Here is a 72089-nt window from a genome sequence, read left to right as displayed (position 1 = left end):
CTTAGTGCTGGGATTTTTCAGGTACGAAGAACCCTAGTACAACTTGGTATTATGCAACTCATAATGGATTAAGTGATTAATATATTATGAATGAATTTCAGTGATTCACTGGATAACAACAAAATGACATGTGAATAGAGAATGGACATTAATTCAGGAACTAAAGAACTACATAGGTAGGGTCCAAAATTCATGCAGTAAACTGAGTAATAACCTGATAATCTGATTTGTATCATTATAACAGCGAAAACCCAATAATTCTAAGACTCAAGAAACCCTAGGTCTAGATGATATTTAGGGAATAATGAATCTGACAGAAAATTAGGGACCTAATAAGTGAAAGGAACCAACTATTGAAATCCCACATACCTGGTGACTAACTCCACAGAGAAATCTTTCGATTTTAGGGCTAGAACTAATGGAACCTTGTTACATTCTTGAACTAGTTTTCTTTACCTCTTTTCTCCTCTTATTCTCTAATTTTTCAATTTTTAATTAAATATTTTACTGGGGTAAATTCTAGTCATGTTTCTAGGATTAAACTTACTAAACCTCATGATTTAGGGTCTAAATAACTTAATTTAGGGGCCAAAAGAACAAGGAAAAGAAAGAGCCCCGACTTAAAAGATGTCGGAGTCACTAACATACATGATTGACAGACCTTCTATTGACAAACGGTATGTACTTGTCGACCTTGTTTTGCGAATTAAGGCTCAATTTTGGGTTTTGAAAGTTTAAGGTGACTGGCCAAACAATTGAGCTGATTGTTGGGCCGTGAGTTGATTCAGGGTCTATACATGTCCACCATCGTTCGTGAGTGAGGACTAAATTTGAAGTGTGAAACTGAAAGTTTATTTACGCATTGATGGAGCTTATTGATGGGATGTTAGTCGATCGAGAGTCTTCAAGTGGCTTCCGTCGGTGGCACCTACAACTTCTGAAAATCTCAAATTTTTCCCTTCTTGAATCTAGGGTGTTAGAACATGAACTAGCTAATGTAGAAAAAACTGGACTAAAACTGAAGACAGTCCTGTCAATAATCCTCAAAGAATAAGGGCTCACTAATTATGTTGTTGAACTTAAGATCGTTAATCAATTTATGCATGATCTGTAAGCAGAGAGCCTTAACCTACATCACCAGAAGATGTAGCGCACAGTAGGTGTCAGTACTTAAAAGGTACTGAGCATGAAGGATAAAATAAATCTTAACAATAACATAAGTGAACCAAAGCATAATATTTGAGTAACAATATGAGATAAGCATGATGCTAAGTTGAGGATATTGAATATGAAATAATTGAATGCAATAACCAAGTTTATAACATACTGAAATTTAAATTTGAACGAAAGCGGATAATATGGTCAGTGCAATAAAATCTGCTTTCAAGGGAGATAATAATACATGACATAAAATAACATGAGCTAAATGTGAAGTTTTATGTATATGCCCCATCAGGAGGACCCAACATACCCGGTCAGGTATAGAGGCATGATTGGTGTGATCACTAAAATAATGCCCATAGAGAGAACTAACGATCTACGGGGCATGAAATCTTGAGGGTGATTGGCCCTAGTTCACTTAGTATTGAGATACTCTAATTCGAATGTAAATAACCAATATTACGAATTAAATGTTGAAGCCCTAGAAATCTCATTTATTCACATGCAAACTCTGAGAATGTAACAAATATGATTGGTAATATGACATTCGAAAATTGAAACATGTGTATATATGAATTATCTTACCTAGAATGTATACAAATGAACTAAATGAATATATCAACTATCTTTCTTAAAATTATAAAAGAACCGAACAATAACATGATAGTCTGATTTGGATCATTCTAACAACTAAAACACAATAATTTCTTCCATTCAAGAAACCCTAGGTCTAGACAATATTAAGGGATTTAAGATTCTGACATAAATATAGGGACATAATGGGTGAACAAAACCCATAAGTGAAATCCCACATACCTAGTGAGAATTCCACAGATAAATTTCGGACTAGAATTGATGTTGCGTTCTTGGAAGCTTTGCTAGTCTCTTTCTCCTATATGGTTCTATATTTGATTGTTATTTTGAGAAAGAATTAACTGAGGTAGGTTCTGACTAGTTTACTAGGATAAAATTTACTAAAACCACATAGTTAAGGGGTTAAATGACATAGTTAATGGGTCCAAAGCATAACAAAACGACCAAATGACCCTGACTTCAAACCTATTAGGGCAATAGATAGACCAGACCAACGAACCGTGAATTGACTGACGTTCCATATTGGTCAATCGTCGACAGGCTTCAAAGAGATGAGATCTACAACCCCGGACTACTGTCCGTGGTCTGACATATGGTATTTAGGTCTTGGAGTGCATCGGAACTTAGATCAATTTCTTCGGAGTCTTGGGGATGGGATGCAGATTTATAACTAAGAACCATAAGAACAGATCGTGGGTCCCGCTACTTTGTTTGGTCCCCTTACTCTCTGTGGTTAGGTCTCCATCGGTGTGTCACCCTACTCCTTAAACCAACATTTTTGTAGTTCTAGCATACGGGGTGGTACATTCATTTTAAAGTTACAGCTAATTTGGTTTCTAATTAGTAAATATAAAATCGAGTTTTTACTTATTCTAACCTCATTTTGTATTTTACATTCTCACAGTTGCAACTGTTACAAGATATAATATGTTATATAACTCTCACCTTTTTGCTGTACTTTTTGCATAATGAAAACGATAGCTCATCTTTATTTAGTATGTCTACAATTTTCATTTTAAACATGTACAAACAACCATGCACATCGACAATATCCATATTTGTGATTGAAAAGAAATTGTCTTTTGTCTTGAGCATATAAAAGAAATCGTCAAAAATTCTCTTAAATTTTGGAAAATGATATTTAGAGGCATATATTTAAATCACAAGAGAAATTGTGAACAAAATAAATGAATTTAGTCTACATAATGTTAACTTCATATATTGAAATATTGCATACTATAGTAAATACTAAGCAAAAAAAACAATTATTCTATCATAAAATATTATATCATTTTTCTAAAGTACTCTGGTTATGGAATAAACCCTCTTAGGATAGAATGACTTATTTTATCAGAATGGTGGTAACTCATATTCTTCTAAACATTGTACTCGCTCAAAAAAAATAAATCACAAAAAAAAATGCAAGAAGGACATTAGAAGATAACAAAAAAATGTGGCTAAAAAATGATAAGTAGTTCCTATATTTATAATCAAAAAAGGGTTATATGAACAAATGTTTTTCTGCATCTTATCTGAATAATTATCATTTTCGAGAAGTCACAACACTTTCAAAAAGTTACAACTTATTGAAAAAGTTGCAACTCTTCGAAAAATTTAAAAACTCATTGAAAAATCACAAATCTTTTAAGAAAGTCTCAACTTTCGTATAAGTGATTGAAAAAGTCACAACCTAATTAAGGTATATTATATAGTAATTTAACATCCAAACTAAGAGTTGATCCTTTTAAGGTAACAAATAATAATAATACTAATAATAATAATAATAATAATAAAGTAAAATATAATATAATATAATATAATATAATATAATATAATATAATATAATATAATACAATATAATATAATATAATATAATATAATATAATACAATATTATATAATATAATATAATATAATATAATATAATATAATATTATATATTATTATATAATATAAAATACTATAATATAATATAATATAATATCTATAATATAATATAATATAATATATAGGGATATTATAGTATTTTAAAATTCAAGTTCGGAGTTTATGCTTTATATTCTTTATTTATTGTGTTGTTTTAATTGTCAAACAAGATATTTCTTTAGTCTAGAGTTGTCATTCGTTTTAGAATTTCATCGTATTCTAAAAGCTCTTGTACTTGTGATACTAAATTTTTGAGTGATATTTTAGCTTTTCTTCGTTTTGAATTAGTGAAAGACTTAGCGTTTGGGTTATTTTGTTTCTCGCTTACTTTTACCCCATTAATATACAAAACTAAATTGATGTATTATTGGATTGACTTTCTTATGAGTTTGAAATATAGGTATCATCATGACTTGTGATTATGAGTCTATATAAAGATATACTAGGAAATTTGTCCACGGCCATAAATAATTACATTGAACATGTAAATAATCATTTAATAATATTAATAAACTAGAGTGAGGAGTGTCTGTTCTGACATATGGAAGCTAGGATCACTAATGTACTCTTGAGATTGGACACTATAATGCATGTAGCATAAAGAGGGTCTCAATTATATCTCTTAGTTCTTTAACTATGTCGCCCCCATAGGAATACTAACTAGTGGATCCACGTATTTTCTATGCTCATGTTTTGGTACTACCTTGGCAAGTAGTCCGCCTTCCTTCAGTGTAAGGTTCCATGACACCGGATTCCACATTAACTCATGTGGTCTATGTCGGTTAAGACAAGATTTTCCCAAAAGATAAAATGAACTAAAGGAATGAACTCCAACTAGGATGACCTAACGGGTTTATCTTAGTCTAGGTAGGGGTATGGTACTCTACCTAAACATTGCACTAGTTATCCTTGAGGGAAGTCTAAGGAGGATGTTCTTATATATGTATATGCTTAAATTGTAAATAATATGTATGTGATGATGTTGCACTTTGATGATACTACATGATGATTGGTTTCACTTATAAATATGTGTTGATCTCTTTTTATAATGTATGATGACATGTACTATTTAATGATATAATATATGAAGTTTGATATTGGCCATGGTTGTGGAGTTTACTTGATTAAGGTTATGGGGATTTTCTTGGTCATTGTACTTGTTAACTTAATGAGGGTTAATTGGTTATTGTTTTACTTTGGTATGTTGTAATAAAATCTTGTCCATGCTTGTTGCTATTACAACTTGATGATAGAGTTGCCTTGACTATGTGTTCAATTATAGGATATGCATGTTGACTTGACTAGACTTAGCGTTGTTGGTCTTGTATGTGTCTTCTCGATTGGTGTGTTCTTCTTGAATGTTCATAAGACTTTTCAAAGTAAATTGTATACTTTAACGGAATCTCCCTTTTTATCATGATGTCATGATATGTGTGCATATGATCTAATACTTAGTACAAGTGGTGTACTACCCCTATTTTCTCCCCTTTCCCAAAAATTTTTAGGTTGCAATCGTTAAAGGACTTTTGAAATGACTTTGAAGGAAGACTTAGAATTCTCATTCATTCAAGTTGGGTAGGTCCTCACTTTCCGAGGGCAATCCCCTTATCAAGCTTATGATGTTGTTTTAGTTTTAGGACTCTTATGTTCTTTCCTTTTCATTTGAGTAATAAAGATTGTATAGCCGATATATGGCTCTTACTTTATTGATGTATGGGCTAGCCCCAAATTGTTACGCTCTTTTTAGATGGTTATGAGATGAGACATCCTTTTGATACTATGTCATATCTTATATATCTATGTGCAATAAAAGTAGAAGAATAAGTGATTTTCCTATACAAAGGATCCATGTATGCTCGATATAAGTATTATGTGTATGTAGAGTTCTATGTAAACCTCAATATAGAAGTAATGAAAAAGTTTTTAAAATTTCCACATTTTTAACCTATAAATGTAATTATGTAAGCTAAGAGGCTAATATTAGTCCTCAAAGAGACGACGACGCCGATTACGTCTAGAAGGTGCTCCCCGGATGTGACAATATCTATGCTTCAAACTTGAACCAATTGAGGGTTGTCTATATGAACATAAAATGTACATTCATTGTTCCATTTGGATAAGTTTCATTCCGACGCTTAGATAATTTGTAAGAATACTCTATTACTTTGAGATTTTCTATATTTTCTATCAAAATAAAAATTAGTATTGAACTAAAAGAATTCCTACCAAACAACATAGTTGATATAACTATAGCAATACAAAACAAACCTTAACCCATACCCATTGAAAATACCTGTCGATCTTGTGCTTCTTTTATATTTTGTATTTTGCTAGTTCTTACGCAAGTGAGGGGTAGGGAAGATGGTGTACACAAATATACCTATAACATTTTAAAGTAGATAGACTATTTTTGCTTGACCCTCGACACAATATATAATTATCAATCGTGAAAAAAATGAAAATCACTAGTGCAATTATTATTTTTTAAAAAAAAAAAGATAAACAAACATAGAAGCACATGGCAAAATCATAATATAGAAAAAACAAAAAGTGCTTAAGCTCAGTCAACTCATCCAGACCAACCCCACAATGAGGTTTTGTAATAAGATTTGGGTGAACAACATCAAAGGGAGAAGGAGATGTAGAACTACTCCCAATCCAAAGACATTTGTTGCTCATCAGAAGTCATTAAACCTGAAAAAGTCAAAGAAAATCATCGATATAGTAAACGAAATAAAGAATTTCAACCGTTAAAAAAAACACAACTCAACTGCCACAAATACCTACAAATCTAATAGTTGCTGGTGAATTTTTTTAATTGTAAAAGATGATACACTTGTGAGATGGAGAAGAAAGTAGTATATGTGTGTAACATAGACACTACATGTGTAAGATGGAAAGGGCATGCACAAATTGACCTTTAAATTTAATCTTAAGCTTTTGAGAGTCAAACTTTAAGTACATCATAATTACTATCTGTACAATTATATAGTGCAACATTCGTCCCACACCTTATTTGCTTATAAAATAGAGAAAATATGAGTAACACATGCTATCTTTTAAATTTTTTTTGAAAGATTATATGTTTCTGATGAGATATTTTACAATGTATTAATAATTTATTTATTTTTAAAAGATTCTTATATGCACTGCATGAAATTTAAATTTCTTGAATTTTATATATATATATATATATATATATATATATATATATATATATATATATATATATATTATAAAGGAGACTTTGAGGGCGCATAATTTTGAAGTCGTTATGGACGATTAAATGAATGTAATATATTCAATTAGTTGCATCTAGAAAATTGTTTCATAATAGACACATCTTCCCTATGATATTTTTCATAAGATATTTCTTTCTATTATTTCCTAACAATTTTGTCAAGATTTGACAGAAAGCATAATCCACATGCAGTAACAAGAGACAAAATGCAATGTGAACCTTTATATAAGCAGTGAACTGACGTAATTTAGTAAGAAAGTTCAACTTTCAAATAATGGTCCATGGTCTACCTCGATCTATGCCCAACACCACTCTAAAATACTCTCTCAAATCATAATTCCTAGTAACGTCATAGTTCAACACTAGGCAAACATTATCTTATTTGTTGGTCGGGACGAAATTGGCTACTGTGTCGGCTTCTTTATCCAAAAACTTTTACATCATATTTGCTCAAAGATGGATAAGTTATTGACACTCAATTTTAATCCTTCTTTCATCAAATTATATTTTTTGAGCTTCAAAGATAAATTATTTTACAATTATTTCCTATAATCATCATTATTATTATGACTTGGTAGTATTGCTGCTCTAATTATTATTATTATTATTATTAATTCTACTAATATTATCTTATTTTAATTTTCTTACTTGTTAAATTGGTGATACGTCAATATATTTTTATCTATATTTCTGCTATATTATTAAAGAGAAAAAATGTCACATCCGGGTTTTACCCCTAGACGTAAACGGTCTCTTCATCCTTTTCAAGGACTAAGACTAGCCTCTTTGTCTCATGTCATTACATTCATAAGTTTAAAAATGCGGAAAAATTTAAAACTTTCATTACAACTACTTGGAGATTTACATAGACTTCTACATAAATATAATATATAGTCATATCGAGTAGATATAGACCCTTCGTATAGGAAGGTTACATAGCCTTCTACTTTTATTGCACATACATATATATAAGATAGAAAAATAGTCTCTAAATTGTCTCATCTCAAACAATCTAAATGATTATCACAATATGGGCATAGCCCTTACATCAATCCAACAAGACCACATACTGGTCAAACAAAAGTATAGTACTCACATGAAAAGGAAAGAAATAAAAGAGTCTTTAAGATCATAACAAGTCCGTAAGCTAGATAGTGGCATTGCCCTCGAAAGTTAAGGACCAACTATACTTGGATGAAATGAAGAATTCAAGTCTTCAACAATGTCGACATCGAAATTCTTCAACGATCGGAACCTAAAATGTTTGAAAAAAGGGAAGAAAATGGGGTTAGTACTCCACATGTACTAAGTATGAGAACTTATGCACATATACAAGCAAAACATGCTAAAAGGGGACCTTTAGTCAAAACATGACATTTTACCCTTTTAGGAAAACACCACGGCCGCTAACTCAAGGTCATGAGTGAGATAGTTTCTCTCATGTACCTTAAGTTGCCTAGAGGCATAGGATATCAGTTTCCTGTGTTGCATAAGAACACACCCCAAACCCACTCGGGACGTGTCACAATACACAACAAAACCCTTTGTACCCTTTTGTAAAGTCAACACCGGAACGGAAGTGAGTGTATCTTTCAACAATTGGAAACTTCTCTCACATGCCTCCGACCACTATAACTTCTTAATCTTTTGGGTTAAAGTAGTAAAAGGAGATGCAATGGATACAAATCCATCCAAAAATCTCCGATATTTACCCGCTAGATCAAAGAAACTCCTAATATAGGTTGGAGCCAATGGTCTAGGCCGATTCTTCATTGCTTTTGTTTTCGTTTGGTCTACCTCAACTCCTTCACTTGAGATGATATGCCCAAGAAATGTCACGGACCTCAACCAAACCTCACACTTGATATATTTGAAAAACAATTGATGTTCTTTAAGGGTTTGCAATACCACCCTTAAATGACCCATATAATCACCATCATTCTTTGGATATACCAAGATATCATCAATGAAGACAATGACAAACGAATCTAGCAATTCGAAACACTCTATTCATTAGGTCCATAAACACCTCCAGAGCATTACTGAGACCGAGATAAATGACAAAGAACTCATAGTGACCATACCTAGTCCGAAAGGCCATCTTTGGTACATCCTCCCCTCTCACCCTAAGTTGGTGATACCCCGATCTTAAGTAAATTTTTGAAAAGTAACTCCCCCTTGGAGTTGATCAAACAAGTCATTAATCCGAGGGAGAGGGTACTTATTCGTAAGAGTGACCTTGTTGAGTTAGCGGTAATCAATACACATTCTCAAGGAATCATCCTTTTTATTCACAAACAAAACCAGAGCACCTCACGGAGAAATACTAGGCCTTATGAAACTCTTATCTAGTAAATCCTTAAGTTGAGCCTTCAACTCGGTCGGAGCCATCTGATAAGGAGGAATGTATATGGAATTTGTATGTGGTAGCAAATCAATGCCAAAGTCAATTTCCCGTTCAATAGGAATACAAGGAAGGTCATTAGGAAAGACCTTAGGAAACTCACATACTATGGGGAGCGACTCAATCGGAGGAACTTCGGAGTCTAGATCTGATCCTTTACTATATGATATAGACAACCTTTTGAGATAATTTTGCATGCTTTTATATAAGAAACAATATGACCTCGAGGAAGTGAATTTCCCCACTTCCACTCTACAACGGGTTCATTTGGGAAGTTAAACCTCACCACACTTGTCCTACAATAAATGGAGGCAAAACATGCATGCAACTAATCCATACACAATATAACATCAAGATCAAGCATATCGATTTCTACTAGATCAACATAAAAAACTCTATAGGCCAACATTATTCGACAATTTCTATACACCCTTTTTGCAACAACCAACTCACCCATCGGAGTAGACACTATAAAAGGTTCACGCAAAATATTTGGTAAAATATCCAACTTTTTGTCTACTAGAGGTGTAACAAATGATAAAGTAGTTCCAGGATCAGGTAAGGCATATACATCATTAGAGAAGACTTTTAACATACCGGTCATCACGTCGAGAGAATTCTCTTGCTCACCCCTAGAGCAGAGAGCATAGAAGCGATTCTTCTTTGGAGCATCACTAGAACACTTGCTTGAGCTTGACCACTACCCTTGTCTTGACTCTTCAAGTTTGGAAAATCTCTCATCATATGACCACTCTTGCCACAACTAAATCAATTGTCCATCCCCTTAAGGCAATCACCATAGTGATTTTTACCACACTTTCCACAAGTTGGCTTCCCGGTTTGTGAATTAGTACCAAATATCTTCTTGAATTTTGGTTTAATCACCCTATCACCACTAGCTTTTGGAAACATGGAAGGGACTTGATTAGAAGCCCGCTTCTAAAATATAGGCTTGTCTCGTATTTCAAGCCTATTTCTTGAAGAACCTCCATCATATGATCTTGCTCTCTTAGCAACTCTACTTTTTTGCTTAGTGCTTTCCTCCTCTACCCTTTTTGCATGCACCATAGGACGCGAAATGTTCATGTTTTCATGTAGCATGGACGAATGGCACTCCTCTTGTAATTCTTCCGACACCCCTATCACAAAATGACACATTTGGTCTCTAGGATCGGAGACCAAAAAAGGAGCATATTTGGATAACCTAATGAATTCCAAAAAGTACTCATGGACACTCCTTCCTCCTTGGGGAAGGTTGATAAATTCCACCACTTTTTCCTCCCTCATCTCCCTAGGAAAGAGTCAATCTAGAAAAGTTGTCTTAAAGATCTCCCAAGTCAACGGACCACTCCTCAATGGCCTATTATCCATCCATTGCACATACCAAGCTTGCACCACGTCCTTGAGGTGATATGTGGACAACTCAGCCTTTTTAATTGTGAACAATTCCATAGCCAAAAGTATTTTAGAAACTTCATCGACGAATTCTTGGGGGTCTTCATCAAACTTAGACTCATAGATAGTAGGATGGTTCATAGAGTTAAGTCTCTTAGACGGGAAGCCATAGTAGTGACTTATTGATGAGGACGGGGCACAACCTCCAGGTTTGCTTGAGCTGCCATAGCATGGTCTTGAGTCGTGGCCATTTGTGCTTGAGTGGTAATAGCTTGGGCCATTCGAAGAAGATCAGTTATTATATTCTCATCCGTCAATGTATGATGATTAACCGGTGCTTGCTCCACATTAGCATCTTCTTGATGTGGACAAACTTGCTCACCACGGGGAGGAGCTTCCGTATTTGAAACTTCCTCTTCAAGTCTTCGACCCGCATTCCTTCGAGTTTTCATGCTTCCTATAAACACAACAATAGGATTAGATGCAAAATCACAACATAAGTATACTCTATCGGCACAATATACGATTTACAAGAAATAGAGTGATTCCTAAGCATCATATTGATTTCTACTCATTAGTGTGGCGCACTTCACAATTATAAATATAAACCTACATAGACGTGGTATAGAGAGAGATATAACTCAACGATATTCAACCTCATGCTCTGATCAAAGTTTGTCATATCCGAGTTTACCCCATAGACGTAACCGGCATCAACGTCCTTTTCAACAACTAGGACTAGCCTCTTAGTCTCATGTACATTTATAGGTTGAAAATGCGGAAAAATTTAAAACTTTCATGACAACTACTTGGATGTTTACATAGACCTCTACACACATATAATATATAGTCGTATCGAGTATACATAGAACATTTTTATGGGAAGTTTACATAGGCTTCTACTTTTATTGCACATACAAATATATAAGATAGAAAAATTGTGTCAAAGATTGTCTCATCTCATACAATCTAAAAGATTATAACAATATGGGAATAGCCCTTACATCAATCAACAAGAGCACATATAGGTCATACAAAAGTATAGTACTCAATTGAAAGGGAAATAAATGAAAGAGTCTTTAAGCTCATAAAAAGTAAGCTAGATAGTGGCATTGCCCTCGGAAGTTGAGGACCTACCCTACTTGGATGAAATGAAGAATCCATGTCTTCAACAATGTCGCTTTCCAAATTCTTTTAGGACCGGAAACTAAAATATTGGGAAAAAAGGAAGAAAATGGGGTTAGTACTTTACTTGTACTAAGTATGAGACCTTATGCACATATACAAGCAAAATATGCTAAAAGGGGACTTTTAGTCAAAACATTCTATTTTACCCTTTTAGGAACCTAATGTAAAGTCAAGCAAGTCATATCAACCAATCAAACATGCTTACTAACACAACAAGTAATACGTATTCCAACATATTTGAAACTATGATTTACCACAACCCTATGATCAAGGAATAACATCAAAAGAATAAATAAAAGTCAATCATAGCAAAATAAGCAAGACAACTACTCATGAATCCTTATCAAGACAACAAGTGCAATGACCAAGCAAAGCCCCATAATCATACTCAATCAAGTAGCCTCAACAAGAAACCATAACCGATGTCCAATTTCACATAACACAACATTTAGATTTACTTTTTATCTTTTATTAATATTATAACCCAAGGCATACTCATAAGTGAACTAATCAACATCTAGTATCAACAATGTGACAAGTTCATCATTTACATATCATATATAATCATAACATAAACATATATAAGAACATCCTCCTAAGACTCTTCTTAAGTCTAACTAGTGCAATGCTTAGGCAGAGTATCATACCCCTACCTAGACTAAGCTAGACCTCTTAGGTTATCCAAGTTATATTTCAGGTCCTTTAATTAATTTTACCTTCTGGGAACATCTTTCCCTAACCGACATAGACCACAAGAGCTAGTGTGGAATCTTGTGTCATAAAATCCTACACCGAAAGAAGGCAAACCACTTGCCAAGGTAGTACCAAAACATGAAACATAGAAACTACGTGGATCCACTAGCTAGTATTCCTATGGAGGCAACATAATTCAAGAACTAGGAGATATAGTTTGGACCCTCTTTATGCTCCATGCATTATAGTCTCCAATATCAAAAGTAATGTAGTGCTCCTACCTTCCCTAAGTGGGAAGGGACACTCCTCAATCTAGTTCGCTCGGTGCTAAGCTAGAGTCCCTTTTTGAAATGTCTTTAACCCTTTAATTATCAACCATAGCTTAGTATAGGTCATAGGGTATACCTCTTTTATAACATCACCGTCAATATCTCAATAAGAATTGTATAAGTTCTTTCATCACAATTCATATAAGTGAGGTTAACACATTAGCATTTCATAGCATATCAAGGCACATTGATAGTTTTCACCATCCTTATATCACATACACCTTAATCAACCTCACAACATAGTCAAGACATTTAAATTTAAAATCATACCACCCTATCATCCTAGTATAAGGCATAATCCAATATAACATCATCACTTAACCACAATTAATCACAATTGGAAGTAAAGATAGAGATTTTCAGACTTACCAAGTCTTCCTCATAGTTCATCATCAAGGTCTTATCATCAACCCATAACTCAGCCCAATTAGGGTAGTAACATCATCACACAATGATAACCAATAAAATAACAAGTCCAATTGCATCTCTGTAACACAATTCAACTCTAGATCATATCTTGAGACAAGATACATATGCTAATTTCACAATATATTTCATAACCTAAATCACATCTCAAAAACTACAATGATAGGCCTATAATTAATATTATTTTATTCATAATAGTACCATAGTATAGTGATCTTATCAATAACATAAGTCAACTGCATGATCACAATACAATATTGGTCAAGATCACAACCTAGGGTTAGAGATTGAGGATCATGTTCTTCAATTTAGACCAAACCACCAACAATTACCATAATAAAGTTAAAATACATGTTAATATATTCAATATAACCTAATAAAATTATCAACAATTCAATCCATAACTTCTATTTCGTAATTGGATGAAATCCACATGAAAACTCAACGTTTGAAATCCATTTGGAAGGAACTGTTTGAGGAAAGAGTCTCAAAGGTGAATTAGATCTCATACCTTAATATTTGATGAAGAATTGATGGTGAATTCGTCCCTTTACAACCCCCAACCCTTATCCTTGCTAGTCTTCAATGGTGAGTTCAAGGAGAGAGAGAAAGAAGATAGAAGGAAAAGAGTTTATTTTGTAACTTATATTTAGGTTAATTGGTGTTGGGGCCTTTATATGAGATTTAAGTTAGTAATTTAGTCTCCCGTTAATTAATTAAATGACTTAACACCAAAATATGCAAAAAAATCAACCCCCTCACAGACGGAACCCCGCTGACGGGCCGTCTGTTAGTCTACGGACCTACCCCCCTCTCGTCCTGCATTCTGTCGATAAGTTTAGAGACAGTACAGGCGAGGGGCTTCCCTAGTTGTCTAAGTGTGGAACGATGATGGCATCGATGCCCCGTCAGTCCACACACGGTTCGTCTATTGTCCCGTCGATGCACACTGCCATGTAGTGTTGCCTCAAATTGCAAGGGTCCTCCTCAAGGGACCTTGGTTGGTCCTTGAGGAGTCGTACCCGGATGTTTCGACCGTGGAACAACTGAATCACCTGTTAGCTACCCTTCCACCAATTTTTGTACATTTCGGACTCCTAAAAGTTAGTCAAATAGGTTAAGGCACGCTAGTACCTCCTTGAATCAACTTCCGTACATCATGAACGTTCTTAGACGTTTTGGTTCTAAAACTTTCTAAATGACCTATATTCATCAAAATTGACTTAAGCAGTACTTAAACCTTATGACACCCATGTTAGGCTTTACGAAACGTCTTGAATATTCATGGTGTTACAAAAAAATAATATTAATAATATAATTTCTACATTAAAATTATATATTACATTAGTTATATTATTTGCTATCCATCTTTTCTTCACAAATGAGAAGCTGAAATTGTCAATTTTATCAGCTCACAATTGGCCCATTATCTATCCGAAATAACTAGGCCATATCAACAACAGTAACTTGGCCTACTCTTGCCTAATTATCCATTATCTTCATCATGTCCTAGATTTCAATAGTTTTTAGCAGTACAAGATGTTTCCTTTCTTTCTTAGCATTTTTAGAAAAAATAACATGTTTTATGTCAACCATGGACAAAGATTAGGTACTCCTTTTTCGTTCTAGTAAATCACATGAATATTGCAAAATCTATCCTAAAAGTTTCAAACGTTTGAATTGGAAGACAATTTCAAAATTTCAAAATTCATTTTCCACTCAAGAACTGTGATTTCGCCCTTTAAATACTTGTATTTGGAGTCCATTTGAACAAGATTTTTAGCCACTGTTTTCCCCTGAAAGTTTTGAAGCGACCTCATCCCACTCTTAAACTCTTTCTGTTTATCCTTTTGTAGCTATTTTTGGATTTGAACTTTCTAATATTATCGTTTGTGTTCGAGAATCGACTTGCGATTGAAGCACCTTAGCTCACTGCCCAACACAAGGTCAGTTATTCTTTCTGTTATTTCAACTTCTGGATATGATGAGCATACATATGAAGTATGTCTATTGATTTTGTTTCTCACTCATCGTTTGTGAACAATAGTCGTACTATTGATAATTGTTTTCTTTAATCATTTTAGAACAAATTTATTTTATTCATATCTTGTTTTACTATATTAGAAATCACTTATTTTTTGTGTCATGTACATAAATGTTGTTGTTTCGTATGTTGTATGGTCATGAGATTCAGTTTGAGTCACTTATTTTTAGATTTAATAAAATCGTTATGCCTAGGAGTCATTATATGTGTTCACCATGTAAAAAAAATCATTATCAAGTTCCTATTAATTTAAACTATTATCTATATCTATTATGTACGTCATCCTTTTGATTTTTGACTTATTGTATAGGAGAACTAGCATATTTCCCCTTTAAAATATTTAGACATGTTGATATTTGGAAGTAGTTTTAGCTGGTTACGATATTCATCTATGAACAGTCACCCCTTACTCTGTTTCAGTTTTGTTTTTGTGATTAGAATACTACATGCGCTTTAAGAAAAATGGTTCACTTTAGCTATTATAGAAGTACTAGGTAAATTACCCGTGTTTTGCACGGGATTGAACTATTTTATTAAGCTCATGTATGAGCATTCGATAATATTCATATTTTAGATTTATACCCTACATTGTTAAGAATATTTTATCCTAAGCAAAGCGTTCCTCCAAAATCTTAAAATGCTATATTTTTTATATTACTTTTGATATAGAAATTATAAATCATAGAAGATATTTTGAGTATAAAAAAAATGTTTAAGAAAATCTCCATTGATATATTTGTTCAGAAGTAATGAAATTTGCTAAAATTTCAAATAGTTATCAAGAAAAACATCATACATAAAGAATATACCAAAAAGCCTTGAATGACAACACTCCCAAGAAAAGTGGAACATTACATCCATAAAAGAACATAATAAAATTGAACTCAAATGGAGGATCTTCAGCTCATTTCTTATGAACCTCCATCAATCTATTTTATCATAGTATGACGTATCATGTATATGTTTAAAAATGAACCTAAAATTGATTGCATCATACATGTTTTTCCTCATCGTCTCAAAGTAGTCATTGCTATTGATTATATTTCATATCACCGGCCCCATCCTTTTTGAATTGAACCATAGTTATATTTATGGTTATAGTATGCAGTTAGAAAGAATGAATGCAATTACCAACCATGAAATAGGCGGCCTCTGATTGTAACGGTTCGCTATTGGATTTTCTAAACAAATATTTTGACACATAACACATAAAAATCTCACAAAATAACTTTGTGAGCACTTGAACTCACAAATATCCACAAATAAAAATAAATCGACCTTGCTTTCCTAGCAATCAAGAAGAAAAAAGCATGGTGCTTGTCTATCAAGTTGTATACAAGTTTTCAGTTCACAAAATTAATTGAAATAATCAAAGATTTTTTATTTCTTTATTCAAAAAAAACAAAAAAAAATTTATAAAAAAATATAGAGTAATCACTACAGTAAAAATGATGCTTTAGTGATATTTAATAACAAGGGAAAAGGGTCTGATATACCCCTCAACTTTGTCATTTAGAGTTTATATACCCCTTGTTATGAAAGTGGCTCATATATACCCCTACTTGTAAACAAATGGCTCACATATACCCTTTTACTCTAACGGAAATGAAAAAAACAATTTAATCTAAACTTTTATTATTTTTTTCTAAAAAATATAATCTCATATGAGTAAATTTAATCCTCGTCAAACATATTTTTTTGACTTTTGTTTGTTTCAATGACTAACTTATAATTATTATTTTTATAATCAAATTTATTTATGTTTCACTAATATTCTTGTAAAACTTATTGTAGATGACCATATTTTTTCTTCGAATACGAAATTAAATTACAATACACACAAAAAAAATAGTTTAATTTTTTTATTCTTTAAACTAAGGAATGAAATAAAAAAAAATAAGAATAAGAAATTCAAATAATTATAATAAAAGAAGTCAAAAAATAATTTATGTATGAAAAAAATTAAAATATACCTTGAACTTTGATAGAAGAATCATATATACCCCTAAATAATTTTTTTTTAAAAAAATTAGAAGTAATAAATATAAATTTAAAACTAATTTTTTAACTTCCGTAAAATGAAGGGTATATGTGAGCCATTTTGTAACGGCAGAGCTATATATGAGCCGTTTGTATAACGGTAAGGGCATATATGAGAGCCACTTTTCTAACGAGGGGTATATCAGCTCCAAATGACAAAGTTGAGGGGTATATCAGACCCTTTTCCCTAATAACAATTCATAGTTTAATTATTGATAAATATGTATATACAGAGGCAATTGGTACTCCCTATAAATAATCCTAAAGAGTATATTGATCTTTTCAAAATCTGGACTAGGATAGAGATTCCAAGTTGTTATGAACGAGTTTTACAGCACCACTTCTTTCTTCGTTGACTTCTCCATAATGACAGAATAAGTCTGTTACAATTTATACCAATTTACCCATCACTCGTCCCCGACTCATCAACTAGAAAAGACTTGGATAAAATAAAGTAGAGTAGTATCTAATATATTGAATTACTGGAGATATATGTCTCTCATACCCTTCTTACCGTATCTCATTACCCATAAGGGCTTCACATCTCCAATAAAACTCAAGACGAACACAAACGAATGCATGTTAGCCTCTAGTTTCACTAGTTCATTTTTAGGGCCATTATAGTTTAATAATATAGGAAGAAAAAATGACAACTCAACCAAAATAATAAATTGGTTAAAAAGGAATTAAAGAAAATTCCTGAAAGACAGGAACTAATGATGCTTTGGGGATAAAGCGACATCTTGTTGTTTTAGTCTAACACTATTAGCTTGTACAATGGTATATACTTTATATATTCATGTGGTTGTTTTATGGAACGAATATTCAAGAGAATGAGAAACAACAGGTACATTCTTGACATATATAATAGATATTTTCTGATAATGTAAGATTTTTTGATGTATAGTAGAGAGCTGACCTGCTATTGAAATATAAAAATAAAATCTGGATCTTATAATTCTTCCTAAAAGGACTTACCAGCCAAAAGCTGAACATAACATCAAATATTTTCTAAAGTTTGGGAACACGAACTAAACTGCATTTAGGAACCCCATCTAACATAGATAACAATCTCAAAAAATGAAAGATCATTAGCTTAATAAATAGTTTAAGTTTGAAAAAAATATATGTAAGAAACCTATTTATTTCATTGACCCATGCACGGAACTAATCTCGCAGCACGAACCACATAATCCATTAGTAGGGTCAACAACATATTATTCTAAAAGTTCCCAAAACCACATCCTTGTATATAACTTCTGTGAAGGATCTTCCTTCTCCATTATAATTGAAAGGCTACAGTGAACACAAAGTTGGTTGTGACACCATTGTCTTTGCGAATCAATTTTAGTAGGACGTGAAAAATCATAAACATACCAACACAATAATTTTAAAAGACGGGTGATAGAGCCACAAGTACTTGATTAGTAAAATATGATACTTGCAGCATATGTAGACATTATGCAGCAAGGTTTATCCATGTAATAATATATACAGATGTGTCCACATCAATACGCTCTGTAATTTCCTATAGCAATCAGTACTGCAATTTCCTTGGAAAATATTGAATTATTTGTCACGGTCCAGATAATCGTGAGTGGCACCCATACTAATCATCTAGTGGGAAAGCCACTAATAAAACCCAAACTAAGCAACTAAACCAAAACTAAGGCGATAAATTTAAGGAAACAAGTTAATTAACTAAACAAATGCAGAATTAAATACCTGAAACCTGAAAGTCAATGTACCAAAACTCTACTTAAGACAAATCAAAGAACAAGGCGTACAACCCCGAAACTAACACCAACTTAACCAATAGTCTGAGTCTGAAAAGAGTGGAATTAAACAAAGAGAACTCAAGGTATCCTGTAAAAACAAAGAGAACTCAAGGTTTGTCGATAGCCGCCGGAAGATGTTCTATATCAACAAATAAAAGAAGCAGTATCACTACACAATCACGGTGTACTAGTAAGATCATACGACCATCCCACCAAGTGAAAAACATAAAAGTAACCACAGCATTATAAAACAAGCATATATGAAATATATACAATATCGTCATAATTCACATCAACGAACAATTTCACAATTCCCAATGATATACAATTAAATCATTTAGAGGAAAAATCAATCCTTCAATATGCATCATCATTAGGTATGAAAACAACCATCACAATTAGATACACAACACAATTAATTGGTCCCTCACAGAACCCAATTCAATGGTCTTCTCATGGAACTCAAATCTGAATTGTTAACTTATCAGAGCGTGGTAATCCGGTCCTATTTTTATGTTGGAACGTGGTAACTGATCCCATAGTTGTGTCGGAATGTGGCAACCTGATCCAATATTTATGCTGGAACGTGGAAATCCAATAAAACTTACCTTGCTTGAACGTAGCAATTTGATCCCCATTCACACATCACAATCACAAGTACATCATAATGATCATACAACAAGAGGTGATTCATTGCATACGATTATTCAATTATCCTCATCTATGATTAGGGTGACCGATAATGCATTACTTACATATATACATGCATAATAAAGAAATAAGTACAAACATATATCACACCAGCATGAAATCATAATCATCACTTACCTCGAATCAAAGCTTGAATCCTCTAAGGCACTTGAATCTTTCTTTTCTAGATTTTTTCCGCTTGTTCTAGGTCTACAATAATTAGTATGCGCAAGGATCAATAATCAGAGGTCTAATTATTTAGATGATAACAAACTAATAACCCTAGACAAACCCAATATCCTAATACCCAAATCAAGGCTTTTCCACCATAATTCTTAGATCAAAACCGTCCCCATCGATTATGTACCAAGAATATAGGTTTTACAGATTGAAAAACGAATTTGGAGTATTAAAAATCTTACCTTTAACCTCAATAATGGGGAAAAACTATCAAGAATTCATCTAGGGTTACCTCCTTAGCTCTAAAAGTTAGAACGTGTCAAAATTATCATTTAGGGGTTTATTTACAACTCCAAGTCATGTCTGGACTGCAACAGTGCACCCATCCTGCTATAGCAGCCTCGCTATAGCACCAAAAATCCCACTACAGCGACCTCAATGGAGAAAGAATGTATCAATTCACACTAAGATCATTTTCGGGAGTTGTACATGCTCAAATTAAATTTCGTAAAATGGTGTGGTTCCTTGTCGTTTTATCAATCCACTCATAATAAAATTCACAATTAGATCTCTTATTAATTACTAAATTTTCCCTACACCTTAATAACTTTGGTCTTTTCAAAATCTGGAATAGGATAGAGATTCCAAGTTGTTATGAAAGAGTTTTACAGCACCAACTCTTTCTTCGTTGACTTCTCCATAATGACGAAATAAGGCCGTCACAATTTATACCAATTTACCCATCACTCGTCCCCGACTGATCAACTAGGAAAGACTTGGATAAAATAAAGTAGAGTAGTATCTATTATATCGAATTACTGGATAGATATGTCTCGCATACCCTTTTTGTCGTATCTCATTATCCATAAGGACTTCATATCTCCAATAAAACTAAAGACGAACACAAAAGAATACACGTTAGCCTCTAGTTTCACTAGTTCATTTTTAGGGCCATTATAGTTTAATAATCTACGAAGAAAAAATGACAACTCAAGCAAAATAATAAATTGGTGAAAAAGGAATTAAAGAAAATTCCTGGAAAGAAAGGAACTAATGATGCTTTGGGGATAAAGCGACATCTTGTTGTTTTAGTCTAACACTATTAGCTTGTACAATGGTATATACTTTGTATATTCATGTGGTTGTTTTATGGAACAAATATTCAAGAGAATGAGAAACAACAAGTACATTCTTGACATATATAATAGATAATTTCTGGTAATGTAAGATTTGTTGATGTATAGTAGAGAGCTGACCTGCTATTGAAATATAAAAATAAAATCTGGATCTTATAATTCTTCCTAAAAGGACTTACCAGCCAAAAGCTAAATATAACATCAATTATTTTCTAAAGTTTGGGAACACGAACTAAACTGCATTAAGGAACCCCATCTAACATAGATAACAATATCAAGAAATAAAAGATCATTAGCTTAATAAATAGTTTAAGTTTGAAAAAAATATATGTAAGCAACCTATTTATTTCATTGACCAATGCACGGGACTAATCTCGCAGCACGAACCACATAATCCATTAGTAGGGCCAACAACATACTATTCTGAATGTTCCCAAAGCCACATCCTTGTATATAACTTCTGTGAAGGATCTCCCTTCTCCATTATAATTGCAAGGCTACAGTGAACACAAAGTTGGTTGTGACACCATTGTCTTTGCGAATCAATTTTAGTAGGACGTGAAAAATCATAAACATACCAACACAATAATTTTAAAAGACGGGTGATAGAGCCACAAGTACTTGATTAGTAAAATATGATACTTGCAGCATATGTAGACATTATACAGAAAGGTTTATCCAAGTAATAATATATACAGATCTGTCCACATCAATACGCTCTGTAATTTCCTATAGCAATCAGTACTGCAAACTGAGCAACTCTTTTATGTAATTAACAGAACAAAATAATGCAAAAATTATGTGTCACATCAAAGTCCTTTCTTTCCTTGGAAAATATTGAATTATTTCTCACGGTCCAGACAATCGTGATTGGCACCCATACTAATCATCCAGTGGGAAAGCCACTAGTAAAACCCAAACTAAGCAACTAAACCAAAACTGAGGCGATAAATTTAAGGAAACAAGTTAATTAACTAAACAAATGCAGAATTAAATACCTAGAACCTGAAAGTCAATGTACCAAAACTCAACTTAAGACAAATCTAAGAACAAGGCATACAAACCCGAAACTAACACCAACTTAACCAATAGTCTGAGTCTGAAAAGAGTGGAACCAAACAAAGAGAACTCAAGGTATCCTGTAAAAACAAAGAGAACTCAAGATTTGTTGATAGCCGCCGGAACATGTTCTATATCAACAAAATAAAAGCAGCAGTATCACTACACAATCACGGTGTACTAGTAAGATCATACGACCATCCCACCAAGTGAAAAACATAAAAGTAACCACAGCATTATAAAACAAGCATATACGAAATATATACAATATCATCATCATTCACATCAACGAACAATTTCACAATTCTCAATGATATATACAGTTAAATGATTTAGGGCAAAAATCAATCCTTCAATATCCATCATCATTAGGTATGAAAACAATCATCACAATTACATACACAACACAATTAAATGGTCCCTCACAGAACCCAATTCAATGGTCCTCTCATGTAACTCAAATCTGAATTGTTAACATAATAGAGCGTGGTAATCCGCTCCTATTTTTATGCTGGAACGTGGTAACTGATCCCATAGTTGTGTCGGAATGTGGCAACCTGATCCAATATTTATGTTTGAACGTGGAAATACAATAAAACATACCTTGCCTGAACGTAGCAATTTGATCCCCATTCACACATCACAATCACAAGTACATCATAAAGATCAGACAACAAGAGGTGATTCATGGCATACGATTATTCAATTATCCTCATCTATGATTAGGGTGACCTATAATGCATTACTTACATATATACATGCATAATAAAGAAATAAGTACAAACATATATCACACCAGCATGAAATCATAATCATCACTTACCTCGAATCAAAGCTTGAATCCTCTAAGGCACTTGAATCTTTCTTTTCTGGATTTTTTCCTCTTGTACTAGGTATACAACAATTAATATGTGCAAGGATCAATAATCAAAGGTCTAATTATTTAGATTATAATAACCTAATAACCCTAGACAAACCCAAGATCCTGATACCCAAATCAAGGCTTTTCCACCATACTTCTTAGATAAAAACCGTCCCCATCGATTATGTACCAAGAATATAGGTTTTACAGATTGAAAAACGAATTTGGAGTATTAAAAATCTTACCTTTAGCCTCAATAATGGGGAAAACTATCAAGAATTCATCTAGGGTTACCTCCTTAGCTCTAAAAGTTAGAAGGTGTCAAAAATATGATTTAGGGGTTTATTTACAACTCTAAGTCATGTCTGGACTGCTACAGTGCACCCATGCTGCTATAGCAGCCTCGCTATAGCACCCAAAATCACACTACAGCGACCTCAATGGAGAAAGAATGTATCATTTCACGCTAAGATCATTTTCGGGAGTTGTACATGCTCAAATTTGATTTCGTAAAATGGTATGGTTCCTTATCGTTTTATCAATCCACTCATAATAAAATTCACAATTAGATCTCTTATTAATTACTAAATTTTCCCTACACCTTAATAACTTTGATCTTTTCCAAATCTGGACTAGGATAGAGATTCCAAGTTATTATGAAAGAGTTTTACATCACCAATTCTTTCTTCGTTGACTTCTCCATAATGACGGAATAAGGCCGTTACAATTTATACCAATTTACCCATCATTCGTCCCCGAGTGATCAACTAGGAAACACTTGGATAAAATAAAGTAGAGTAGTATCTAATATATCGAATTACTGGAGATATATGTCTCGCATACCATTCTTACCGTATCTCATTACCCATAAGTGTTTCACATCTCCAATAAAACTCAAGACGAACACAAACGGATACACATTAGCCTCTAGTTTCACTAGTTCATTTTTATGGCCATTATAGTTTAATAATCTAGGAAGAAAAAATGACAACTCAAGCAAAATAATAAATTGGTGAAAAACGAATTAAAGAAAATTCCTTGAAAGAAAGGAACTAATGATGCTTTGGGGATAAAGCGACATCTTGTTGTTTTAGTCTAACACTATTAGCTTGTACAATGGTATATACTTTGTATATTCATGTGGTTATTTTATGGAACAAATATTCAAGAGAATGAGAAACAACAGGTACATTCTTGACATATATAATAGATATTTTCTGACAATGTAAGATTTGTTGATGTATAGTAGAGAGCTGACCTGCTATTGAAATATAAAAATAAAATCTGGATCTTATAATTCTTCCTAAAAGGACTTACCAGCCAAAAGCTGAATATAACATCAAATATTTTCTAAAGTTTGGGAACACGAACTAAAATGCATTTAGGAACCCCATCTAACATAGATAACAATATCAAGAAATGAAAGATCATTAGCTTAATAAATAGTTTAAGTTTGAAAAAAATACATGTAAACAACCTATTTATTTCATTGACCAATGCACGGGACTAATCTCGCAGCACGAACCACATAATCCATTAGTAGGGTCAACAACATACTATTATGAATGTTCCCAAAGCCACATCCTTGTATATAACTTCTGTGAATGATCTCCCTTCTCCATTATAATTGAAAGGCTACAGTGAACACAAAGTTGGTTGTGACACCATTGTCTTTGCGAATCAATTTTAGTAGGACGTTAAAAAGCATAAACATACCAACACAATAATTTAAAAGACGGGTGATAGAGCCACAAGTACTTGATTAGTAAAATATGATACTTGCAGCATATGTAGACATTATGCAGCAAGGTTTATCCAAGTAATAATATTTACAGATGTGTCCACATCAATATGCTCTGTAATTTCCTATAGCAATCAGTACTGCAAACTGAGCCACTCTTTATGTAATTAACAGAACAAAATAATGCAAAAATTATGTGCCACGTCAAAGTCCTTTCTTTCCTTGGAAAATATTGAATTATTTTTCACGGTCCAGACAATCGTGATTGGCACCCATACTAATCATCTAGCGGGAAATCCACTACTAAAACCCAAACTAAGAAACTAAACCAAAACTGAGGCGATAAATTTAAGGAAACAAGTTAATTAACTAAACAAATGCAGAATTAAATACGTAGAACCTGAAAGTCAATGTGCCAAAACTCTACTTAAGACAAATCTAAGAACAAGGCGTACAACCCCGAAACTAACACCAACTTAACCAATAGTCTGAGTCTAAAAAGAGTGGAATCAAACAAAAAGACACAATCACGGTGTACTAGTAAGATCATACGACCATCCCACCAAGTGAAAAACATAAAAGTAACCACAACATTATAAAACAAGCATATACGAAATATATACAATATCATCATCATTCACATCAACGAACAATTTCACAATTCTCAATGATATAAAATTAAATCATTTAGAGCAAAAATCGATCCTTCAATATCCATCATCATTAGGTATGAAAACAATCATCACAAGTACATACACAACACAATTAAATGGTCCCTCACAGAACACAATTAAATGGTCCCTCACAGAACCCAATTCAATGGTCCTCTCATGGAACTCAAATCTGAATTGTTAACTTATCAGAGCGTGGTAATCTGGTCCTATTTTTATGCTGGAACGTGGTAACTGATCCCATAGTTGTGTCGGAATGCGGTAACCTGATCCAATATTTATGATGGAACGTGGAAATCCAATCCAACTTACCTTGCCTGAACGTAGCAATTTGATCCCCATTCACACATCACAATCACAAGTACATCATAAAGATCATACAACAAGAGGTTATTCATGGCGTACGATTATTCAATTATCCTCATCTATTATTAGGGTGACCTATAATGCATTACTTACATATGTACATGCATAATAAAGAAATAAGTACAAACATTTATCACACCAGCATGAAATCACAATCATCACTTACCTCGACTCAAAGCTTGAATCCTCTAAGGCACTTGAATCTTTCTTTTCTGGATTTTTTCCGCTTGTTCTAGGTCTACAACAATTAATATGCGCAAGGATCAATAATCAAAGGTCTAATTATTTAGATTATAACAACCTAATAACCCTAGACAAACCCAAGATCCTAATACCCAAATCAAGACTTTTCCACCATAATTCTTAGATCAAAACCGTTCCCATTGATTATGTACCATGAATATAGGTTTTACAGATTGAAAAATGAATTTGGAGTTTTTAAAATCTTACCTTTAGCCTCAATAACGGGGAAAAACTATTAAGAACTCATCAAGGGTTACCTCCTTAGCTCTAAAAGTTAGAAGGTGTCAAAAATATCATTTAGGCGTTTATTTACGACTCTAAGTCATATCTGGACAGCTACAGTGCACCCATCCTGTTATAGCAGCCTCGCTATAGCACCCAAAATCCCACTACAGCAACCTCAATGGAGAAAGAATGTATCAATTCACGCTAAGATCATTTTCGGGAGTTGTACATGCTCAAATTTGATTTCGTAAAATGGTATGGTTCTGTAACGACCTGTTTAGTCATTTTGAGCAGTAGAGTTTATTTCTGGTAATAGCTGTCTGGGTCGACGGATCCTACGACGGACCATCATGGGTACGACGAACCATCGAGGGGGTCTCGTTCAAAAACACTTAGACTCTGAAATTTGGGTACGGGAAAACAACTCTTTGGACTTCACGACAGAAGAGCAGCATGGACCGTCTTAGGCACGACGGACCGTCACAGAGTCTTTAATGAATTTGTCTCTCTGAACTTTGTGACGGAAATAGTAGGATGGACCATCGCAGGCACGACGAGCCGTCAGAGGCTGCGTAACCTTGGCTGGGTCGGATTTCTATAAAAAGTTTTTAAGGGGTGTTTTAGAATATTCCTGCTTATGATTATAAAGTTAGTGGTTTAATGTTAATAATTCAATTACTTGGGGGTTAAAGGAGATAACCTTGAAATAAATAGTGGGTTACTTTTACCATCTTTTATATTTAATTAGATGATAATTAGGGTAAAAGAAAGGAGTTTGAATAAGGAAAAATAGAAAGAGCAAAGAAAAGAAGAGAGAAACAAGCGAGAGAAAGAGAAGAACGCAGAGGAAAGCAAATGTTTTGGGGGATAGCTTGCTTGATTACGATTCTTCAGTGGAGGTAGGTTGTGGTTTATCCTATTTCATAGTAAACTCTTAATAGCGAATGATATGCATTGAGTAGTATTGTAAAGTCTTCTATATGCTTAATTGTGTGCTTGCATGATGTGATTATGTAATTATAATGGATTGGAAAGATTAGGCTGTGAATCTCAACCTTAAAACCTCTCTATTAATGATGATGTCTTGGCATAAAGGAAGGTTGATGAACTGGAAATTAATGAGATTAGGGGATCGGGTGTCACGAACCGACACGTAGTATTAGGGGATCGGAGTGTCACGTTCCGACACCAGGATAGTAGGGGATCGGAGTGTCACGTTCCGACACCAGGATAGTAGGGGATCGGAGTGTCACGTTCCGACACCAGGTTAGTAAAGAGAATGAATCTTGAATTATGCTAATATACTCAGGTTTGAAGAACCTAATTCGTAAGTGAGTATGGTGTGGAGGCTTGAGTCCTCATATATGTGCTTTGGTTGTGGCCAATGGTTATGGTACTTGTTGTTGTCACCTGTTAAGTGTTATGGTTGATTTTATGTTATTATCTGATATATATTTCTTTCTATTTTGAGTTGGCCGATGATACCTACTCAGTACTTGTGCCTTGTACTGACCCCTACTTGTAATTTTCTTATTTGTTATTTGTGGAGTGCAACAAACGTACCTTCGACTTCAACTCAACCGCAACTCTAGCCAGACCTTAGCATAATCAGATTTCAGGGTGAGCTATGATTCCTAGCTCGGAGTGGATTCTCTCTCATTCATGTCTTGATGTCCTTGAAGTTCGGACATGGACCATCTGTTTTCTTATTTTAGCTTCCTAGACACTCTTAGATTTAGTAATTTGAGGATAGAATGTTCTTGTGGTGATGACTTCCAGATTTTGGGGATAGTAATTGATAAATTTTAGAAGTAATTAATTGATTTCGTTAATGAGTTTTAAGTCTTCCGCATTATATTCTGTTATTATGGTTGAAATGTTGGGGTTTAGATTGGTTGGTTCGCTCACATAGGAGAGTAAGTGTGGGTGCCACTCGCGGCTCGTTTTGTGTTGTGACAAACTTGGTATTAGAGCATTAGGTTCGTTCGTCTCATCACACAAGAATGAGTCTAGTAGAGTCTTGAGGAACTGTAGGGGGACGCCTTTACTTTTCTTTGAGAGGCTATAAGACTTTAGGAAAATTCCATTATTTCTTTCTTTCGTGCTATTACTTGGATCCAATTGGTATCTAGGTGATACAAATTGGTATCTGACCATCTTCACTCTATTTCGCAGATGGTTAGAACTAGAGCAACAACTGCACCAACACCAACATCGGCAAGACAAGATGCGTCTGAGCCAGCCGCTGGGGCTGTAGCTCGAAGAGGAGCAGTGGCAAGAGGCCGTGGTAGAGGTCGCGGGAGGACGTCTTCTAGAGGAAGAGGACAAGCACCTGGCCCAGCTAGTACTAGGGCGGTGACTCCTCCACCGACTGAGGAAGTATTAAGAGAGGGTGAGGAAGGGGAGAATGAACAAGTGAAGAATGAGGAATTACCACCCCAACCAACCCCAGAGATGATTAATCAGGTTCTTGCTTATCTTAGCGGGTTATCTGATCAGGGCCAGACACCTCCAGTGTTTTCTGCACCAGCACCTCAGGTTTCGGGAGTACAACATGCAGCTGTTGTGGCTCCCCGCATGGATGCCTCATTGGAAATAGGCATGTTTCCTCGATTGACTACAGGGCCTATAATGACGAGTGATCAGCACGAACTTTTCACTAAGTTCTTGAAATTGAAACCTCCAGTTTTCAAGGGTGCTGAATCTGAGGATGCCTATGATTTTCTGGTTGATTGTCATGAGCTGCTACATAAGATGGGCATAGTGGAACGATTCGGTGTTGAGTTCGTAACCTATCAGTTTCAGGGAAATGCCAAAATGTGGTGGCGATCGTATGTTGAGTGTCAACCAGCACAGGCACCAGCCATGACTTGGGCATCATTCTCTAGCTTATTTATGGAGAAGTATATACCCGGACTTTCAGGGATTGGAAGAGAGATGAGTTACTAAGCCTAGAGCAAGGCATGATGTCGATTACTGCTTATGAGGCTAAGTTTCGTGCATTATCCAGGTATGCCACCCAGCTTTGCTTCAGTCCACAAGAGCAGATTCGCGGTTTTTGAAGGGATTGAGGTCAGACTTGCAGATTCCAGCCTTACAGGTAGCTACTGTAGCAAAATCGTTTCAGGAGGTGGTAGACTTTGTGATAGAAGTGGAGGGAGTGAAGCCAGACGACTTCACCATGGCATCGACACCTAAGAAGTTTCGTAAGGGAGGAGATTTTAATGGTTCTTACTCTAGGGGGCAGAGTTCAGGAGGTTACCCAGCCCGACCTATTCAGTCTTCACTGCAGGCTGTAGCTGGGGGTCCACCGCAAACCGGTCAAAACTTCTCTGAGTTTGGGGGTTATCCCCAGACTCCGTCGTTCTCACAGAGTCCTATGATTGAACCCAGAGAGTGTTATGGATGTGGGGAGACTGGACATATTAGGAGGTATTGTCCAAAACAGAGTTACAGACCCCCAATAGTCAGAGGTAGAGGTGGTCATGGAAGAGGCCGCTATTCTGGAGGACGGGGTGGCCAAGGTAATGGAGGTCACCAAATGAACCGGGGTGGCAGGCAAATTGGAACTACTGCAGCGCAACATGGTAGGGGCAACGGGCAGACAGGTGATAGGGCCCATTGTTATGCTTTCCGTGGGAGGTCTAAAGCGGAGACATCTGATGTTGTTATCACAGGTAATCTTTTGGTTGGTGATTTCATGGCTTCTGTATTATTTGATCCTGGCTCCACATTTTCATATGTATCTTCCTCATTTGTTACTGGTCTTAATTTACATTGTGAATTACTTGACATGCCTATTCGTGTTTCTACTCCGTTGGGTGAGTCTGTGATAGTTGAAAATTTGTATAGGTCTTGTCTTGTAACTTTTGTGGGGAGCAATACTCATGTAGACTTGGTTATCTTAGAAATGGTTGATTTCGATGTAATTTTGGGTATGACTTGGCTTTCTCCAAATTTTGCAATCTTAGATTGTAATGCTAAAACTGTAACGTTGGCCAAGTCTAGGACAGATCCGTTAGTGTGGGAGGGTGACTACACTTCCACTCCAGTTCGTATCATCTCCTTTCTTCGTGCTAAGAGAATGGTTAGTAAAGGGTGTTTAGCTTTCTTTGCACACCTCAGGGATGATACTACCCAAGTACCTTCAATTGAGTCAGTTTCGATAGTCCGTGAGTTCCTGGATGTGTTTCCTGCAGACCATCCTGGTATGCCACCGGATAGAGATATTGATTTCTGTATTGATCTGGAGCCGGGTACTCGCCCCATTTCCATACCCCCTTATAGAATGGCTCCCGCCGAGTTAAGAGAGTTAAAGGCCCAACTTCAAGAGTTGTTAGGTAAAGGCTTCATTAGACCAAGTGCATCCCCTTGGGGTGCTCCTGTTTTGATTGTGAAGAAGAAGGATGGAAGTTTTAGGATGTTCATAGACTACAGGCAACTGAACAAGGTAACTATTAAGAACAAGTATCCTCTTCCTCGCATTGATGATTTGTTTGATCAGTTACAAGGTGCTTGTACCTTCTCAAAAATCGATTTGAGGTCTGGTTATCATCAATTGAAAATACGGGCAACGGATGTGCCCAAGACTACCTTTCGGACCCGGTATGGGCATTATGAGTTCTTAGTAATGTCTTTTGGGCTTACGAATGCCCCTGCTGCTTTCATGAGCTTGATGAACGGGATTTTTAAGCCATATATGGATCTCTTTGTCATTGTATTCATTGATGATATACTGGTATACTCAAAGAGAAGGAAAGAACATGAGGAGCACTTGAGAATTGTATTGGAAATGTTGAGGGAGAAAAAGCTTTATGCCAAATTCTCCAAGTGTGAGTTTTGGCTAGATTCAGCATCCTTCTTGGGGCATGTGGTTTCTAAGGATGGAGTGATGGTGGATCCTTCTAAGATCGAAGCAGTGAAGAGTTGGGTAAGACCTACTAATGTTACAGAGGTGAGGAGCTTTGTTGGTTTAGCTAGCTACTGCCGTCGATTTGTCAAGGGATTTTCCTCCGTGGCTTCCCAATTGACAAACTTCACTAAGCAGAGTGTTCCCTTTGTATGGTCGGACGAGTGTGAGGAAAGCTTTCAGAAACTCAAGACCTTATTGACTACTGCACCAATTCTTACCTTGCTAGTGGAAGGTAAGAATTTCATTGTTTATTGTGATGCATCCTATTCTGGTTTGGGTGCAGTGCTAATGCAAGAGAAGAATGTAATTGATTATTCTTCGAGGCAATTAAAGGTGCATGAACGTAATTATCCGACCCACCATTTGGAGTTGGCTGCGGTAGTGTTTGCATTAAAGCAATGGAGGCACTATCTATATAGGGTTAAGTGTGAAGTCTATACTGATCATCGTAGCCTACAGAATGTCTTTACTCAGAAAGATTTAAATCTGAGACAGAGGAGATGGATGGAACTACTGAAGGACTACAATATCACTATTTTGTACCACCCAGGAAAAGCTAACGTTGTGGCAGATGCGTTAAGTAGAAAAGCAGAGAGCATGGGAAGCCTAGCTCACTTACAGGTTTCCAGACGCCCATTGGCTAGAGAGGTTCAGACTCTGGCTAATGACTTTATGAGGCTAGAAGTAAATGTGAAGGGAGGATTTTTGGCCTGTGTGGAGGCAAGATCTTCCTTTCTTGACAAGATTAAGGGAAAGCAGTTTACTGATGAGAAGTTGAGCCGAATTCGAGATATGGTGTTGCGAGGAAAGGCTAAAAAGGCAATAATTGATGAGGAAGGAGTTGTGAGGATTAATGAAAGGGGTGATGCGGTTCGGTAAGCGAGGTAAGCTTAGTCCGAGGTACATTGGTCCATTTGAAGTTCTGAAGCGCGTGGGGGAGGTAGTTTATAAATTAGACTTTCCCCCAGGACTCTCAAGAGCGCACCCGGTATTTCATGTGTCTATGCTGAAAAGATACCATGGGGATGGAAACTACATCATTCATTGGGATTCACTTCTTCTTGATGAGAATTTGTCTTATGAGTAGGAGCCTGTTGCTATTTTAGATAGAGAAGTCCGCAAGTTGAGATCAAGGGAGATTGCATCCATCAAAGTTCAATGGAAGAATCGACCAGTTGAAGAGTCCACTTGGGAGAAGGAGGCAGATATGCAAGAAAGATACCCACACCTGTTTACAGATTCAGGTACTCCTTTTCGTCATTGTTTTTCTTCTTGTGATCGTTCGAGGATGAACGATGAGTAAATTGGTATCTATTGTAATGACATGTTTAGTCGTTTTGAGTAGTAGAGTTTATTTCTGGTAATAGCTGTCTGGGTCAACGGATCCCACGACGGACCATCATGGGTACGACGGACCGTCGAGGGGGTCTCGTTCCAAAACACTTAGACTCTGAAATTTGGGTACGGGGAAACAACTCTCTGAAATTCGCGACGGAAGAGTAGCACGGACCGTCGTAGGCACGACGGACCGTCACAGAGTCTTTAATGAATTCGACTCTCTGAACTTTGTGACAAAAACAGCAGGACGGACCATCGCAGGCACGACGGGCCGTCACAGGCTGCGTAAATTTGACCGGGTCGGATTTGTGTTAAAAGTTTTTAAGGGGTGTTTTGGACTAAAACTGCTTATGATTATAAAGTTAGTGGTTTAATGTTAATAATTCAATTACTTAGGGGTTAAAGGAGATAACCTTGAAATAAATAGTGGGTTACTTTTACCATCTTTTATACCTAATTAGATGATAATTAGGGTAAAAGAAAGGAGTTTGAATAAGGAAAAATAGAAAGAGCAAAGAAAAGAAGAGAGAAACGAGCGAGAGAAAGAGAAGAACACGGAGGAAAGCAAAGGTTTTGGGGGATAGCTTGCTTGATCACGATTCTTCGGTGGAGGTAGATTGTGGTTTATGCTATTTCATAGTAAACTCTTAATAGCGAATGATATGCATTGAGTAGTATTGTAAAGTCTTCTATATGCTTAATTGTGTGCTTGCATGATGTGATTATGTAATTATAATGGATTGGAAAGATGAGGCTGTGAATCTCAACCTTAAAACCTCTCTATTAATGATGATGTCTTGGCATAAAGGAAGGTTGATGAACTGGAAATTAATGAGATTAGGGGATCGGGTGTCACGAACCGACACGTAGTATTAGGGGATCAGAGTGCCAGGTTCCTACACCAGGATAGTAGGGGATCGGAGTGTCACGTTCCGACACCATGATAGTAGGGGATCAGAGTGTCACATTCCGACACCAGGTTAGTAAAGAGAATGAATCTTGAATTATGCTAATATACTCAGGTTTGAAGAACCTTATTCGTAAGTGAGTATGGTGTGGAGGCTTGAGTCCTCATATATGTGCTTTGGTTGTGGCCAATGGTTATGGTACTTGTTGTTGTCACCTGTTAAGTGTTATGGTTGATTTTATGTTATTATCTGATATATATTTCTTTCTATTTTGAGTTGGACGATGATACCTACTCAGTACTTGTGTACTGACCCCTACTTGTAATTTTCTTCTTTGTTATTTGTGGAGTGCAGCAAACGTACCTTCGACTTCAACTCAACCGCAACTCTAGCCAGACCTCAGCATAATCAGATTTCAGGGTGAGCTATTATTCCTAGCTCGGACTAGATTCTCTCTCATTCATGTCTTGATGTCCTTGAAGTTTGGACATGGACCATCTGTTTTCTTATTCTAGCTTCCTAGACACTCTTAGATTTAGTAATTTGAGGATAGAATGTTCTTGTGGTGATGACTTCCAGATTTTGGGGATAGTAATTGATAAATTTTAGAATTTATTAATTGATTTCGTTAATGAGTTTTAAGTCTTCCGCCTTATATTCTGTTATATGGTTGAAATGTTGGGGTTTAGATTGGTTGGTTCGCTCACATAGGAGGGTAAGTGTGGTGCCACTCGCGGCTCGTTTTGGGTCGTGACAGGTTCCTTATCGTTTTATCAATCCCCTCATAGTAAAATTCACAATTAGATCTCTTACTAATTACTAAATTTTCCCTACACCTTAATAACTTTGATCTTTTCCAAATCTGGACTAGGATAGAGATTCCAAGTTGTTATGAAAGAGTTTTACAGCACCAATTCTTTCTTCGTTGACTTTTCCATAATGACGGTATAAGGCCGTTACAATTTATACCAATTTACCCATCACTCGTCCCCGACTGATCAACTAGGAAAGACTTGCATAAAATAAAGTAGAGAGTATCTAATATTCGAATTACTGGAGATATATGTCTCGCATACCCTTCTTGCCGTATCTCATTACCCATAAGGTCTTCACATCTCCAACCTCAAACCAATAAATTGAATATCTAAACATCCTTTCTTACAATGCCTCAATGAAGTCATCTCAACATTCGAGTTATAAATATTGTTGTATGTAAACTTACCTAAACAATAAAACGAATCCCAACAACCACCAAAGTTGATCGTACACACGTCTGCCCCATGTTATCAGGGATCTTGACAATCATCAAGACTAATACTTTCTCACATAAGCATGATAACATTCTAAATCAACACTCTCTACTATTAGAAGTGAACCTAAACCAACCAAAACACATTCATAATACCAAAACAATCATAGTTGTTAACAACATCTCCATCCTACAACATGAATTTCCATAAGCTTGAGTCACAAAAGTTTCAATCTTTAGACATTAAACACTCCTTGAGAGATGTTTATTCACCAAATATTAGATCCCACAAAATTAGATACTCGCAAGACATAAATATACACCAAATTTGGTTAGGCACGATCTTATTGTTCAGTTGTATCCCGTCACAATCTACTACGAACTCTTATTACCATTATGCTCAGCTTACCCTGACTATCGCTACAAGTCAACATTTTCATCAACATAAAACCTCAAACTCAGGTATACTCATCAAATTCAAATGATTAACCCTATTTTTATACGCACTTTCATATGGCTTAAGATAAAAGCCACAGTCCTCTTATTACCAACCTTCTTCTTAACGAACAAGACAGAAGCACCGCACTTGAAAATACAAGGTTGGATGAACCCTCTATCAAGAATCTCTTGGACTTGAGACATAAGTCGTCTCAATTCTAATCACCTAAGAAATAGACTCAATAGAGTGGGATCGACCTCAACATTTCGAATATGATCTAATTACATAAAACAATCGTGTTCTACAAGTTTCCTAGCACGAAAGAATGATATGATCTTACCTAGATTAGGCTTGTACATCCCTTCCCACTCTAATCTTTCTCTGGGAATCTCTAGAGTTATCGACTTAGCATTAAAATTAAGTAGGATTATCTCAAGTCAATCATATCCAACATAACCAAATCAACCCAATTCTTAAACTCCATAAACACATAGGACAAACACAATATACAAGGATTGCTATGACGGACTCTTAAACTGGGGTAGAAACATGGATGAGGGCATCAAGTATATCACAAATCACATCAAATTCCAATACAATTGAACTAACACATATACGAATAAGTATACCTCATATCACATGACACACTAGTCATCTGGTCACAAACAAGCATAGTACATATGACCCCTCCATTAGATACCTCAGCCTCGGTCTTGCGTGAGAAAATATAATACTGAGCCCTGTCATCTTGATAAGAAACCTCGTCATATTCCCAAGTTCTATATAATTTTAGAACATTTCATAACTTATTTTTGATTGTTGAACACTGAATTAGATCACGGGGATTAGTTCTGGTACGATTTAAGGTCCACAATTGTGACTAGAAAATAGGGGAGACAAGGGTGAGATAGACCTGTTCCGCTCTGGCAGGACGAATCCCATTGTAGCGGCACCGCTCTAGCCGGAATAATCCTGCTTCAATGTCTCCAACGGGACTAGAACCCATGTAAGAATTTTTGTGTTATTTTTCACCCTTTCATTCCAAGGTTTTCATTTTTACCATTCAATCGAATTTCTAATTTTTCCATGCCACGTTATATGATATTCGGTTCATATTGTTGTAAACAACTTAGCATTACACCAGACACCTCCCCAGATACACCCAAACATCTAATGATTAATATCTATAACTTATCACAACAAATTTCACAAGATTCAGGGAATTACTCTTGCATTTCTTAAACGACCACGTTAATATATTTTACATATCAGAGTTCAGAGATACATTTATTTTGAACATAATCACCTCACTAAATTCAAGCAATTACAACTTCACATTCGCAGTTAATTTAGACAACCCGAAGCACATATTCAAAGTTTTTAAGATACAAGTCACAAATAAGTCCAAATTCTTAATTAGTTATTTCTCTCAATAAATGATTGTTACTGATGTCTATGCCTTATACGATCCCTAAGGCCAGATTCTTATTGAAACCTTCTCAATTCCAATTATCTTGCTTGTGTTCCATCTTGTTCAGTTCATTGAGATATCAATTGAAATTGGGAGATACCAATTGGACTTAATTCATAACACAAGTGACAATAGTAGCCAGCGAGCCCCATAAAACTGCTAATTTAAATCAAATGATTTGGCCAAACGCAATTCTTAACCTCCTCATTCTTTTAATGTTGGTAACCAAACTTTAAATATATCCTAGAGAAAACCTGTGCACCTCGCCATTGGTCATAGATGTCATCTATCTCAGGCAATAGCTACTTGTTCCAAATGGTAACCCTATTCAACTTTTAGTACTCTATACACATCCTCTCTTCCTAGTGATGTTGTTACCAATTCTATTGCTCTAGATCAAACCCTATACTGAAGGAGGAAAGATACCAATTTGTATCACTCATATACCAATTGGATCCAGGTCATAGCACGAAGGAGTAGCAAGAAGAGAGTTTTTTCTAAATTTTTATAGCCTCCCAAAGAAAAGTACGGATGTCATCGTACCATTCCACAAGACTCTATTAGACTCATTTTGGTACGATGAGATCAATGAACCTAGGATCTTCTAGCAACTTTGTCACGATCAATGAACCTAGGATCTTCTACCATTTTGGTGTGTGTGTGTGTGTGTGTGTGTGTGTGTGTGTGTGTGTGTGTGTGTGTGTGTGTGTGTGTGTGTGTGTGTGTGTGTGTCTAAACTATATAAAAGGTTAAGTTGTGATGTCTAAGAACACTACTTCTCAAAGGTTTCGTTGCTATTTGATTTCTTATATATTCATTATTGTAGTAAATATTTTACATAATGAATGAAGAACTCTTTCAGTATCTCCCCTTGGAGTGAAAGGTAGTAGGATGACGCTAGCAACGTCGAGTCTAAATGATAAATGTATGTCAAAATTGTGAATACAAAACTGAAATGTTATAAATAAAAGGGTGAATTTACTTGGTACATGTTTTTCATTTTCTCTCACTATGTTGCTTATTCCAACCTTATAATCCAAGAAGGAAGTCAGCTTGCAAGGTTTGCTTATATCATCCTTAGGCACTAAAATAAATGAAAAGGCAAATGAAAAAACGGAAAAGGGTCTAAAATACCCTTTAAGTATTGAAAATGGTATAAAATTACCCTCCATCCACCTATTGGCTCCAAAATACCCTTGCCACCCACCTATTGGGTCCAAAATACCCTAGTCATCCACCTTTTGGTTCCAAATTGACCACTTATTTAACGGTTTTATATTTAAACTATTTAAATATTTTTTAAAATACATGGCACTCAACTATTTGTTATAATTTAACTTATTAGTATAGTTTATAAATCACCCACCCATTACTTATTAAATTCCTCTTAATAAATCCGTCACGTTATTAATGCAAGCTACTACCAATTGAGTGTTTTTAAAAATTATAGAAGTAAATTATCATACATTCAAGTGGCTAAATGAAAATCACCGATAAACTTAAAAGTCTGACTATGTCCATCTTAATTATTCCTACGTCTCAATTATGTGATGTTACTTCATAGGTAACTTTTCTTCAAAATAATATATTAAAGGTTTTAAAATAAATCATAAATATTTATCAAATTATACTTAAAAAAAGTGCATGAATTAATTCGGAATGTATTACTTCTTTACCTTTAATCATAAACTTCTAATTCAATTTTGAAAGAAAGTGTCCTCCTAAATAAGCGGCTCAACCTAAATTTAATTGGGGCTTCGATTCGGACTCGAATAATTTTGAATGTCATTTTCAGGAATCTATAATTTCATCGTGTTTTAGTAGTGTTTGTGACGATTTTGATACTATAATTGGATTATTAATTGAGTGAGGTTTAGTTAGTAATGAGCGGGTAGTGGGTTGGTTTATAAATTAATTAATAAATTAAAATTATAATCAATAGTTGAACCCCAAGTATTTTTAAAAATATTTAAAGAGTTTAATTTTAAAACAATTAAAAAAAGTGGTCAATTTTGAACTAAAAAGTGGTCAATTTTGAACTCAAAAGTGGATGACAAGGGTATTTTGGAGCCAATAGGTGGATGAAAAGGGCATTGTGGAGCCAATAGATGGATGGAGGGTAATTTTGTACCATTTTCAATATTTCAAGGGTATTTTAGGCCCTTTTCCGGTGAAAAAAAGATAATGTATAACAAAAGACTTGCAATATTTACTAAAATGTAGGTGTTGATATTGTAGAGAAGCTAAATTGCCAGATAAAAAAGGAGAAGGCTGCAAATGGTAAAAACATACATATGTTAAAAGTGATAGATTCAAGAATTGAATCATCTAATATCACTACATTTTTTTCCTTTAAGGTAAGAGCAAGTAGCTGCGTAGTCGGGTCTCTATAGAACCATAATTGCACTGGTATTTCTTGGAAGATTATCTTGTTGCTAATTTTCTTTTTCTTTCTGTCATTATCATATTATAGCAATGGCAAGAAAAAAATTGAGATCTACAATGATTTTCAGAAGACTACATATAAATACAACATTTTATGTTCCTTCTCAAAACAAACATCATCATGGGGTGAGATGACCAGAACCTGAGATTTAGCAAAGTCAAGTATATAATATAAAATATTCTGGCTTTCCTCCTCTTGAGCAAACTATTATAGAAGATAACAGAAAACTTGCAAGAATCCATTTTCAAAGAACAATCTCGGTAGTTTAAAAAGTTATTAGCAAATTAGATGAGTGATAATATATGCCTCCATCAGAAGGTTGACAAATACATAGATTTGCACTAACATAATTCATATATGATGGTAAGTTTCAAAAGGAAGAGTTCAATAAAGTTGTCTCTAATTGACATTGACTATTGTTTCTATTTAAACTTGTGGCTTCTTTTGAACTATTTTTTTCGCTAGATTCATCAAATTAGTGTCAAGTAGTTGAATGTCTCTCTCCTTATGGTCAAGTGGTATTCTACCATAAAACATCATCTAGTTCCTTGCAGAAAAAAAAGTAAAGAAACTTGCAACTCCTACCCTTAACATAAATCAATTTATTCACACAAATTCATCAAATAAGAAATCAGTAAGTAGTTAATCAACAACTTACAAAAAAGTAATACTTTTTACTCCAATATTTCAACAATCGAGAAAAAATCCATTAACATCTTATTGCTTCCTCTGCTTCTTCTTCTAGAGATGCTCGTAGAAATAAAATTAAAAAATTACACCTCTAAGTAGAAGGATTTACCAAATGATGAATTGACCCTTGCAACTAAAACTTTACCATTCTACTAATAATCTATCACGATAAGAACACCATTTTGATTATCATAATTGATTATGCTGAGTCAAATTTAACATTCATATTCATAGATGCAAATACACTGAAAGGAAAGATATACTTACCTCTAAAAGAGCCTGAGGGAAATGAAATCTTAGAGGAGAGCAGCGTTGAAGTTAATTTTTGTGTCGACATTGAAAGAATAGATATAAAAAAGGGACTACATGTGTCTATTCTTATAGTTCGCGCGTTGAAAGGTGAAAGCTTAAAAGTAGGTGAGTGTCAGAAATTACAAAATTAAATTTTATTCCTTTCGCCACTGCGACGCCACTTTAATCAGTATCATCCAAGAATTAGTGTCACACCACTTCAATGATATCATCTAAGAACAACATGATATAACTTAACTCTATTGCACCTATGAATATTGAAGGATGTTTGCACAAATCACAATAAAATAATTTGCAAGCATATAGGATAATCAAAAATCCACAAGAAACAACTCAAGAACAGACAAATTAATTAAAACCCAAACTAGGAACTAACATATACCTTGCAGATAGAGAACTGAGTGAGTATAGTAAACAATGCAAGATTCCTAAAAAACCTCATCAACACAAAGAGCTCCTTCTCTAACAAACCAAGTGTTAGGATCGAATCCACACACACACACTTGATGAATGAAGAACACAGGAACTTTCGAGAGAGAGATGAGAGATCTAGATAGTAAAAGTGAGAAACCAATAGTTCGTGGTAACACCCCGTGGGTAAACTTCCACGGCGGTGAGGTATATATATTAATAATTCAGAGAATGAACAGTTACAGAAAATAAATGGGGAATAAATTGTACAGCCTAATATATGACAGTTTATCAAAAAGTAATCAGGCTCCACAACATAACAATTCTCCCACTTGGAGACTGATTCAATCATCTAAAAAATACATTCTCAAAAAAAATCTCTTCAACATCAACATCTTTACCGCACCGCAACATCTATAGCAACAACTACAGAAGACCAACGTAGATTTCGCATAACTCCAGTTTCCCAACATCAACACATTTCGTCAACATGTCTGTCGGGTTCTTTGCACCCTCTATCTTCTCCAAGCACATATCATCATCCTCCACTGCCCTGCGAGTGAAATGGTAACACCTTCTGATGTGCTTTGTCTTTGAATGATAGACTGGATTTTTCACCAACTGTATGGAAATCTGGCTATCTGAGTAAAGAATCTTCTCGCTCTACTTCTTTCCCAATTCCTCTTGATAATCTGGCAGCCATATCATCTCTTTCTTAGCTTCAGCTATTTCCACATACTCAACTTCAGTAGATGAAAGAGAAACACACTTCTGAAGCTTGGACATCCAATTCACTGTTGTTCCAGCTATGGTGTAAATGTACCCGGATGTACTCTTGCTCGAGTCCACATCCCCACCAATATCAGCATCCACAAAACCCTATAGAGTCACCTTGACTTTTCCAAAACAAATTGAAGTACTGGATGTACCTCTCAAATATCTGAGAAGCCACTTCACAGCTTCCCAATGCTCTTTCCCCGGGTTCGCCATGTACCTGCTAACAACTCCCACTGCATATGCTATATCTGGTCTAGTACAGACCATAGCATACATCAAACTACTAACTGCTGAATCATATGGAACAAGTGTCATATGCTCAGGCTCCTCGGCTGTCTTAGGTGACTACTCCTTTGACAATTTAAAGTGATTTGCCAATGGAGTAGTCCTGGGCTTAGCATCATTAACCCTTAATCTGCTCAACACCTTCTGAATGTACAACTCTTGAGATAGATTTAAATTGCCAGCAGATCTATCTCGAGAAATCCTCATCCCCAAAATCTGCTTCGCTGGACCCAAATCTTTCATATCAAACGTTGCAGACAACCTTGTCTTCAGATTGTTAAACTCCCTCATACTAGATCTTGCAATCAACATATCATCCACATTCAAGAGTAGAACGACATATGAATCAGTGTGTTTCTTGAAGTAACAACACAGATCCTTTTCAACTTTGCAGAATCCACTCTTAGTCATGAAGAAGTCAAACTTCTTGTACCACTACCTTGGTGCTTGCTTTAGTACATACAAGCTCCTGGTAAGCTTTCACACCATGTGTTCCTTGCCAGGAACCACAAATCCTTCCGATTGCTGCATATAGATCTCTTTTTCCAGATCTCCATGTAAAAACGTTATTTTTACATCCATTTGCTCTAGATGCAGATTCTCTGATGGAAACAATATTCAACAGAATTCGAATAGAGGTTAACTTCACAACAGGAGAAAATATTTCAGCATAATCAATACCTTTCCTTTGTGAATATCCTTTAACCACTAAATGAGCCTTGATTCTGAACACCCACTTGTTAAGCAAAGATCTCTCCCCTACAGGTAACTCAGTCAACACCCATGTGTCGTTCTTCTCAAGTGACCTCATCTCATCATCTATGGCTTGCTCCCACTTGATCGAATCCTCCACCTGTAGGGCCTCATCAAAAGACTCTAGTTCGCCCTCATCAGTCAGCAATAGATAGTGTAGTAAAGGTGAATACCTATCTGGTACCCCGATAATTCTGGATGATCTCCTTAACACCTGCTCATGTGTAACTTGCTCCACTTCAGATTCTTCAGTAGGAGTTGGTTGAGTATCTGCTTCAACATCTCTGGGGTTACTCTTCTCCAACTCAACCTCAACTCCCACTTGCTTTGTAATCTCTAGAACCTTCTGCTCTCTGTCCTTGTACAGGACAGACTCATCAAATGTCACGTCATAATGTCTCAGGATCTTTTTGTTCTTGTCATCCCAAAACCTGTAACCAAACAAATCAGAACCATATCTTATAAAGCAACACTTCAAAGCCTTGGCATCAAGCTTGTCTCTTTTTTTCTGGATCAACATGAACATAAGAAGTGCAACCAATAGTCCTAAAGTGTGAGAACTTGAGTTCTTTTTCTGTCCACACCTCCTCTGGAATCTTGAACCCTAAAGGAACTGATGGTCCCCTGTTGATAAAGTATGCAGCTGCGCTCACAACATCCGCCCAAAATGTTATGGGTAGACCAAAATGTATCCTTATACTCCTTGCACTCTCATTCAATGTTCTGTTCATCCTCTCAGCAATTCCATTATGCCTTGCCTTACCAGAAACTGTTCTCATCAATCTGATTCCCTCAACTGCACAGAATTCCTTGAACTGTGATTTGTCATACTTTCCTCAATTATACGACCTTAGGCATTTGATTTTCAAACTGGTCTGATTCTCAACTTCAGCTTTCCACTTCTTGAAAGTTGCAAACACATCTGACTTATGCTTCAAGAAGTAACTCATACCTTCCTATTGGAATCATCAATGAAGGTAACATAGAATCTGGATCCTCCAAGTGATGATACTGGAGATGGTCCCCAAACATCTGTATAGACCATTTCCAACCGCACTTTCTTTGGCTCTCTACGAGTCTTTATGAAGCTTATTCCTTTCTTTTTGCCCATAACACAGCTCTCACAAAGACCCATATCGACAGACTTCAGACCCTCTAATGCTCCTTTTGCAACCAGCATCTTCATTCTTTTAGCACTCATGTGTCCTTGTCTGTTGTGCCACAGACATGAACCGGAAGCACCTTCAACAACAACGGCCATGTTGATACACCCTGCATTGGTGTACAAGGTTCCGGATTTGGTGCCACGAGCTACTACCATAGCACCTTTCACCGTCTTCCACAAACCTTTCCCAAACTTTGCTGCATATCCCGTGCTATCCAAATGACCAACAGAGATCAGATTTTTCTTGAGCCTAGGAATATATCTGACATCCTCCAATGTCTATTGGTTTCCTGAGGGGGTCTTTTATGCAAACATCTCCCTTTCCTTCAATCTCTAATGCTCTTTTGTCAGCAAGATACATCTTTCCAAAATTTCTAGATTTGAAATTTTGGAAAACTCCTTGCTTGGAGATGAATGAAAAGATGCACTAGAATCCAAAATCCATGATTAGACCGGGCTGTCCATACTAAAGATTAGAGCATCCCCAATGTCCTCTGCTAAATTTACAGAATCATTGTCATCTCCAGATTTCTGATTCTGTTTCTTCTTTGGCTTTGTAAAGCTCATCCGAAAGTTCCCTTTTTCTCCACAGTTCCAATAAGTCACATTTGATCTGTTTGGAGATTTTCCTTGATTCTTTTATTTTGATCGGCCATGTTGATTTTGGCCTTTCGTCTTACTTCTCCCTCTTCGGTCAACGCTGAGAGAACTGCCCGATTAATCTCCCACTTCTCATTTGCAAATACTTTCGCTAAGAACAACATCACAGATTTCATCAAACTGTAGTTTATCTGATCCACGTGAACTGTTAATCGCAGCAACAAAAGTATCCCAAGACTCGGGCAGAGATAACATCAAAATAAATGCCTTAATTTCATCTTCGAAATCAATATCCACAGAACTGAGTTGACTCACAATCATATTGAACTCATTTATATGATCAGCAACAGATCCATTCTCAAACATCTGTAAATTGAACAATCTACACATTAAATATACCTTGTTATCGCCTATGGTTTTTCATACATGTTTTACAGTGCCTTCAATAGATCGGATGTAGTCTTCTCCTTCACGATGTTGAATGCCACATTTCTTGACAAACTCAACCGAATCAACCCTAGAGCTTGGCGATCCTTGAGCTTCCACTGCTCCTCCGTCTTCACCCCGGTCAACGGTTCGTGAAGATCTTTCTGGTACAGATAATCTTCGATCTGCATCTTCAAGAAATTGAAATCAGATCCATCAAACTTCTCGATTCCAAGCTTCGAACTATCCATCTTCAGTGATCGTGTTGAATCTCCTTAGCTCTGATACCAGTTTTTAGGATTGAATCTACACACACACACACACTTGATGAATGAAGAACACATGAACTTTCGAGAGAGAGATTAGAGATCTAGAGAGAGAAAGAGAGAAACCAATAGTTTATGGTAGCACCCCGTGGGTAAACTTCCACGGCGATGAGGTATATATATATTAATAATTTCAGAGTATGAACAGTTACATAGAAAAAATGAAGAATAAATAGTACATCCTAATATATGACAGTACATCAAATATTAATCAGGTTCCACAACCTAACACCAAGCACAACATTAAAAGTTCAAGCAAGGAAGTGCATTGTGGTGCTTAGAAGATAAAAAAATCAAGTTCATTGGTTTGTTCCTTCTTGCATAGCTTACAATATTGATATATGATATCATTCACTTACCACCAAAGGTTGCAGGAGTTCAACTGATCTTTGTACATATTACAATCAAATCAGACCATGAGTCTGAAATGTTGGGTTGATTTTACTGTACTTTGGTGGACACAGTTGATTACTTTAATGTTATAAAGTAATAGTTTTGTAATGTAAGTTCTTGAAATTGAAACTATGATCGGCAACGCCTGCAAAATCTTGATGAACTTCTCCATCTAATGAATATTTTCTCGTACATCAGTTGATGATAAGACTATCCTGCTACAACCCAAAAATAGAGAACGGCAACAGGAAACTTCAAATGAGGCATATTATTAAACAACTTGGAGGCACAATCCACATCAAATTTAAGTCATCTTAGATGTTTTAGATTTTTGCAAGACGCCTAACTTAGAATAAATTAATTGTTATTGGATAACATTAGTCAAAGAAACACAATCCATGTGCAAATCAGGTAGCTAGTTAGTTAAACATGCATGTAAAAATTAAATTTAGCTAGAAATTGTATCAAAAAGAATAAGAAACTAAGATACACATACCAAAATTCTGATTCCCATATTCGTCAATGTTAGGTTGGAAGTGAAAGAAATGAATAGAACAATAACTTGGGAACTGGAAAAACAAAATTCAGAGCAAACCTTTGAATTTAAAAATAAATTTAATTAAAAACATAATAAATGAGTACAGAGACTTGAAACTTATATAGAAGAGAATAGGAGAAAGAGAACTCATATACCTTTCAAACCTAAAGCTTGAAAGCGATGAGATCAAGTTTGTTCTTTGAAGGGGTTATGGCGGGAATTGAGATGTATGTATATTTTATTTATTGAGGGAGGGTACATACAGATCATACAGGTGGTGTGAGGGAAAAGTTTGTGTACTTACACATGTTAAATGGAGCACAACTTGATTGTACACTTTATGTTGCTTATTGTACAATTATTTGTTGTTGTGTTGGTCCAGAGTTACTGTACAAATTAGATAGCTTTTGGTACAACTTGTTAAAGGTGTGTTGGTACATCAAACTCTCATATTGTACAACTATATATATAATATATATGTATATATTTGTTGCTGTGTTGGTCCATAGTTACTGTACAAATTAGATAGCTTTAGGTACAACTTGTTACAGTTGTGTTGGTACATCAAACTCTCATTTCTAAATATGATGATGATGATGAGGGATATAATAATAATAATAATAATAATAATAATAATAATAATAATAATAATAATAATAATAATAATAATAATAATAATAATAATAACAACAACAACTAGTTTCGTGCATCGAATGTGCATATCATGTGCATTACACTACATCTTTTGTCAATTAATAATTTTATATTTTTGACAATCAATATATCATGAAACGTCAAATACCAAGATGCATGTACCACATGATCACAAATTGATCTTCTCATCATAATATCCATAAACACTTATTTGGTCCTCTCATGGAACCCACACTAAATTAGTTAGTTTATCAAATGGTTACCTAAACCAACTATTGTTAGTGTATCGGCGTGGTATCCAAGCCAAGTAAAGTTAGTATCATATCATTATATTGTATGTATATAATTAGATATTTAACCATTATTGACTCTTTAAACTTTCTTTTACCTCTGGAAGCTCGCAACTAAGGGTCAATAATTAGTAAAATAGGTGCAATGAGCGTGTCTTTACAATACACATTCTTTAACTATCCCAAACTTTGCAATAAACATCCTTCTGTTGGGGCCTAACACATACATAACCTCTCAAACTTGTCCTCATTTTTCATTTTGACACTCCATTTTGGCCTTCTTCTATTTTAAACTCTTAGACTCCATTTTTTATGTACCACTTAAACACGAAATTCTAATTTTTATAGAGAAAATGCACAAGTACCCCCTCAATCTATGCCTGAAATCCCAGAGACACACTTATACTATACTAAGGTCCTATTATCCCCCCCCCCCCATTGAACTTATTTTATAAGTAATTTTCTACCCCTTTTTAGCCTACGTGGCATTAGTTTGAAAAAAAAGTCAACCATCGTTGGGCCCACAAGATAGTGTCACGTAGGTCGAAAAGGGGTAAAAAATTATTAATAAAATAAGTTCAGGGGGGCAATAGGACCTTAGTATAGTATAAGTGTGTCTCTGAAATTTCGGGCATAGGTTGAGGGGGTACTTGGACATTATCCCATTTTTATAATATATTTATTTTTATTTCTGTTCTTTAATTGAAGTTTCTTATTTTAAAAATTGATGTGCGTCCATTAATTGTTGTAAAATATTATATATTTTTTGAGTTTTTCTCTATATTTTTGCATGAAAACAAATTATAGTATTTTGATTTTATTTCTTAAACATTCAATTAAATTAAATAATACAATATATTTTATATTTTTTATATCATCCCTGTAGCTTAACTTAATACAAATACTCGCTTTGTAATTTTTAACTTATCAAAATATGAATTAAAAACTCATCTTCAATATGAGTTAAAGAAAAGAATCTCTTGTTCATGGCCAGTAACACTAGTAAAATGTACTAAAATTTGATAGACTTTGTTGGATTGTCAATGATTTTTTAAGAAAGAAAATCAACACCATTTCAGAAAAAAATGTTTTGTTAAAAAAATTAATATTTGTTTGTTAATTTTTAATATTTTTTATGTAAATTAACACATACGCGTCAATTTTTAAAATAAGAAACTAAAGTTGAAGAACATAAATAAATTAATAAAAATTATTTAAAAAAAGTATTTTGTGGTTAACTGGTACATAAAATGGAATATAAGGGTTAAAATGGATAAAAAGCTAAAATGGAGTGCCAAAATAAAAATAAGGACACGTTTGAGATATTGTATGTGTCTGCTCCCCAAGAAGGATGTTTATTGCAAAGTTTAGGATAGTTAAAAAAATATTTTTTTTCATAACTATATCATAAAATGTCTTCTAAGTTTGGATTAAACTTGAGAGATGATATTAGCCCAAAACTTCAGGTAAAATGAATGAAGAGTATAACTAATTTGATAAATACGTTTAAATATTATTCTATACCCAAAATATTGCTTATTGCATAGGTTGCTACTACCATGTATATACAAATACAAAGATTTTATGCGTATGCATCAATGGTTTATTATTTTAAATTCTTATAGGAACTTTTGTACTATACTAGAAGCATGAGCAATGGCAAAGGTATCAAACCTGCCTGTTTTTTGTCATTAAAGTTTAAGCTAAGGGTAACTTTGAGTTTTCACTTCGCTGTACACAATACATGGCTCTCATCCTGCACTTGAAAAAACAAGTGGGTATCTTCTCATCCTTCATTTTCTATCTGTGTGTTATACTCCATCATTTTGTGCTTTTGGGGTCTTGATGGTTTGAGTTGGAGTTTTGGGTGATTGTTTATGATTTGTGTGATTTGAGTTTCAAGTTATTTCGTTTGTTGATGTGAATTCTGGCTGGAAAAATTGTGATTTTTTTAATTTTATTTGTTCTGTTCTGGTTGAATCTTGAAACTACCGATTCCTTGATTCTTACTGTGTTTTAAGAAAAAAGTAATATCGATGTTCCCTGAATATTGTTTATTTTCCATGTACTATCCAAGACAAACTAACTCATTGATTTCTCTTTTAACATGTATTTGCAAATGGGTTGTTTGGATCTCTGTGTGATTTAAGAACATGAAATAATGGGATTATTTTTCTGATTCACTATTATTGTTCTTCTCTCAATTGATTTGGGAAAAAAAGCATGTTATATTTGAAAATTTGTTAATCGACTCTACTTTTGCCCTCTACCTGTTTGTGAAAATTCCGAAGAAACATCCTCTTTCATTTCAATTTCTGTCACTTTATTTTGCAGTATGAATGTATACAAATATTTCGACACTAAATTAGTCATTTATTATGCTACGTTCTAGACAAATAGCATTGACGCAACATGGAATTTCGTGTGTTGAACCGAATTGCAAAACTACTTCACTCGCATTCTGGAAGATAACTTAAAGGTGTCATCTTATTCATTGTTTCAGCTCTCCTAAATGCCCGTCTTTTGAGTTGGTTTCTTTTCGAGTAGCACTAACCTTTGGATATACATAATGCCTCTTGATCCTTTTAATCGGGGTACCTGCATACTGTTTGAATAAACAAGACATTTACAGTACAATGGATTTAGTTATCTGACGGGGAGAGCATTGTAACTCTCAAGAAAAGGTTTTTCTTTTTCTGTATGATTGTGATTGGTCAAAGAGAAAGGTATGTACTATGTACTACTTGCCTCTCGAAATGCATTTGATATTTGCATCAAATCATATATTTTGTTATAGCTTAAGTAGTAAATAAAATGAAAGATTACAATAGTTAACTAAGGACCAAATATTCTCTTAAATGTGTTTAAGATTTAGGGCAGAGAGTTTAAACCGGCATGAATTTTTTTGATGAAGAAAAAGAAGATGCTAACGCAAGAATTTGAACCCTTGACATGAAGGTTAATTTTCTGTTTGAACCGGCATGAATTTATTGAACAACTTCTCAAGACAATCTGCAAAAGCATCAGGCGCCAATTGTTTTTACCAACAGTAGAGAAAGTTTGTCTCTTCGAAGGTGTCACAAGGGAAATTCTATTTACTTCTGTTAAGACGATTTTCATCAAAGGATGTCAATGGTTGTAGTAAGGGAAAAAAATTGAAGGCCAATAGGGCTTAATTACATTGACTTCTATATACAATCTAATTTTTTGCCTGCTCCTATGCAACTGTGGTCTAATTGCTGAATAGGTTGCAGATATGAAGGCTGAGTGCAGACCTCCAAAAGAGGATATAATAATGCATAATGAATCACCAGACAACTTATGCATAATAGTATCGAGGGAGATGAAAATGATTGAGTCTAAAATGAAGAATGAACAAACTCTTTAGACTTCTAAATCTAGAGATATGATTGGAGAAGTAAGAGCATTTTGTTGTAGGAAACATGTATCGTACAAATAGATTTTCATAGCTCTTGAAGATCAGAATGAGTAATTTGATTGCAGCAATAAATATTAGACAAGTGATAAAGAACTTCCTTCAGGTTAGTGCAAAACGCCCCGTAAAGATATTTTCACTCGTCAATTTAGAGCTGAATCTATATAGTATGCCAATGTTTTGGAAATTGCTGCATCATAAGATCGAAGCTCAAGGGCTTAAAGCTTGGAGATCAACTTAATGGAGATTGGGAGGATTACGGTGTCCGAACATGTATATTTTTAAAGTGTTGGTGGCAACGGAGAGAAGAAAGAGATGACGTGATAAGGGAGGGAGATAGAAAAAGAACTTCTGAAGTGCAAGATTGTTTCTTAAAGTTTTCTCCTTTTCCCTAACACAGGTATTATCCTTCTTATATTGGAGTAGCTCATTTAAAGATGCTACTGTTCTAGAAATTCCATTCATTTACAGCATAAATGTGTGCTGCTAAATTCATGTTGTATGAATATATTTGTGATTGTAATTTGGAGTATGAGCGAGAGCTCGACATGCAAAACGCAGACAAGTTCTATTTTTAAAAAAATGTGAGAATCTAAAAATTATTTTTTGGTTCCATATAATATAGCAATTATACGGTAGTTAGTATTATCCAAGCTTGAATTAGTTTTATGATTGTGAGATTGTGGTAATTAAATATCACACAAATCAAATGATTTATTTCAATGGGCACGGGCAAGTCTCATCTAGTTTTTTTAATGTGAGTGAGTCTCATGTTTATTTGTCTCTTCTTTTAAGTTTAGCTTTAAAAAACTTTTTTTAGAATAAGTATTTATATTTTTGTACAAAAATGGTATTTATATTTTTGTGAAAAAAAATATTAGTGCAGTCACAGTAAATAGGTTGAGGTTAAAAATGGTTGTTTTTTTGTTGGAATTTTCATAATTTAAATTTATAGTTAACCACTTTTAATACCACCTAGGTGAATAAATAAAGTTCATACAATCATGAATATTATAAAATAAAAATTTGTCATACTGAATCTACAATAACAATAAATATTAGCTAGTTAAATCATATGAAGTAAGGTGCGGGAAGGGTAAAATATATACAAACCTTACGTCCTTAACATCATGTATACAAAATCTAATTCATAAAAATGTCAAGGAAAATACTTAGATGCTTCCGTTCTCATTGAACATGATAATAACTTGAAATTTCATTGCTCATCAATTTAAGCTTTATTTGAAGATAAAAAGTCATTTCTAGGAAGCTTAAGGAAACAATTAAACTTTGCAAAAATAAAAATGCTAAATAGGGTGAGCTACATCTTACGAGTTGTCGTGGGTTCTTATTTGCTTGTCCATCATTTAGACAAAGAAATTATTATTAGATTTTATATTTAGCTTTCGGGGGTTGCATCTCTATCTGAATTTATATTAGAGTTTAATATGGTGACTTTCATGTCTTAGAGGTCATTTTTCGCACTGATTGTTTAGACTGTTGAATAGAGTTGATGGGGACTCAATCCTCTTATTTCTAAACTATTTTTCCTTTGTTTATGATAAACTTTAGTTATTTTGATATTGTTAGGTTGTTTCAATTTAGTCCTTTAGTCCTCCCATCGAGTTAATTTAGTGTGGACAACACTCAAGATAGTATGAATTGGGACAATATCTTAACCCACTTTTCTCCACGATCCCCTTCATGTGCCTATAAGAAGGTAATCTTTATTTCTAATATTTAATTTATGAATTTCTTTACTTCTTAATCAATTTTTTTTTAGCTGATGTTTCTTCTACCAAAAAAATTTAACAAAGTTCAAAATTGCATCACATGCCTGAGAAAAAACAATTAAGCCGTCTTGGTTTGCTAATGACGGAATTATATAAGAAATCTAAATACATCTTGTAAAATTAATATTTTCAATAAAATAATTACTCACATAGTGAATAAAGTATCTCGTAGATAGAAGTAAAGCCAAAATTTACGATTAACAACTTCAAATTTATTTTTAAGTTATTTGGTTTTAATTTAAAGTGTAGCTTTTATAGATCGTAAAAAAATCAATGGTATAATTAATTATCCTATAATTTTTTTCATAAATGAATAAATTTAAAATTGTTTTTTTCCAATGATTAACATATTATGCAAAATTAATATTTTCTGCATACATATAAATTTTTTATTAATAATATTCTACCCTTTTTGACTTACATGGCACTATCTTGTGGGCCCAACACTGGTTGACTTTTTCTTTCAAACTAGTGTCACCTAGGCCTAAAAGGGGTAGAAAATTACTTATAAAATAAGTTCAGGGGGGTAATAGGACCTTAGTATAGTATAAGTGTATCTCTGGAATTTCGGGCATAGGTTGAGGGGGTACTTGTGCATTTTCCCAATTTTGACATATAATCTTGAAATAATAAATATTTACTCATTCTATCTCAACTTATGTGGCGCACTTTAAATTAAAGAATCAAAATTTTAAAATTTAAATCATCATATTTGTTGAGATAAAATTTACATCTTTTAAAACTATGTTTAAAATATTGTAAATCATGATAACTGAACAATTCAAATTATTTAAAGGATGATTTTTTATTAAAAAAAGAAACTTGTTTAACTCTGATAAATTCAGGTATTATATAAATTGGAAATGAAGAAAACAGTTAACTTTTTTATTTGGCTAATGTCTTGATGTAAGATACATAGAAACAAGAATTATATTTCATTTCTATTATTGTCCCAAGAGATTTGAACTCTTCAATTTGTAGTTTCATTAGTTTACACAATCCGACCTTGAGGTGGTTTGTTGCCACATTTACTGTAAAAATCATTGTAGAAATAGTCATCGATAAAATTACAAAGAGACCTACAAATATAAGGATCTTTGTCATTGCAACAACAAACAAGAGGAGATGCTTCAGCCTTTTGCAAAATACCTATTAAATAAAATTTCATAAATTTATATATATATATATATATATATATATATATATATATATATATATATATATATATATAAAGTATATTTCATATATCTAAGAACAACAAGAAAATAAACTTAGAAAAATTGTAAAAAGTGTATGTTATTCGATTAAGTATTAAAAAATTAAAGCAAGTAAAAGACTTACAAACCACAATCATCATAAAGATAAGGAGAAACGTCAATTTTTTGAAAGTCATATCTTAATATTTGATGTAATGCTTTTGAAAGTAATTTGTGCATGTGTTTAATGAAAATAGTTTTTCCTTTTGTGTCTTATTTATAGGATATTTAGATAACAATTTAATAAAAATAATATTTTGTTAATCCTGTAAATGATTTTCTCTCTCCTTTTTGGTTAATTGTACATTTATGTTAACATGACAATATTCAATTGGAATTGTAATATCCATGTCTTGTATACGTAATATGTTTTGATTTTTTATTTGACTGAACTATGCCATTTTGATATGTGACACAATTTTACGTCATTTGATATGTGACATTAGTATAATCGCCCACTGCACATATTATTAAACTGATAAAAGCAATTTTAAGAATTATTCAATTCCAACATATTACAACATTAACAATTGAAGACCGATAGTGAAATGCAACTATTAAGATACTACTTAAAGCTTATTATTGAAGACAAAACCAATTGAAATTTATCTATTTTAGAGAAACATCAATTTAGTACAAACTACTCAATTTAATCAATCTAATAAAAATAACAAAAACATAACAATGTCATGTCTTGCCTTAAAGAATAGAGGAATACTCACCGCAATGGAAAAGACATCCCTCTATCCCATTTTATACTAAGGTAATTTAACTTGAAAACGAAGTTCAAAAAAAAAGATTTTAAAAACTTTGATTTAAAATAAATTATATAAGTTTATGTGACCATAAATTATTTCATTAAAGATAAATCAAATATTTTAAAATTAAATTGTTACTTAATATAGAAATAAAAATACATTCACCAATCCTTTGAGTGTGAAGAAGGGCGGTGTGTCGGTTGAAACGGGCGAAACTATACTTAAGTTTCTCATTTTGCATAAATAAAATGAATAATTACGGATCAATGAAATAAGAAAAGGTCATATTCGCCCCAATAATATCGAAATAAGTTATACTTGATCCAAGTTATACTTTTTCATCAACATATATATCCTTACAACCATAGTTTAATTAGAGCTATATTTACTCCTCACCCATTCAAATTTCATTTTCAACTTTAGAAAAGTTCAAGTTTGAGGAATCAAAGATCCTAACATGGATTTATTTAAATTTTTTGAAATAATTAATATTACTCCCTTCATCCAAATTTACGTTTTTAAACTTTAATAATCAAATTTTGACATAAGATCTTTAAATCTTTTAAAATAAACAAATTACATATTTAAAAATTACGTAAATAATATAATTTTTAAAATTACAGAAAATTATTGTCTGATTCTCAATATTTCTTTTTTTAAAAAAATACCATATAAATTAGGACAAATATAGTACAATATATTAAAATTTTCATGCAGTAAATAAAGCATCCCACAAAATCAACTTGTTCAACACATAATCGATTTGTATAATTTTACGTTCACATTCATGCATGTACCTGCTCATGCTAAACAATACCAATGACAAGCTATAACAATGAAAATTACATCCTTATTTATATAGGAAAAAAAATGTTGCTATTTTGCTGCAAATAATAAACAATTATGCTCATGGCTCAATATTTCATTTACTTTACAACATTCTCTCTATCACAATTTAGATGTTAAAATGCTAAGTTGAGATCGTTAGTTAATCAAGCGGATGTTTGATCATGTTTCATTTTGAAACTAAAACAATAAGGTTTTATTTTTGAAACAAAAAATGATATTAAGAATCGGATTGTGTTTGATAATGAATACAAATTGAAATTATTTTTAATTTTTTATGAGAAATTTGTAGAAAGAAAAAAGTGAAAAGAACTTTTGGTTGTTCTTAAAGTTCTTGAATTCAACTTGAAGTTTAATTTTGAAGATATATTTTTTGGAGTTCAATCACCAAATAAAATGGAAAAATTTAATGGTTAAATCACAAATGCCCCTGGACAAAATAAGAAGGCTATGGGGACATGAAGAAGGAAAAAATATTCAACATGCCAATATCATATTCTAAGAGATCATTAATTTGTCAAAGAAAGATAAGCTTTCTTATGCGGCTAATACCTTGTTGTAGCAGGTTACACAGAAATTAAAAATCAAACTTCAATAATATATTTTAAAAGAAACAATTAAAGTACAAATGTGCAGCGTGCTAGAACATTTGAAAATTTTATCTTAGTCTCTTAAAAGAAGAAAAAAAATATAGATATTAAGTTGTAAAAAAATAAGAGTGATTATGTTCGTGTTTCAATATTTTATTTATTTTACGATTAAATTTTTCTATAACAATTAAGATATTAATATTAATTGAGATGACTGGTTAATTACAACAGAGAACAAGAAGGTTATAATTTTCTAAGTACATTTAACTGTAGCATGTATATATATATTCTTTTAAGACTATTTATTATCAAAATAAATGATAGAAAGAAGAAAATCATAAACTTTTATATCTGGCTAATGCATTGTAAACTACATAAAACTGGAATCGAACTCCACTTCTATTTTTGTCCTTAGAAACTCAAATTTTTCGATTTGTAGTTTCATTAGTTTGTGAAGGAATATTGATTGTATTGAAGTGTTAACCTAAAAAGGGAATACATGGGAGATATATATAGGAGATATAGGAAGGAGTACTAATCCTAATAGGACTAGGATTAAGGAGTACTAATCCTAATAGGACTAGGATTAGTACACAGTAAATACTAATATTATTTAATACTATTTATTTAATACTATCTGTTATTATCCCCCCTCAAGCTGAGCTGAGCGGAAGCGAACGGAAGCTTGGAACTGAGGTAATCGTGCTGTCGGCTCGGGAGAGGCTTGGTGAGAATATCAGCTGGTTGTTCTACAGTGGGTACATACTGCACAGTCATGGTGCCGGCCTGAACTTCATCGCGAACAAAGAGACAATCGGTGTAACATGCTTCATTCTAGTGTATAGGACAGAATTCTTGGCCACACAGATGGTTGATTTGTTGTCACAATAGAGAGCAGGAACAGTGTGAGTGGCGCGAAGTTCGCGAAGAATATATGTGACCCACATGGTCTCAGCAGCAAGAAGAGCAAGGGCGCGGTATTCAGCTTCAGTCCAGGACCGAGAGACCTTGGGTTGTTTTTTTGTACACCGGGAGATCAGGTTCGGCCCCAAAAAAATGAGAAACCCCGATGTAGATTTTCTGTCATTTTTATCATTCGCCCAATCTGAATCTGAGAAACCCCGAAGCTCCAAGTCCCCGGGTCGAATGAGTAAACCACGACCAAGAGTGCCAAAAATGTACCTGAGAATGCGTTTTAGACAATGGTAATCATGTTCACTTGGTTGATGCATGCGCTGAGCAACTCGGTTGACAGCAAACTGGATGTCAGGACGGGTAACGGTCAGATACTGTAGAGCCCCAATAAGGCTGCGGAAGTGGGTGATATCGGCAAAGGGGGTGTCGTCTCCATTCGTAGACGACGAGACTGCCATCGGTGTTGGTTGACTGGTGCATTTTTCCAGTCCAGCTTTCTGCAACAGATCTCGAGCATATTTTGACTGATGAAGAAACAAGCCGCTGCCTGTCTGAGAAACCTCCATTCCCAAAAAATAATGTAACGGGCCAAGGTCCTTCATTTTGAAGGTAGTATGCATAGCTCGAGTGACATCCTGAATGAGAGCTGCAGTAGAGCCTGTAATAATGATATCATCTACACGTGAAGCCGAGTCCCTGGAGGAACGTTTTCAGACGTGTGTACCAAGCACGGGGGGCTTGCTTGAGCCCATACAGAGACTTCTGGAGTTTGCAAACATGTTGAGGGAAGAGGGGATCAATATAGCCCGGTGGTTGCGTCATGTAGATAGTTTCATCAAGCATGCCATGAAGAAAAGCATTGGAAACATCCAACTGATTAATGAGTCAATTGTTGCGCACGACGAGTGACAGTACCAGTCGAATGGTTTCCTGCCGAATAACAGTACTGAATGTCTCGGAGTAATCAAGCCCATACTTCTGATTGTAGCCTTTAGCAACCAAACGAGCCTTGTACCTGGAAATACTTCCATCTGCATTGTGCTTAATTTTGTACACCCATTTACAGCCACTGGGTGCCGCCCATGGGGCTTAGGTACAAGAACCCAAGTTTTATGATCAGTCAAAGCCTTAAACTCGTCATCCATAGCATGACGCCAATAAGCATTTTTTGAGGCAACAGAATAGGTTGTTGGTTCACTATCGCGAAGGGGTGTATTTGGTAGTATGGTAGCCTGAAAGGTTTTGGGTTTAAAGATACCGGCTTTGCCACGGGTTAACATGGGATGAGTATTGGGGGGTGGCACGGGCGGTGGTGATTCGGGGGTGACCGGGAAGGACCCAAAACGGATCGGGCTGAAGATGTTGTGGGTATGGGGTGGTTCGGGTTGGTTGTGAGTGTGGGTAGTGGTTGCGGGTGTATTATGGGTGACGGTCGAAGGGGTGATGAAGGGTGGCTGGGTAGTGGGTGGAGGTGTGGGGGAAGGTGGTGAGGGACCCTGTGAGTATGTTGGAAAAAGAGGAAGGACGCCAATGAATGATGTATTTGTGGGGGAGGAAATAGACTCGTAGGAAAACTCATTTTCGACAAATTTGACATGACGAGATATGTAGACTTTATGAGTTTGTGGGTCAAGACAGCGATAACCCTTGGAGGTAGGATGATAGCCCAAAAAATACAAGGACGGGATCGGGGTTGTAATTTGTGAGTAGTATGAGGGCGTAGCCAAGGGTAGGCAAGACACCCAAAGACGCAGAGGTTGGTATAATTGGGAAGTTCTTGGTAAAGGAGTTGATAGGGTGATTTGTTGGAGAGGGTGTGACTAGGCATTCTGTTAATGAGGTAGTTTGCGGTGTCTAGAGCTTCTACCCAAAAGGAGACAAGGAGATGAGATTGATGTAGAAGAGTAACCACCGTTTCAATGAGATGGCGATGCTTACGCTCAGCCACCCCATTCTGTTCGGGAGTGTATGGAAAGGAGGTTTGATGTATAATTCCCAGGGATTGCAGAAACTGGCCAAAGATGTTATTTACATATTCCTTTCCATTGTCACTTCGAAAAAGTTTAACATGAGAATTGAATTGTGTTCTGATCATTTTTTCAAAAGTGACAAAGGTGGTGTATGCCTGTGATTTGTGTTTTAGTGGGTACAACCAAGTGTATTTTGTAAAATCATCCACAAAACAAATATAATAGTGAAAACCAGTAAATGAAGGAACAGCAGTAGGACCCTATAGGTCAGAATGAATAAGTTGAAAAGGTGCAATTGTACGCTTCTCAGATAATGTAAAAGGTAATTTATGAGATTTAGCAATTGAACAGGAGTCACAATTGTTTACATGAATGGAAGAAAAATCTAATTGAGACATTAAAGAATTTATTATTTGAGTAGACGGGTGACCCAGACGACTGTGCCACAACAGACTGTGGCCATCACCCGAAAGAGCCACCGGAGCCACATGAACGCTTTCTGAAACTGGGTGGGCAGACGAACTTGTGCCAGGAAGAACGTACAGACCATGCTCACAGGGGCCCTGAAAAATCACCCTCTTGGTAGTATTGTCTAGGATCTGAAAATCATTAGAGGTGAACAAGAGTGAGCAATTATTGTCTTTTGTGAATTGGTGAACTGAAAGGAGATTGGTTTTAATAGAAGGGACGTGGGTAAGGTTACCTAGGTGAAAGATAGCGGTGGGGGTTTTAATGGTACCCGTGCTAGTGTGAGAAATATTAAGGGACTCACCGTTGCCAACAGTAATACCATTGGAGCCATGATTTGAATTTGGAGCGTTAAGCTTGGATAGATCAGAAGTAACGTGCATGTTGGCCCAGTATCCAACAGCCATTCAGAGGAAGGGCCAGCTTAAGATGCATTATTGGCACGGTTATCACTATTTCGGCTCTCCTCATACCGAAACAAGCAACGAACAGCGGTGTGTCCTATTTTTTGACAGATTTGACAAGTTGGACGATCCCGCTCCTAAGTGCCCTGCCCGCCGCTACCGAAGGAGTGCAGGCTGTTGTGGCTGTCGTGCTGCTGACCGTTGTACGGTGGACGACTGCCCTACCGACCGCCGCATGCGTGGCCTCCGCTGTTTCTGCCGTAGCCGTCGCAGCTCCACTGCCGGCCGCCACCATGCCCCCCCGCGATAGTTCTGGCTTGCGGTGAGGGCGGTGGCCGGCTCCATAACAGCGGCTTCTCGGAGAAGAAGTTTGCTCTCCAGATCCACGTTGATTTCTTCACTTTTTAGCCACGAGGAGAGAGTAGCCAGGTCAACGGGCGTTGGACTGATGCGAACCGCCTGTTTAATGGAGGAGTAAGCTGATGGGAGCCCCCGAACGACGCACATGACGAGATCTTTTTTGGTAATGATTTCGTTCACGGTGTCGAGGGTTGTGATGATGGTGGAGACCTCGTCTAAATACTCCACCATAGTTTTCGTGCCTTTGGTAATTGTGTGGAGACGATCACGCAATTGAAAAATATGAGAGTGGAAAATTGATGCATAGCTTTGTTGCGAGGGCCGTCCACAGGGCTGAAGCAGTTGTGTAGGATCGGACGTGTTTCTGAACCGTGGAAGATATGACCGCACTCAAACATGATCGAATCTGGCCATCCACGGCTTTCCAGGCGGCATTGGCCGGATTGGTTTTTTCTAATTTGTCCGTGGCGGTGATGACTGCCGGCGGCGGTTCTGTGCTTCCATCGACGTATTTGAGAAGGTAATTGGCCTCAAGGGCTGTAAGAACGGTGATTTTCCATGTAGGGTAGTTTATGTCTGATAATTTTTCGGGAATCAGGGCATGAAGATGCCTGAGAAGGAGTTTAACGCCAGAAGGAAGTGAATCGAGAGGATCCACCTCGGTTGTCATGGCTGCCGCCGCCCAAGAGAAGAGAGGGAACGATCGGTGCCCTAAAGAGAGAAAAAAAAACCTAGAGAAAAGAAAATCTAGGTTTTCTGGCTCTTGATACCATGAAGGAATATTGATTGTATTGAAGTGTTAACCTAATAAGGGAATACATGGGAGATATATATAGGAGATATAGGAAGGAGTACTAATCCTAATAGGACTAGGATTAAGGAGTACTAATCCTAATATGACTAGGATTAGTACACAGTAAATACTAATATTATTTAATACTATTTATTTAATACTATCTGTTATTAGTTTGCGCAATCTGAACTGGAGGTCGTTTTCTCCCACAAATACAGTATAGGCCGTTACAGTAATAAAAATATATAGCCACACAAATAATTACAAACTGTGGGATCTTTGTCACAACAACAAGGGAAAATATCCCTTCCTTCAGCCTTTCACGAAGTACCTAACAAATAAAATTTCACAATTTATTAATATTATTATTTATTTAATAGATAAATAATTTCATATCAAAAACAAGAAGTCTATAAAATGAACTTAAAAGAAATTATGAAAACTCTATGGTATTCCAGTACTACCAATTTAAAGGAAGTAAAAGACGACTTACACAGTCCTATCATCATAAAGATGAGGAAAAAAGTCAATTATTTTCAAAGTCATCTTAATTTTTGATGTAATGCTCAATACGCCACTTACATGTAATTTGTGCGACTTTGATGATGATGTTTCCTTTATGTCCTATTTATGGCATATTTAGTATATAATTTTTTTTGTTAAAAAAAACAAGATTTTTCGTGAATCTTGTGATGGATTTCTCCCATTTTTGGTCAATTGCAATTAAGTAAGCATGTCATTATTCAATAAAGAATAAGGGACTAACTTCTTTCTTGACAAGGACCCTGAATAAATAATTTAGATCATAATGTATGTCTTATACACATAACGTGCTCATACTTTAATTTGGCTGGACATGTTATTGCATTTGAAATGTGACACAATTCTATTAACTTTTTTATTTAATTTAGCATGCCAAGTTATTTGACACATGTCAACAAAATAAAGAATTATCTAAATAGATGCATATATATGTAATGTATTGATATGTAATATATAAATGTGTGTAAAAAAGTAAAATAAACTAGACCGAGGGGATGATTCATAAAGATACAATGAATAATGAACAAACAGTTGTATGAAAAGAAAACAAATGGATGAAAACAACAAAGGAAAATGAAAAATCTACCAATTTGAAGCTTGAAAAACCTGAGGTGTAAGCCCTATCAATTTAAAGCTTCAAGAATTTGAGTTGTAGAAATTAGCTGAGAGAAGGCGGTGGTTCACTTTTTATTCGTTTATTTTTTATATGTATGTAAAGACAGACATGAAAAATTAATATAGAACCCTTCACCACATGTTGAACAACCAATAAAAGAAGGCCAAAAAGAGTCATGCTACTTGTAAAAAAGTACAAATACCTAATGGTAAAGGTACAAAGGTTAATGCCTTGTTAATCAATTTAGCCAACATGAAAAGAAAAATATAAGTGAACAAAGAAGCTTTAAAACCCCTTGAAGGCTTCATAGAGTACTAATGATCAAGAAAAAAAAATGAAGAACAATTATAATGGAAGCAGAATGTAACTCCTGAAGGTCAATTCCACAAAAAAAATTATCTCACTAACAGAGCTGAATATGAGCAACTATGATACTATTCCAACGAAAAAATGAAACAAACTATCACAATCAAATTCGAGAAGATGAAGCATGGTTAAGGAGAATAATTATTTAAATTGTAGACCAAAAATCTATGAACTTACCCTATAAAAATTGGAGAAATTGAGTAGATATTTTTCTATTATAAAATTTATATGTCCATCCTTGCATATCATGTTTGCAATCTTTTCATATCTCCTTGAAGCAAATGCAAAGGCTTACACATGAAAAAAAAAATCTTACAACACTCACATCAACATTTAACACTAAATGTCAATAACCAAAATTTAAAATAAAATATAAACTGATAAATAACAAAACATACAAGAGAAAGGAGAAAAAGAATCAGAAGCAACATCTATTTAACCCTAAATCCAGTGCATGCAACATTACTAAAACACAAAGCCAAATTGATCAGCGAAATTGGATGAAAAATTGAAACAATCGAATAAAAAGTCGAAAAAATATGATCTAAATTCAAAACAGAAGAAATAAAAGCACAAATTTTGATAGCCGTTAGATACTACTGAAATTCTCTGGGTAGATGATTACATTTGAAAGAAGGTAGAAGAAAGCTAGTTAAAAAGTATCAACTCGAAGATGATAAAAGAGGCCGTCGGTACGGATAATTGGGCGAGTTTCATCGGACATTCCTATTGCCTTCCATGAAGATGAACAAGAACAATACGGTCACTTTGCAGAGCAACTTGTTTCTTAAAATCTTGAATATAGAAGATAAACAGAATCAGTATGTGATTTCCTTTTTTAAGTACTAAAATTTTTGCACATTACCCGATCCAATCTTTCCAATATAGAAGACAATCAAAATTTTCAGAAAAATAAATTGACCAAAAAAGGAGAAAATACGAAGTGCACTTTGACTTACCTTCTTCAAGGACCAATTTTGAGCGAAGAAATGCATCAATTTTTTTTAGAGAAAGGAGTAAGAACCTAAAGAAATTTGGGGAGAAAATGAAAATCAGATTTCTCTCACAAAGGTAAGAAACAAGGTAATACCTGACTGCCCAAAACAAAGAAAAAAATTAGGAGCGAACTTAAATACATACACTGGACTTCAGCAAATAAAATAAAATAAAATGGGCTCAAATATATGGTACAATTTTTATTACTTGTAGTACAATTGTTTGATGTCGGTAGTCCTTTGCTTGTTCACTTATTAATAAGAGCAATAAAATAATATATATTAGAAAATAAAATTTCAATTTTAAATAGTCAGTTTCACGTTCTTCACCAAAAAAATATTTATTAGTTTTTAAGACTTCTACACAAAGAAGTGAATGCACATATTCATTCTTCTCCTTTTCAGTTTCAATTTATTCTGAATTGAAAAGATATATGTAAAATTAAGTTTCTTGGCCTACTTTGATATACATTAGTTCTTTTTTCTTTCTACTTCTACTTCATATGTTTTGTCCCTTCAATTTCACAAATTGTACTTTTACAATCATTTTACGATTTTTGACCATGTAAAGATATGTCCGCTAAGAAGGAAATAAGCGAGTCAGAAGAAACAAAGTGTAAAAACAAGAGCAACGTTGGTGGCATACCGTGATTTCAATATGCTTTCGACTTACGGATATTGAGTAAAATTTATATATTTAATTTAACTTTAACTTCTAGGGGTTATCCGTAATTGCTTTACTCTATATGTATGAAGAATTCTCCACAATATATCATTCCACATGGGGTTCGATCCCCACTCTTTGTTGAATTTTTTATTGACTATGATCACTCAATTTTTAAATTATTTTGGAGGGTGATTTGTGAGTTATCAAAAATGGCGCAGTGGTGATTGAGAATTTAATTGAGATATTAGATTTTAATTTGCTCTATTTGTAGTAATTATCCTTTTTGTAGTGATGAAGCTTGACCAGCGAGAAGACATGTTTGGCTGAAGGTTGGTGTTTTGTGTTGTTGTTGGCTGACATAATGGTATTGAGAAAATGAATGACAATGATAGTCCATACTGTCAAATGAAAATATGGGTGACTTAATTGACATGTCGATTAATGTCACTCAAACCACATGAGCAATCTGAATACCTCCTATACAGCCGAAAGGACAATGGTTCATGTCATCGAAATTATGATTCAATTTCTCCAGATGAAAGGAATTTTTTGGGGTCTAGTTTATGAGGATACCTATGAGCACCTTAGGAATTTCATCGGCTGTAGAAAACCACATATTAGGCTCAAGATATGTGCTCTCAATTTTATTATTGTTAATACCTTCTTTTGATAACAAATCAATAACATATACTTAACTTGAGATAAGTTATCTCATTATCAGTTGTGAAAACTTCGATGTCCAAGAAATAGTTTAGAGACCCCAAATCCTTCATCTCAAAATTCTTTAACCTCTGAAATACTAGCAGTATCATCACTAGTAATAATTATATCATCCACATACAAAATCAAAAGAACAATACATTATGTTGTCTTGCGTTCAAAAAGAGTAGTATCATGTGGGCTAGAACAGAATCCCAATTTGCTCAATATGGAACTAAACATTGCATACCATGTTTGTAGAGCTTGTTTCAAACCATATAATGCACGACGAAGACGACATACTTTATTTGGAGGAAAATTGTATCCTACTAGAGGTTTCATATAAACCTCCTCCACCAAACCTCTCGAGAAAAATCCCACAGTTTCGTTGTTATAATAGAAAGAAGGGTACACACAGAGGTACCACGAGCTACTGGAGCGAAGGTCTTCTCAAAATCAATTCCATACTCTTAGGTGAATCTTCAAGAAACTAATCGAGCCTTATATCTTTCAATAGAGGCATCACATCGTGTATTGATCTTATAGATCCATTTGCAATCAATAACAGTTTTATCAAAAGAAGGGTCAACTAAGTCCCAACTATGAGTTTTTTCCAAGTCCTACAACGTCAGCTTGCTACCAACAAGGATCACTAGATGTTTCTTTGTATGTACTAGGCTCATGTAAATTAAGCATGATACAATAACATTGATAATTACGGAGATAACTATGAGGATTTTATGCTCCTTTTGGAAGGATAGATGAAGCTTATTCGGAAAAAGAGAAGATGAGTGTACCTTAGGATCAACATTCATATAAAGTATGGAACTATTAAGTGGAGATTGATCATGAGAACTGGATGTTGTATTATTTTCATCAACTAGACCACTAGATGAACCTGCATTAAGATCACTTTGAAAAAGCTCTACAGAAGGATTTGAAAAGAATGCAACTTCGCTTGATGAAATGACTTCAAACCTTGAAAGTGAAGAAAATTTAATATGTTTCCAAAAAATAACATGCCGAGAAATGCCAATACGATTTGGCACAGGATTCCAACAACGGTAACCTTTTTGTTCTATCCCATATCCTAGAAAGAAAGAAACTCTAGCAGGAGGTTCTAATTTTTTGAATTCATGTGGTTGAAGAAGAACAAAACAAGCAAAGCTAAATAGTTTAAGTAATGTGTAGTGAGGAGGTATCTTATCAAGACGTTCATAAGGAGAAATGTTTTCAAGAACAGAAGATGGGAGTCTATTGATAGTAAACATTGCAATAAGAGCTTCTTCATCCCCAAAAGCACTTGGTGCAAGATGAATAAATAATCATGGCCCAATCAAAATTAAGGATATACCTATGCTAATATACATTTTGTTCGTCCATTTTTTGGAGGTAGCGGGACAAGAGAATTCAAAAAACATTGATAATTCTATCAAATTGAGTTTAAACTATATTGGCAAAATTAGTATAGATTTGAAGTAATTTTCAATGAATTCTCATTAGATATATCCACGTGAATCGGGAAAAATCATTAATAAAAATGACAAAGCATCGTTATCTGATCATGATTGGTACAAGGGAAGGTTCTCAAACATCATAATTTTTTAAATCAAAAGGAAACTTTGAAATAAAAGGATTGTTATTAAATGGTAAAGCAGGTTGTTTGGCATGTTTACATGCAATACAATCTGAACATTTATCATTAATGTGACCTAAAAACTTACTAGAAACTGAAGGACAAAGTTCACTCAAAGAAAATGACAAAAATGTTGATGTCGTAATGACAAAGGAACACTAAAAGAAACGACACACAATCGAGATATAAGAGATGATTGGGAAATATGAAGACTAGTGAGTTCAAACATACTCCAACTTTATGACATTTCCTAATTATTTGCCCCGTCTAAATATTCTACACTCGATAACCATGAGAAGAAAAATTTACATCATATCCAAAATCATATAATTGTCCAACAAAGATAAATTTAAAATTTAAACTTGGAATAAGGAAAGTATTCGACAAAAACAAACCTGATGGAAAGATAGATCCTTTATAACTAACATTCATATTAGATCCACATCACTATGAATGGATGATAGGCTAAAAATAGTAGCCAAATCAGAGAAAATCTTGAAAGAATACGTCATATGATTACAATATGTTGAATCAAAGTATCACGATGAATTACATGAAGGAGTAACTAGAGCTGCAGGACTGTCACCATTGGAGAAAGGAGTTGACTAAGGAGAGATTGAAGGTCAATTGATGAAGTTCCAGAATTGTTGGTTATTGCAAGAACTGGATTTGACGGCTGATTCAAACGAGATTGATTTTTGTTTAGAGGACGAGTAGGATAATGCTTAATCAAGTGATCTTCATTTTTACAATGCCTGCAAATTGGAGGACAATTCCTAGACATATGTCCCTTCTTTTATTTATTAAATTTAATAATTGGGAAATCGTGTAAGACATGATCAGTTTGACGACAATTGCGATAAAATTTGGCACCAATTCTATTAGTGGCTACAAAAACTAAATTATCCACAGGTGCGTAAGATCCAATCGACTTTCTTCAGATTTTAGGAGAAAAAAAGTATCTTCAAGAGTTGACAAAGGTTGTCGGTTAAGCAATGCATCCTGGGTTGGTTCAATAATCATTGGTAAGAGCCATCAATAATTGAATCAATTTATAATTGTTGCAGTAAGCTAATAATTTAGCAGCAACGGTCAAAATTTCTAAGAATTGATTTAGTCAAGGTTTATTGATTCAATATGGATTCAATCTTTGAGAGAAATTCATAGACATGTTCTCCATTTTATTGTTTCAATATGGATATCTCCTTCATCAATTGCAAACGATAAAGATCAGAAGTAGTATATCGTTGGGATACCCGAAATCATCAAATCACATGTTAATACTTGGAACAAAAGTATTTCAAAACCGTTTAATGATTTGATGATTTCGGCTATCCCAATCTTCCAAACGATCAACTAACTTTTCATTTGTTTAAGTTTTAGTTGTTAGGACCAAAAATAAGCAGGTGTAAATGCGGAAGCTAGCAAAGCAAACCTCGAAAGACCACGAGTAAGAAGACAACGAGAAATATACCAAAAGACACAAAGATTTAACGTGGTTCGGTCAATCGCCCTACGTCCACAAAGGAGATGAGCAATCCACTATAAATATGAGAGTACAAAATACAGAGAGAAACAACCTCAACCAATTCACTCGGAATAAATGGGAGGTTCACACAAGTGATAACGTATCAAACTTGTGAACCACAAATTCTCCCCCTAACCAAAACTCTCAAAGCCCTTTAAGACTACATTGTGAATGCTGATTAAGTTAGAAGGAACATATCTCTATTTATAGAGTCCTAAACCTTTTCCTACAAGAAAATGATTAGTCAATCCAAAACTTTTTCTTAAAAGGAAAACCTATTTATGGTAAGAAATCAGGGCAAATAAAACTCAACATTAGTTTGTTTTGGATAGGTTAAATCACATGTGACATATAGCCCGAATCTCCCTTTCAAAATAGTACGCATTGCCTCACACCAATGAAGATAGTTAGACCCATTAAAAACAATAGAAATAGGTTGGAAATATCATTCTTGTCCATGTATTTGCTCAACAAATTGACCTCAACAAACTAAACAAAATGGAAGACATAAGAGACCCAACAAAGTGATGAAGTAGTAATTGCTATGAACACAATACCAAGAGAAAAGTAGAATAGTGAATATGGATTTGAACAATTCGTGGAGGCTCTAATACCATGTTACAAAACGAGACAAAAAAGCACAAGAAAATGTTGAAAGTTAATAACTCTATTCGCCATTGAATAAAAGAAACTACAACCATATATGTACACAAGAAGTTAAGAAGCAAAATGAAATAAAATATCTATTATGTCTAAATATATACTTTACCATATGTAATATATTTAAATATATACTCTACCCATATTTAGAATGTGTATACAATATTTACCAAGTTTTAACACTGTACAAAAGGATAGTTTCAAGTTAACCCAACATGCCTATTTGACAGCTATATCCATAAGCGTCTTGTCCAAGAGCTACCACTTGAAAAAGAAGTACTTGGACCAAGGAAATTAAATGTGCTTGAAACTGATGGTGAAGATGAAGCATTTGAAACTATGAAGGACAGAAACAAATGGGACACAACTGTGATTCTGATTTAAATTTTATGATGGACCTACTTTTCATCTACTATTTACATTAACATGACAAGAACTTTTAAGAACCTCTTGTTGGGAAGATGAGGTACCACTAAACTAAATTTGTTAGCATCTCATCAGTCATGATCCATCCAAACATCTCACTGTTCCTTTTGGCTGGAATAAAATTCCATTCAGCGCTCCTGTTCGGCTGGAACTGGAATTTTTTTCATGGCTTCTGCTTTTGACATTGTTGAACTTGGAACACTTGATGATAGAGGTGTACTTTGAAATTCGATATTTGGTTCTAGCATATCCTATAAAGAGTGAGCTTCTTTTGATGCAGCAGAGATGGCAGTCTTTAGATTTACTTTTGGTCTAGTCACTTGATATTTTAACAGGCCTTCCTTCCATGTTCTATCAAGACAGAAGCTGTAGATAGAGAGTATGTGCATTGGTTACCTGAAAACAATGAACTAAAGAGAAAAATTGAAAATGCATAATGTTATGTATCCAATATATATACAAGTTTGTGTAATTCTTGATATGGGTTTCCTACTAACATTAAGTGCATGTTGAAGAATCGTCACAAAGTATCCACGACCATGTCACACCAGTTCGATACGTGCATTCATCTCAGGGAACGTAAAATGCCCAGAGACTCTACTGGGAAGAGCTCATTAGACGTTGGAGAAGTCAAACAGGTTTCCGTACTCTCCTCCCTAAAATAAACTGAAACATCTAACCAATCACTACATTAAATCTGTTATCTCTTCTATCCTCCTTATAGCTTCCTTCATGTCGATTCTATGATCATGGTCACTCTCAGTGCATGCAGCTCCTATATAAAGGAACTTCTCCATCATTTCAAGGGAATCCTTTTCTGTTTCTATCTCTGGATCAATCAATTCTGATACTCTATTCTCTTCAATTGCTGACTGCACCCATTGTGCAACGTCAGTTCCAGTAAACTTTTGGTTGCTCAGATATTGTGATGGGAATTTCCCAGTTAGGATTTCAAGAATTATGATTCCAAGACAATATACATCACTTTTTGGAGTGACTTGTTGGTTTAGTATGGCTTCTGGGGATTTATAAGCAAAAAGAGATTGGACAGCTTGCGAATTGTTGACTAGTGGATAAAACGCATAATCTGTCAGAAGTGGTTCATTATTTGCAGAAAGAAGAATGTTGCTAGACTTAAGATTCCCATGAGGTACATCATATGATCCAAACTCTGAATGAAGAAATTTCATTCCATTCGCAACTCCCAGGATGATTTTAACGCGGATACACCAATTTAGCTGAGCATGTGCTGTCCCCCGATCACCTGAATTAAAATTTAATTTGGATAAAAATAAACAACATCATGAAGAGTTTATAATGCGAATATTAATTACCTCAATGCAAATGTTTCGGATGATCCAAAACTGATATTTGATAAAACGTAAATGAGATAGTCTCTACTTATGCACATGAAAGCAAAGCTAGCATTAAGTTGTACATAATATCTATCTATCTATCTATCTATCTATCTATCTATCTATCTATATATATATATATATATATATATATATATATATAATGAAGATGAGAGAGTGAGAGAGAGGAAAATTAAAGAAGAAATGAAATATCCATAACCATGTAATAGGTATAACAGGCTGCCTTTGGGAATGTATTCAGACACCACCAACTTCTCCTCTTTTCCGTAATGGTATGCTAATGGTTGCAATATGTTCTTGTGCCTTATCCTAGCGAGTCGTCTGATCTCTGCATCAAAACATTCCTTATTAAATTTATTGGTTTCCCTCAACCTCTTCACCACGACAGACAGTACTCCATTCCCCAATACTGCCTTGTAAGCTGACCCCAATCCTCCATTACCAAGGACTTCTGCTGCTGCCTTCATTAAATCAGGCATCCCAAATATACCCTTTTCATCATTTACCACAACTAGATCACCCATATCGCTGCCACTTCTTGAGCGTCCTTTCCTTGATGAACGCATAGAGGTGCGAGTGCTCATGCTTCTCTTGTTAAGGTGCACCTTCACAGCCTCATCAAGGTTCTCTTTTTCAAGCTTTTCAAATTGATCATCCTTACGCTTTGACTTAAATAATATAGCTACCAATAACAAGACAACCACTAAGCCTACAATTATCCACTTTGTACTTCCAGAACTTTCAGACTTTTCACCATAGATTACAGCCTTACACTCCCTCCCTATTTGATTTCCACACAAATCAGGATTTCCTTGAAAGGGGTTGGAACCAAACTTTGACAAACTTTGCGGGATTAGACCTTGTAATTTATTATTTGACAAGTTTATAGTTGCTAAGTTAGGCTGTGACAAAGATGGAATAGTTCCTGTGAATTCATTATTCTCCAAATGAAGTTCTAAAAGATATTTTAAACTTGCTAAAGACTCAGGGATTTTCCCTGAAAACTTGTTGCGCGAGAACCATATTTTCCAGAGAGATGCCATTTTGGAGAAGAAATCTGGAGGGATGTCTCCGGAAAACTGGTTTCCATCAATGAATAAAGACTTGAGAGCACCAAGTCTAAAAAATTCAGGAATTGATCCAGAGGAAGAGTTGTTAGAAAGATTAACAACTCTAAGGCCTTGAAGGCTAATTAATACATCAACATCAAGATTCCCAGAAAGGCCAATCCCACCAAGAAGTAGGGCTTGAATAACATTATTATTATTATTATCACATTGTACACCAAACCATTTGTTATTATTATCACAAGGATTTGTTCCTTTTTTCCAAGAAGAATCAAGAAGTGAAGTATTTAATAACAATTCTTTAAATTCAACAAGGACTTGATCATCTCCAATAGAAACACAAGAAGTAATTGAAAAAAAAAAACAAATAAAACAATAAGGACATGAGCGGCCATTTTTTGTGGACAAACAATGAGCCGCTCTCCAGAGAGAGACAGAATTTTCTGTTAAAATATATTTTTCTTGGAAGGTATGTCATGTTTATGTGTTTTTTGTTGGGATTAAGGTAGATGACAAACATTTGTGCCAGCTGACACAAACTTGTAGATTTACAAACACAGGTTGACCGAGCCCTTCTCTAAATAAACAAAAATAATTAAGGATAAAACTTATACATGCATGTTTTGTGTTTAAATGTACAGTTTATTAATTAATCGACATGAGTTTTATTTCACATTAAATCAAACAATAATGAAAATTGCATTAGTTTGGCGTGGGTGCATTCTAAATAACTCAAAAATAAGAAAAAACGTTTTTATTGCTTCTATTTATAGTCTCCAACATTATTTTATTTTATTTTTCATCAAAAGGCAAAACTAGGGCATGCATAGTTTTTACTATAAACTCGCCCAGGTTATAATTGCTTTCAATAGTTTGGAGTAATAATAGTTTGATTGGTAATAGTCGTAGCATAATTAGTTCCTAAGCTATCTGCATACACTTCGTGTTGAGCAAATATAGGAGGAAATGTCAAAATGGTGGGCACGAAAAAAGCTTGTTCCTTCGTGCCTTGTTTGGATAGTGTATATATCTGCCACCCTATTCTGTTCTTGGAATATGTGCATGCATCAACGTCTTTGTTGCTCTCCGCATTCAGCATTACATCATCCTAGCTACACTCTTCTCTACCGCCAGTGATATATAGGCG

General features: G+C 34.7%; 2 protein-coding genes across 23 annotated transcripts; one reads left to right on the top strand and one right to left on the bottom strand.

Annotated features, from left to right (window-relative positions):
* The first annotated feature begins 14751 nt into the window (after positions 1-14751).
* On the top strand, positions 14752-50858 carry LOC104647430 (uncharacterized). Of its 22 annotated transcripts, none has more exons than XM_069298046.1 (6): positions 14752-15302; positions 28567-30068; positions 33904-33969; positions 48400-48548; positions 49167-49253; positions 50029-50858. In XM_069298046.1, exon 2 carries the CDS (start codon positions 28567-28569, stop codon positions 29338-29340), a length of 774 nt encoding a protein of 257 aa, XP_069154147.1. In that variant the 5' UTR covers positions 14752-15302; the 3' UTR covers positions 29341-30068; positions 33904-33969; positions 48400-48548; positions 49167-49253; positions 50029-50858. The 22 variants fall into 22 exon arrangements, 15 of the variants coding, with proteins under 15 accessions (XP_069154147.1, XP_069154146.1, XP_069154137.1 ...); XM_069298045.1 differs by having other exon boundaries at positions 50022-50858; XM_069298036.1 differs by having other exon boundaries at positions 14752-14965; positions 15213-15302; positions 48400-50858.
* An 18273-nt stretch (positions 50859-69131) lies between these two features.
* Positions 69132-71367, bottom strand: PRK3 (receptor-like protein kinase 3). The gene is given in 3 exon segments (NM_001247554.2): positions 69132-69763; positions 70075-71304; positions 71307-71367. Coding segments are annotated over 3 exon segments (1839 nt in total). The 5' UTR covers positions 71338-71367; the 3' UTR covers positions 69132-69185.
* Between the last annotated feature and the right edge of the window lie 722 nt (positions 71368-72089).

The sequence above is a fragment of the Solanum lycopersicum genome, chromosome 5 (assembly GCF_036512215.1).
Source record: "Solanum lycopersicum chromosome 5, SLM_r2.1".
In the NCBI taxonomy this organism is placed as follows: Eukaryota; Viridiplantae; Streptophyta; class Magnoliopsida; order Solanales; family Solanaceae; genus Solanum; species Solanum lycopersicum.
Note: the sequence above shows the minus strand (reverse complement) of the source record. Positions and strands in the feature narration are given on the sequence as shown.

Excerpts from the sequence above, each read along its gene's own strand:
- LOC104647430 (XM_069298036.1), top strand. The coding sequence starts at position 28,567 with ATGGTTAGAACTAGAGCAACAACTGCACCAACACCAACATCGGCAAGA.